The sequence below is a fragment of the Oryzias latipes genome, chromosome 21, assembly GCF_002234675.1.
Source record: "Oryzias latipes chromosome 21, ASM223467v1".
Lineage (NCBI taxonomy): Eukaryota > Metazoa > Chordata > Actinopteri > Beloniformes > Adrianichthyidae > Oryzias > Oryzias latipes.
In genome coordinates, this window is record NC_019879.2 from 20376891 (window position 1) to 20448979 (window position 72089).

General features: G+C 38.6%; 3 protein-coding genes and 1 long non-coding RNA gene across 5 annotated transcripts in view; 2 read left to right on the forward strand and 2 right to left on the reverse strand.

The window, feature by feature from the left end:
- The window catches only part of galnt13 (polypeptide N-acetylgalactosaminyltransferase 13), a 44159-nt gene extending 43228 nt beyond the window's left edge, over positions 1 to 931 (forward strand). For both annotated transcript variants that reach the window (XR_002292724.2, XM_020712924.1), the window contains one exon: positions 1 to 931. This exon is cut by the window's left edge and continues 3103 nt beyond it. The gene's annotated coding sequence lies outside the window, so the exon portion shown is untranslated.
- Positions 932 to 9775: 8844 nt separating this feature from the next.
- kcnj3 (potassium voltage-gated channel subfamily J member 3) lies at positions 9776 to 37408 on the forward strand. Its single transcript, XM_004081721.4, has 3 exons — positions 9776 to 11559; positions 13009 to 13225; positions 35663 to 37408. The coding sequence occupies exons 1-3, from the start codon at positions 10882 to 10884 to the stop codon at positions 36256 to 36258; spliced, it is 1491 nt and encodes a 496-aa protein (XP_004081769.1). The 5' UTR covers positions 9776 to 10881; the 3' UTR covers positions 36259 to 37408.
- Positions 37409 to 46203: 8795 nt separating this feature from the next.
- Positions 46204 to 48168, reverse strand: LOC101172775 (basic salivary proline-rich protein 1). Its single transcript, XM_023951161.1, has 2 exons — positions 48058 to 48168; positions 46204 to 47973 (listed from the first exon to the last, which is right to left on the reverse strand). Exons 1-2 carry the CDS (start codon positions 48072 to 48074, stop codon positions 46329 to 46331), a joined length of 1662 nt encoding a protein of 553 aa, XP_023806929.1. The 5' UTR covers positions 48075 to 48168; the 3' UTR covers positions 46204 to 46328.
- A 17472-nt stretch (positions 48169 to 65640) lies between these two features.
- LOC110017455 lies at positions 65641 to 68620 on the reverse strand. The gene is made up of 2 exons (XR_002292865.2): positions 66095 to 68620; positions 65641 to 66013 (listed from the first exon to the last, which is right to left on the reverse strand). It is a non-coding gene; the product is annotated as an uncharacterized LOC110017455 (long non-coding RNA).
- Positions 68621 to 72089: the final 3469 nt, after the last annotated feature.

Below are 72089 nucleotides of genomic sequence, written 5' to 3' on the forward strand. Positions count from 1 at the left end.
ACTGTTTAGAAATTAAAAAATCCTTAAACTATAAAAACTAAAATTTGTACCATTATTTAAGTGTTGTCTTCATTTTGGCTATTTTAGGTGATTAGTTTTAAAAATGGTTTACACAAGATAAGTTGCATTTTTTTATAAGAAGTGATGTGGATAGTTTAAGATGACGAAGGAAAATGGTTATATAAATGTATTTTTCTAATTTATAATTATGTGGAAAAAGTCCATCAAATAGTTATAAATTTGAGAACCTCCCTGTAAAATCTGGACAAACCACATTTTGGACAATCTCGATAATAGTAGAGGGGTCACTTTGTGCCTTCAGAGTGCTTTATTTGTTTTTGATCACTGATTCATGGAATTTATGGTAAATGTGAGTTTTTGTTTACATTTCTGGCTAAATTCTCCATCCCAGTTAAATCTCATTAAAGTTGCATAAGTCACATGATACATTTTTGATTCAGCAGGCGCTCATGACATACTTTTTTGACTGGAACGTTCGTTGGGCCAGACGGTTGTTCAGAACACCACAGAGGACTTTGTAGTGCCGCTGCTGTTGCACTAAATGATACAGATGCAGACACTGTAAAACAAATAATACTGTTCTTTTTGAATGAAAATGTAAAAAAAAAGACTGTTTATTAATAATGAACATCACTCTGAGCAATTATCTGACCTCAGATATGGAAACACGACGCAGTGAAAAAACAAAATAACGCAAATGCTACTAGAATACTGAATCCTTGCCAAGTGCCTGCTTGGCATTCAAATTAAAATTTGATTACCTGTTTGATATTATGCATATTCATTGATTGTTTTTGCTCTATTTTAAAGTGCATGTTATTGAAGTGGGAATGTAATGTTTGTGCTGGTTGATATTTGTATATTTGCCTTTTTGTAGGAAAAAAAGAAAATAAAACGTCAAAACATGAAATCAGAATGAAATCTTCAGCCCACGCTAACACACATGCGCGCGCACACACACACTCACACCCACACACACACACTTATTACCAGGCTTCATTTAGTCTGCATTTTTTACAATGAGAGACGGTGAAAGCCATGCAATGGGCTGGCAAAGAATCACCTTAAAATGACTGTTATATTCTGCTTTTGTCCAGTATGAGTAAGGAGTCTGCCATTGTCAACAGATGAAGGTACGCCTGCCACGGGTTATTATTCTGTGTACACTTTAACTAAGAAAGCCTGACCTTTCAGAGGACTTTGCTTTATTAAAGTCTGAGGCAAAAACGACTCTTTGTGAACAGAACTGATGAAAAAAAGAGCAAATGAAAAAAAAAGTCCAGCTGACCATTGAACAGGACGACTAATATAGAGCTCATCACTATTTTAAAGACGTTAATATTCTTTTTGACTAGAATCACAGCGCTCTGCTGCTTTTGGTATACAAAACGGGTCTGCAGGTTTTTCCAACACAAAAGAACAAAAAAAGGGTTTTCTGATTCACTGGAGGATGATACTTCTCACCGGCCTGAAGCAACTCTAATGCAGTCCATCCTTTTTTTTTTTTTACTTTACATAACAGCACCATCATGACATACATTAGCATAATGCCTGCCTAGAGGCTACTTCACCCCCCCCCCCCCAAAGCGTGCAGATAAACAGAAAATCCTAAATAAAAGGCTTATGCATTCCTTTTCCTGACAGATTTCTTTTATCTAGTTTGAAAGTATCAATATGTTAATTGAAAAATTGTAGAGGTTATTGCAAATAGATGTTGGAAAGCATATTGTTTTTGATATCTTGTAAATGAAACCAAATGAATTTCTACTTCTTGTGGACAAGAAGATATTTTTACTAAGGAAAATAAGGAAAGCAGTGACAATGCATTCTTTTCAAAGGCTAGTAACACTCAAACTGAATACAATTTACAGATGTTGCATAGAATAGTGCAGCTGCATTGAACTGTGGTCCAGGATTTACATAGACGAGAACTTTTGTCACAAGTTTAGCTATTTTTTTCTTATGAATCAGTCACAGCAGTTGATGAATTCTCATCTGTTGATTTTGAGATTTTTTAATTTTTATTTTTAAAGTTAAAAAGAGCTTTACATTTTCCTTTTTTTATCCAGTATTAAATCTCAGCATGGCAGGATTAAAGGAAATCCTTGGACTAAACCCTGTTCCAATACCCAAACAATTTTTTTTCCTTTTTTTTTTCTTGCTCTTTCTGTTCTTGTACTGAGTGTCAGGGAAATCATTTCCAGAATGCTTCTTGTAACTGATTTGAGTAGATAAGTTAAAGGTAATGTCGAAAAAGTTAACTAAGTTTTGTTTCTTTAATAATAGAGGTAACAGAAGAACTGACACTTCTTTAGCAAATTCCACCAGCTCCAGTTAGCCATGTGCATTCTTGGATCATTTCGTTTAATTCAGAACCTTCCTTTGCAGAAAAAAATTCAAACTAATTACCGGTAAGCAGACTTTACCAATGTGTTCCTGTTATAGAGTCTGACTTTAGTAAGTCATAAAGTCCCATCTCGATCATCTTTGATCTATTGTAAAAGCTGCAACGTTAAAAGACCCAGTGGTGTTTTTTATTATGATAATGCAATTTTAGCCCAAATCAAAATGTTATGTTGTTTTCTCGGACATTGTTTATGCAGAGCAGCAGTTGTTCATTAGAAATTCAACTCAAAGTTTTAGGCGAGACTGTTTGCAGAGTAAACCTACCCCCTTGCCATCATCCATATATTTACACTCTCTCCTGCTAGCTTACAGCCATTCACACTCCCAACCTAACTTAACGGGTATCACAAAAATGGCGAGCAACATTGATCTTATCATGTCGTACAGTTTTGAGCTCAAACGAGGAAAACAAAGATGTTCTTGTAGAGATGATCTAGTCATCTACAAGTGGATGCATCAGAATGATGAAAGATGGTGTTGTTTTCACTGAAAATAGTTTCATCCCTCAGCCTTTTGTGTTTTTCTATTTCCCTTGCAGGCCTGATGGTAAAGCACTTTGTTCATCCCACAACAAAGAAAAACTTTTTCATATATTTACTTTCTTCATAAAAAAATTCTAATTTTAATGTCTTTATTGTCTTTGTAACATTTATTTAGTTAGCCTCTGAGCGGTCCTTCCAGCCGAGTTTTTACGGTTGTTTTAGAGCTGACGGCACACCAGTGTCTCACTGCGCCCTTGACTGGCGGCCTCTGAGGACTGTCTGAGGTTTTAGGCAGTTTCACACCTAAAGGAAACCAAACACAGGCTAGTTAACTGGGCCTGTGAGGATAAGATTGGTCTGGCCAGGCGAGAGAGGTCCATTAAAGAGTGAGATGCCTTTGAATACTACCTCTAATGGGCGCCCTATCTGTCTCTATCTGTGGCTCACACTTGCCGAAAGACGAAGCATGTTCACCACAGAGGCTTTATAGTTCTGAGTTATTTAAAACGTGGGCTTATTGAGGATCAGGAAATGTAAAACTACGGCTTTGCTCAGAGGTACAAAACCCCCCCTTTCTGCTTATTTTAACTTTAACTTTAGTCTTTCCTGAAATTCCCAAATCATTTATTTTTCACACTTAGAAACTTTGGAATATCTGTACAAACAAAAGTTTTAAAATTGTTCTAATTATTTACTGATCATTTTCGTCCAGAAATAATCAAATCAGTGTAAACGGCACAAAAGAGAGCATGGCTCAGGTCACGCAAGTGATAGTGCAGTGTCACTGGAAAACATGAGTCTGTTTGAGCCTTTTTGAAGCTCCTTTGAAAGAACAGATGAAAAGAAATGTAACCTGAAAATAGAAAATGATGATTGCTACTTTAGTGCCAAGCAAACAACTTCTTTTTAGAACCAGACTGACTATGACCAGCTAAGAGGTCAGAGCTCAACAAGATCATTTCAGTTCATAGAGCTATGTTGCCATGACAACAATGCAGTATTGGGATTTATACTTCTGGGCTGTGTAATTTGGAGTTTGACAGGTATGTTTTAACCTTCAAGTATGTTATTGGAAGTTTTTGTCCTGAGCTGCTTAAAGTCCCACTCCAATCTTCTTTTGATCTATTTTAACCTCTCAAGACCTGAGCTAATATTCGAGCTAACCCTTTGAAAACGTTGTCACAGGGCTCCAGTTAAGCAGAATTACCTACTCTGATAATATAACCCAAAGTGTTATATCCACACATGTGGATACCAGGTCCTAAGAGTTTAAAAGTGTCCACATTGGTCTATGATTATGATTATGCCCCCAAAATAAAAAATAAAGAAAGTGTTGTTTTCTAGGACATAGTTTCTGCAGAGCGGCAGTAGTGGAAATTTGCCTCTGAGTTGTTGGCGAGGCTGTTGCCGTGGACAAACAAAGGGTTGATTTCCCATCAACCCTTTGTTAACACTCTCTCCCGCTAATTTACAGCCCCTTACAATCCCAACCTAACATTACCGATGCCACAAAAATGGGCAAGCTTTTTCCTGATTCATAATGTTTTGAAAAAAGAAACACTCAGAAAATCAATTTTAAGCTTAATTGTCTTTGTATCTCTATCATAAGGAAAAAGCCACAATAACATGCCAAAAACACCAAAAGAGGATTTATATTGGAGTGGGTCTTTAAATGTTTTCTCAACCTCAATCTGATTAAACTAAACCAGGCAAATATTTTGATCATTACAGAACAGTACATGTGACCTGAATGGTGCAATGTCTTTGTTAATGTAGTTTTTACTAATTCATACACAACCAAAAACGATATATTTTATTGTTATTGGTAAAAGGAGAAAATGCTCTATTTACCGGTAATTAAAGTTTATTATTTTTTCAAATTGCTTTTTGGTCATAAGTAACTTCACCATATTGGAACTTCATTTCTTATCTTTCCTACATGTGATCATCTCTCCATCCAGCTTCCATTAGACCATCACGGCAAGAACCTCTCAACACTTTGGTGCCTCACCGTCAAATATAATCCCTGTGCATTTGCAGTCCCATTTCTCCCCGTGTCACTGGCGGGCTTGATTGTGTGCCCATCTGACTGGCTCCCCCTGCTCAGTATATATAGGGTTCCATTAGAGGAGTGAATTCAATAATGGGCGGAGGGAGGGTGGGGTGGGGTGGGGGGGAGGGGGAGAGGGAGAGGGGATAATCAACCCCTCTGGATGTGCCTTTTCTCTTCACTTGAGACCAAACGAGAAATCCTGAGCTTAATTGTTGAAGGGACCTGAACTTCCAAAGCGTCTGCATTGAAAAGCTGCTTTAATTAGACATGGTTTGAGGCCAGTATCTCAGAGGGGGTCAGCTTCGCTGCCACAGGAGGCACACAAACACCCACGCACACTGACAATAATATACACTGCCTGTCTGTACATGCACAAAGCAAGTCAAGGATTCAGCTGAGACTTTTCTGATGTATGCTTACATTTTCTCAAGTAATTTTTATTGATTTTCAGGGAGGAAGTGGCTCGAACAAGCAGCTCCGATGTGATAATCTCCTTTTAGCAACGAAAGCAGTGATTAGGAGGAGGGGCCCTGCTGCTTTCAGCAGTAATTGTGTAGTAATCAATCAACAATCTCCAGAAGCCGTTCTCCAAAGCACTCCTGTTCATTTGCTATTTTTGACCCCAGCAACTAATAGGGTCTTAATTTTGACAAAGGAACAAAAAATAAGAGGAAACCTGAATAATATTGGCAATTATTGCTTCAGACTAAAAATAGACTGTCCAGTCCTCTAAACGTACATTCTCTCCACATCAATGACAACATGGTCATTCTTTCAACCACTCTTGAGCATGTATTATGCAAATTTCTTTCACCTTGAAATATTGACACTTGTATTTGTCTCAGCAAAGCTCCATATTTTGACCCAGTTATTTTTATATTTTGTTCATCCACAGCATGTTTTTTTCTCACATACCATGGAGAAAAGCCTGTTAAGACTCCCAGCAGTGAGCGAGCATGCTTGAGATCCTGCTAAACTCTATTCTGTGCAGATGGGTAAAAATAACAGTGCATGTCTTCACTGTGAACAGGATTGTTTGTGCAAATACAAAAATCAATGTTGTAACAGCAGAATGAGATTACAGAGAATTTTTTGCGGGGAAGACGTAAATTGTGGGGGGGCATGGACGAACAAATCAATCACAGCCAATATCAAAGCTGCAGCGGCTATCCCTGCTCCATCTCTGATTGTAAAGATTATAAAGAAAGATAAGAAATTAGGCAAAATCGTCTCATCTTCAAGGGCTATTCTAGCTGATTTGAAGAGGGGCAAATGCATTTAGTGTCCTACTTTGGTCTGATTGGATTAATAAATCAATCCCATCTCCTCCCACTCCAAAGGTTTTGCCCAGGCTATTTTTAAGAAATGGGTTACAGAAGACCATCAAAGTACTTCGGACCAATCACCAACTGAAGTTCGACATGAGCTGTTTTTGGAAGTTATCTCACCATAAGATAGTAACAAAAAAAAAAAAAAATTTTTTTTCCAGGGGCTAAGAACATTGGTACTACAGGAACAAAAGTGCAGCTTTACAAAATCAGCTCATCAGTAGACAAGACCTAATCTGAATAAATTCTAATTTAGCAGACCATGTTTCACATCAGCTGCCTCCTGATGTGTGACAAGAACAAGCTGGGACCTTAACCTCTTCCTCGTTCCTGGCTGTCACTGACAAAGCCTGCGTGATCAGCAGGAATAGAGTAGTGTTGCTGTGGGCTTAGGCACATTTAAATGAAGCAACGAAATATGTGTTATTTTCCTTACTTAGTTATCTCTTTTAGAAAACAAATTCAAATCACATTTCTTTATGCTTTATTTGTTCTTACAAATGCTGATGTGTATGTTCTGATGTGTAAAAAAATACCCTTTTTAGGAAGTTAACTGCTTAAACTATAAATTTTCTTGCAGTGGCATCACTAATATTCTAAAAGTAATTAAAAAACACATTTGATTATTATTTTTGTTTTTTTTCTTAGAGCAAAGCTCAGTTGAGTTATCGGAATTATTTCAGAACACAACTACACCATGCTCAAAATAATCTCTAAATAATTTAGATGGTGTTGCCTAAAATATATTGCAGTACCTGCATGAAAAAGGGACTTAAACCATTGGATGTTTTGTTATGTTGATAACAGTGAAATGTTTCTCTTTTAACAGCTGTGTTTAAACTATCCACAGTTCACTCCTTCCTTCAGGATTTGGACTTTTCTGTGCAGGAGAGGATCTTTAAATGCATTTTAGGTAGCGTTTGAAAAAATGATCTGAATACAAATAATTTACATGGGGTGTAGGTAAAGAAGTCTGGTAAACACCATAACGAAAACAATTCCTACAAAATAGACTAAAATAAACTGCAGTAATAGTATTTTTGCACCTAAGGGTATTTAAATCACAGTAAGGTCTAATCATCTTTTGATGTATTGTAAAAGTGTTCCCAGTGGTCTTTTAATTATAATTAAGCCTTTTTAACCAAAATCAAAGAAGCTGCATTGTCTTCTAGGATATACTGTAGTTCATTAGAAGTTCATTAGAAATGTCCTGCTGAGTTGTGGGACCCTTGATGTGGAGTAAGCCCACCCCATTTTCCATTATCCATCTGTTTACATGCTCTTCTGCTAGCTTCTAGCCCCTCACACCTCCAACCTAATATTAGGGCTGCAACAAAAATGGCAGGGACAGTTTTGAGCCATGATGCCAGCTCGGACAAGGAAAACAAAGACCTACGTGGATCTATTTGTCTTTTATTTATTTTGATTTTTTTCTTGTCCTGTCCAACAGCTGGGCAAACAGATGAGAGCTGAAGGCCTTGTGGGACTTATTTTACATATTTTACTTTAACAACAGGGGTTATGTATCTTCTGACAAACCAGAGGTATGTCTGAATAAACCCCTTTTGTAAGTAGCTCCTCCCCCCAAGGTGCGTCGCAGGCTGAACTCCCCGCCCCCCATCACCCTAATAACAGATTATTTGAGGAAGGGGGTAAGTTGGGGACAGCTGGTAGACTGCCCCCAGGTGGTCAAACAGCCCCCCCCAGCATAGGGCCCAGGTCCCCTCAGCCCAGGGGTCCCATCCCCCGAAGTGCTAACTCCCCAGGCCCCACCACACAACAGAGAAAGGGGAGCCAGAAAGTGTGTCTCCCCCCCCCCCCCCCCCCCCCCCCCCAACAAGTCCAATCCGCCGCACCAAGGCGCCGCCCCTGGGAAAGCTCTGGTCAGGCCTCGACGGGACCGAGGCAGCCAACCCGCGGGGCGACCGCCGATTGCCTCAACGAAGACCTGGATCCATTTGTCCAAAAGCAGATGCATCAGAATGGAGCGGAGCAGGGAGCTTGTGGCCTGCTGTTGTAGGTCCTGTGTCACATCATGACAAAATCCCTCCAAACAATGGATTTTATATCCAATTATACAGTATCTCATAAAAGTAATTTTTAAAAAAGCTCTGAACCTCTTTTCAACTTTGAATCTGCAAACTAAAGGCGGATGAGTGAGGAAATGTAGAGCATTCGTAGTGACAGCACCAGCTAAATTTACCATGGAACAGACTCCTCCCATCAGAAAATACTTTGATTCGAAACCAGACAGGAACATTTAAAATTTAGGAGCCTGCATTACTTTTGCAGAGGGTCTGCGCATCCTCCATTTAATTACTGTTCCTAAAAGTATATGCATGAGAGACACTTTAACAAAAGTTCTGTTATAACTTTTGTTAAAGTGACCGCATGTGTGAAATACAGCAATTAAAAAGTTTTAGCTCATAGTGATGGCAGGCTGCTGGACAGCCCAAATTAATAGTCTTATTTTCTCTTTGCAAACATGTGAATAGTCTCTTCCCCTAATGAGGAGCAGAATACATAGATTGGATGACCTGTGTCTCCCTGTGCTCATTATAAAAGCACAGACCTGCAGAGGCAGGATAGCTAATGTTCACCTGGAAAATATGATGGCCTAGTGACTGATGGGGAAATGGTTTCCTGTCTGTTCCCCTCAAGAGGGCTGCATCACAAAGCCTAGCAGGGAACGCTTGGAGCCATCTCAACTTTGCACTGGGCTGCCATGCAGTCATTCATTTGGAAATGGTTATGTCAGGTCTTGGTGCTGTTTTTGGAAGCTTCCTCTTGCACAGTGCAGGATTCACTCTAGAAATAGACTTTGGTGCTGTAAGCCACAAGGAGCTACAGGAGGAGAAGGTGGTAGATTTAGCCTTAAATCAGACTAATTCAACAGCACATCGATCCCCGTGAGCTCAGTTGATCAAGAAAGGATGAAAATAAGAGACAAAATGCTGTACCAGACCTTTACTTCACTTTAAGAAATCAAAATGATGCAGAAAGAAAAAAAACACCAATATTTAGGACAGTATTATCCTGTTTAAACATTATTTTGCTTAATGCATGTGTTCATTTGTTCATATTCCACATTTTTTCCATTTTGGCCAAAGTGCTAATCGTGCCATCTGCAAAATCTAAAGGAGGAAAAAGGAACAAAGAGAATGTTTTGGTCCTCCTGCCCCCCTGTGTTTGAGTGCCTGTGTGAGCCAGGGCAGCAACAGTGTGGGTGTATTCCTCTGTGGCTACAGTTTTCCTGAAATGATAAATTGACTTCAGGTTTTTGTCGGGATTTAACAGTTTTTCTGTGAGTCTGTGTGCAGAAGCACAGAGAAGAAGAAAAAGAAAGGGCGATAAGTGGTGTTAGCAGAGGTGACACAGAGGAATAACCTGCCAGCAACTTCAAATGTTCATGCAGGAAAACTCCTGGGTCTGAAGCATGTGGGATTTTTGCATTTCTACAAAACATTTTTTTTATTTCCTGTTTAATTGTAACTGTGTTGGCTAAAATATTAATGATTGTGTTAAATGTCTTCTCTTTTTAAGCTACCATTCAGCCTTGCTGTCAGAGTGCAGCAATGCAGCAACCCTGATTATTCTTAGTCCACAATATTCTCTTCACTGTCAACATTAGAAAGTCATCATTTTTGCTGCACTTTCACGTGTTTGGCCAGCAGTTAAAAGAAGCCTGTCAGATCAGGCAAGCCCTCTTCCCGCCTCCTCCTCCTCTTCCAAGATCCATCTTTGTAGTACCACCAGGCAACAGTGGGCGCTGAAAAAGTGCACCGGAGCCGAGCTGGTGAAACAAGGAAAAGAGAAGTCTAAGGAGCTTGAAGCATCTGTGGGATCTCTGAGCCATCAGAGATCAGTCGATTATTCTCCGAGTGAAGAAGCTGCCAGATAAGAGCAACCAGCGTCGATGCGCCCAAATAATGACGGCAGTGGCCTTATGATTTCTGCCTCCGGCTCGTCATTACTGTCATATACTGGGCTGCAATTTTATATCTCCTATGTTTGCAGCTCGCGCTGCCAGGAAAGACTGGAAACCGAATCATCTCCAACACAGAGCGCACGGAGAGATTTTTTTGCCGCTTGAAACAGTTCCCGGGGAATAATTACGCAAAGGAAGATTTATTTTACGCACCACCGATGGACTTTGAAACTTTTCAATGAAACTTATTCTGTGAGTACAGTTGAGTGTGTCACAAAATAACCCCAGTAATGAGTAATCCACGACGCAGGCACTAAGGAACCGGTGAAACCCGATTGTGCGTTTGGGCACCCCGAGCGTCGCCTAGTTTCTTTTTTCCCCTCTTTCTTTCACATGGCTTCTATCTTTGGGCGTGCAGATAACCCTTGCATTATTCATATTTCATGGCTGTAGAGTGCAGCAACAGTAGTGCGCGGCGAAAAAGAACGGTGCAAGTCTAAGTGGGGCGAAGACATCGCACTTTTATAGCCTTCTTTCTCTAACAGGAACAACCATTACGCACGGACTGCAGCAAGTACACACTGGACTTTTTTCTTTTCTTTTCTTTTTTTCCCCCTCCAACACTGAATCCTTTGTTATTTCTTTCGCTGCTGTCATCGTAGTATGTCTGCACTTCGAAAGAAATTTGGGGACGATTATCAGGTAGTGACCACCTCGTCCAGCGGGTCTGGATTCAATCAGCCTCCTCCGGAGAAAAAGAAGAAGAGACAAAGATTCGTGGACAAGAACGGGCGATGCAACGTCCAGCATGGGAACCTGGGTGGTGAAACAAGCAGATACCTGTCCGACTTGTTCACAACACTGGTAGATTTGAAATGGCGCTGGAATCTCTTTATTTTCATCCTCACCTACACGGTGGCTTGGCTCTTCATGGCCTCTATGTGGTGGTTCATCGCATACATCAGAGGAGACCTCAACAGAGCCCATAATGACAAGTACACTCCATGTGTGGCCAACGTCTATAACTTTCCATCAGCTTTCCTCTTCTTCATAGAGACCGAGGCCACGATAGGATATGGTTACAGATACATTACAGACAAATGCCCCGAGGGGATCATTCTCTTTCTTTTCCAGTCCATCCTCGGCTCTATCGTCGATGCATTTCTGATCGGCTGCATGTTCATCAAGATGTCTCAGCCCAAGAAGAGGGCAGAGACTCTGATGTTCAGCGAGCACGCCGCGATTTCCATGAGAGATGGAAAACTCACTCTCATGTTCAGGGTCGGCAACTTGCGTAACAGCCATATGGTGTCTGCGCAGATCCGCTGCAAACTGCTGAAAGTAAGTGTTGGCTGCTCAAGGTGAAAAGTCTTGTCTGCTCAGGTCTGTCTCCAGTTTAATAAACTGATAAAGGCCGGCACAAATGAATGCAAACCTTCTACTAAATGGCTACAATGACGTGATGCATTTGTTAAATGTCTCTGCTGAGTTCATTCTGTTTCTCCCCCTCCCCAACACAAACGGGTAAAAAAGCAATATTGACTGCACTTAAGGGCACAAGTTGAGACAAAATTAGGAATTTTAGACAATGAAAAGCATTTTTAAGCATATTATTATAGGGATTTAACTATTCATTTTTACAACGATTTGATTCATATCATAATTATACTTGTTGATTGATTCATTTTTAATTTTGGTTCATTCTGATTTGATCGAATCCGATCCAGAAAATCTTTAGCCAAAACTTCAACCAGTGTGACTCAGAGATAAGTACCTGGGTACTGAACAGTGCAGGTGAAATTTTCCAGATTCCTTTTATTTCTTGCTAGATAATTAAGTGTAAACTAAATATGTGTACAAACAAACAAGTAAACATGAATGAGTGTCAAATCCATTAACATTGAATTTCTTGAAGTGCAGCCCACTGTCACTTTTCCACATCAAAAGAATCCAAACAAAACATTAGAACATTCTGACATGGCCACATCTTTGCAAAATTCAAAATGTTTCGACACATTGGACTTTAATGACAGCTTGATCTTTTTTCTGATGCCATTACATGTGTGTTGTCCACTGTGAAGACTCAGTTATAATAAAGTAAACATACAGTAATATATTTTCTAATATTGATTAAAGTTGATTTTTTTGATTTTGTAACAACTTTTTTATGTTATCGATCAATTCGGTTAAGAACTTGTCTCAGACAGATCGATTTGGTTCAATCATAGGGATTTAAATTAGTTAATCAATTAATCCTTACACTACAGCATTTTTTGTTTTTGTTTAAGACTATACTATATCATCAGACCAGCTTTAGTTTAAGATTTCCTTCTCAGGTCTATTTTTCTACTTTATTAAAAATTAGCAATAAAGATAAGATATTGACATTTATTTTTCTTTGTTATAAACTAAATGATTGCTTTGACTTTTTATTTGCAATTACACTTTTGTATTTGCCTGAAGCAGATTAAAGGAAAAAAATGTTGGAAAAAAAATCCCTAAACTCTTATTCTAATTAGCCGTCTTTATGCTTCTGATTTCTTGTTGCAGATGATTAACCCACCTGCCTCATAAAAATGAACCCATGTTCCTTTCTATTTGATATCCTTTTTTGTTAAATTATTGGAGCTAAGAGTAAAACTATTGTAGTCTAAATTTCCTGACTGGCTGCTAATTCCTTTTGAATACATTTCAAATGGGAAACATTGACACATTGACTAGCAGTCAGCCATCTATGAGCCCGTGAACCACTTTCTTTGTTCCTGTGAAACAGTTCTTTCTTTCTTTCAGTCTCGTCAGACGCCTGAAGGTGAGTTTCTGCCGCTGGATCAGCTGGAGCTGGACGTGGGCTTCAGCACTGGGGCAGATCAGCTCTTTCTCGTCTCACCTCTCACAATCTGCCACGTGATTGACACCAAAAGCCCCTTCTACGACCTTTCGCAGAGGTCCATGCAAACAGAGCAGTTTGAAATTGTGGTGATACTGGAGGGCATCGTAGAGACCACAGGTGAGTAACAACAACATTCTCCATGACCAGCTGTGTCTAAACATAGTCGAAGAAAGACAGAGAGAAAATCTGTTTTACATGTTTGGGCTCCAGGCTACATGTAGGTACAGTAGAGAAGTGCTTTAATGATCCAGTTGTTATGTGTTTTTGCAACACTCTTGTAGGTAATATTGAGCTGTTTCATGGGTCCTAATCGCTCACTAGCAAGCGGGCTTAATATTGAACACCTGATTGCATTTTATTGATTTTTATTTTTGCGGTGACCACAAAGTGCTGCTGACAATCAAAGTTGTTAGCATTTTTTAATAACAGATGATCAGGTTTAAGTCCTAAACAGAATACTTTAACATGTTTTGTTGTGCACCGTATTTGTGGAAGTTAGGACGGTTTGTCAGGCAACCACGAGGACCAATTTCTGTAACTCACTCAGGTCAGGCCCGGGCGACTTGCATTTTTCTTTTTTTTTCATTTGAAGTCAATTATATTCCCCGCTCATTGTGCCTGAATGGTGCTTTCCTTTTGGCTGTGGTTCTCAGAGGGCATACTGATTTACTCTTCATGGTCCCTTTAGAATTGTGGAATTTCATTTCCAGGATGAGGAATGCCACAAGTGAAATCATTCACTGTGGTCATTTTAAATTCAACCGTTTATTTGACACACTTGATAAAGTGGTATGAGGAGAGCTCCTCTGTGTTATACACGGTGCAGAGGAGCAGCTGTAATAGACTGGTTGGGAGAAGAACACATATGGAGATGTGACACGGAGGCTTAAAGGCTATCTCTGCAGATGGTTATTAGTGAGAACTTTCTGTTTCTGATTGATAATTATAATACAAATCTATTGCACATTTATTGAAGTGCTGGAGATGAGTGGGATCTAACTTAAGGGAGGACCCATCAGCTCAGGACATGCAGCATTTATACCGTATCAGTCTAATGAGACCAGACACATCAAGAAAGTAGCTGTGCATTATTTAATGATTTTGATATTCTACCCTATAATGTGCAGCCAGTCTGAGTCAAGTTGACAATGCAGTTAATTCAGAGTGAAATATTTTGTAAAGAAGATCAAAATCTACCTGCTGCATACGTGTTGGGTCAATTTTCAGATTATCCCATTTTATTTAACACTTTGTACACCTTTGCACAGTTTCAGGGTGTTAAATATTAAGTTTGGCATATTAAAAAGATTTGGCACCTGTTTCTTGTTTTTCCTAGTTTCAGGGCATAAGATATTTCCCCTTTCATTCTTTTCTTTTGTTTTTTTTTATTTTCTGTACATTTGAACTACTCAGAAATGCCTGCATGCAGAAGCAGTTGTGGTTATGTGAACTCGGTGGAAATGCTGATGCAGAAACAATCTATAGTTAAAAATTGATGTACAGTGAAAGCCTAAATCCTTGGTCGCTTTCATTTCTGGCCAATGTAACTCTGTTTCCATGGCAACCTCTCCTTGAGTATTCAGGCTTGCAGCACTGCACTAAACTTAGGTTTTTTATTTCAATGGTATAGGAATTGAAACACAATTTCCAGAATAAATCGGGCAAACGTGATGCCGAACACCAAACGAGATTGGTATGTTGGCTGCATCGGCTGGCGTTCGAGAGGATCCCCTTTGAGATATGAGAAGCTCATGGAGGGCGGTACTGTACCAAAAAGTGCTAGCCAGAACAGGTGATACAGAAGAGAAAGAATAAGGTGAAATATTTATGAGGCTGCTTGGTGTTTACGAGGGAAAAAGCTTCCCAGCTAATAGTGTTATGTGTGGGAACAAAAAAAAAATCCACAGTCTGGATCCCAAGTTAAAATACTCTTCACTGTAGAGCACAGACTCACCATCAGCAGCATGCTGTTCTCACTGCTGGAACACACACAACAGGTTACACTTTTTGACAATGGTAACCTTTGTCTAACTGAGATAGCACACTGAGATTTAGGGCACTTCAATTAACCCTTGTGCTATCTTAGATGACCCCACCCTTATTTGATGTGTTATTCCTACCCTGACAAAGGTGGATAAAGGTGGAAAGATTTCATGTAATCCATGGACACCAGTGAGGATCACAAATTATTGAAGAAAAATTGTTCAGAGCATTGTCTAGTGGGTCTAAATGACCCAACTCCCAACGTTAAAGTGCCTAGGATAGCACAAGGGTTACATCGGTTAGTTCAAAAGGGACCCAAGTCCAAGAGGTTTGTTTTTCCAGGAAATGATTTTAATTGCATAGCTTAAAGGGAGGCTACACCAAATGGTTAACACTTTACCGAGATTTAGCACCAGTTCATAGCTTACAAATGCTATAAAATGAAGTACCTCCTTTTTATAATTTCAGAGGATTAGCAAACTTAAGTCTCTGGACTTGGGCCCTTCTTGAATTAAACAGGGGCGGCTGCCATATTGGATAACTAGTGCTGCCATCTATGGGATAAAGCAAAACCAATGCAAGAGAGACCCAAGTCCAGGAATTTTGCACTTAATGCATTTTAAATGTCAAGCATAGTCAATACATTACAACGGGCTTGGGAATTTTTTGCACATAATCAGATAGCTTTTCTACGGTGGCCCAGAAGGGTCACAACACAACACATTAACTCACCCCACAACACGTTAACTCACAATACAACACATTAACTTACCCCACAACACATTAACTCACAACACAACACATTAACCTACCCCACAACACATTAACTCACAACACAACACATTAACTTACCCCACAACACATTAACTCACAACAAAACACAATAACTCACAACACATTAACTCACAACACAACACAATAACTCACAACACAACACATTAACTCACAACACAACACAATAACTCACAACACAACACAATAACTCACAACACAACACATTAACTCACAACACAACACATTAACTCACAACACAACACATTAACTCACAACGGAAGTAAAGCTGCAATAGAAGTGCTTTTATTCTGAAATTTCAACTGGCTGAGCGGCTAACTACGCTTACAGAAAGTAACGTCACAGTGAGCTGTGGAGGGAGCATGTTAGTTAATGTGTTGTGTTGTGAGTTAATGTGTTGTGGGGTAAGTTAATGGGTTGTGTTGTGAGTTAATGTGTTGTGGGGTAAGTTAATGTGATGTGTTGTGACCCTTCTGGGCCACCGTACTTTTCCCCTTGAAGACCGTAGAACATATATTATCTCTATTTTGAAAAAATTGGTTGACTTGGGCCCCTTTTGAACCAACCGATTCAATTGATTCAGAGATGTCCCAATTGGCTGGGGCTGATCCAACCTGCGTTTGTGTTTTCACCTCTTAGAAATGAAATCTGACATCAAACAGCACCATATTTTCACCTAGATTCATGTTGTTGGCCATTTTGCAGCTGTCATTCTTACACATCGCTTAAAAGCAATACTAATGAATAAAGAATCTTACAAAATTACACTCTTGAGATGACCTCACATCACTAATAGAGTTGACAGCTGACACAGCTGCAGCAGCAAAACACTGCATCCTTCCACAGAGAGGAATCTAACCATGTCACCTCTTAGAAAGCATTTGCATGTTGTATTATGCCTGTTTGCTCTTCGTCATCTCACTTTTCTGCGCGTTTTGCTGTGAAAGAATACATTAGTAAGATGTTAGTGTGCAGAACATCTTAAACACAGCTAGTGGAAATGATGGTGGTTACAGCCCAGCTTAATTTGGATGTTTGTGTTTTGCCCTAACACCACTCGGCGATAAATGCAGTTGTTTTACATTTGTTTGGGAAAAATTTGTACTAATTAGATTTAGTGTTTTCTGTAAGCTCATACAGATTGAAGAGGCGCTGACATGTTCTTTTACTAATAAGCTGCTGGAAGTGATGAACTAAGCATTTAGGAGGTTTTTACTTTCCCAGGAAGTGTTGCGTTTATTTTAATTGTGACATGCAACTTAAAATAAATCTTCTTTTCTTGAGATTAAGCATAATTAAAGCCACTGTTTTGGTGTAGATTACTGTTTACTTCACACTGCTGACTTTTTTCTGCACAAGCAGGAAATCCAAAAGTCTAAAGCCAAAATGTCTTTACATTTGAGTTTTAATTGACCCCTTCTGTTCTGAATAAGGGTTAAAAAACAAATCAGCAAAAAACAAAAAAAGAATATTACCTTTTTTTTTTTTTTTACCACCTGATGCCTGAATCATTTCCAGCTATGAAAAAAAATCACTTGTGTTTTTGCTTCCAAGTAGATGCTAAATTATGTTAATTTTGGAGCAGAAGTGGCTTGGTGCATATTTGCATCAATAGGCATCAAGGGGTACATTTACCAGTACTTTGAGCTCTAAAACATAATTGATTTAATAGCAGTAAGTAAAAAAGTGGCATAATTAGTCACAAAACAAAGTTTCTGAAATTTGTCTTTGCATTTTATCCCCCAAGCAAGTGTTCATAAGTTGCTAATAGTAACTTAATAAGTTAATAAACTTTTACCAATAGATTTATGTTACATGTCAAATTAATATGAAAGACTACTTTGATTATTTTTCTGTTTAAATAAACTGCAACACAGAAAAAAGTGCTACTCGGAAGTAATTGGCGGTTTCATTAGAACACTAAGAGTTCTCCATTAGAAAACTTAAAATGCTGTGAAGATTATTAATAACATTTATAGCTGAACAGATAAACAGGATTTTCAAGTTTCTGCAGTACATATCACCCTTCAAATCTGTGGTTTTAGCTACAGTTTCCTCAGGGCCCTCACCTAATAAATAGCTTACAATCTTTTGTTTGATTGATTTGCTTGATAGAAAAATTGATACTGCTGCTCCAACTTTCATCAAAGCCATGTAAGGAAGTAATATTAGAAAATTATTGACTGTATTTGAAGTGATGGATGGAGAGCATTGTTGTCCTTTGTGTTGTGTTTTGTAAAAGAAAAACGCATTTTTTGAGGATTGATTTTGGGGTTTTGTACAATAGTTCTGCAGTCACAAAAACTTTATGCTTAAAATATATATTGAAAATTATCTTTCTTTCTAAAATGATAACTTTTAATAAAATAAAAAAGTTTAATATTTCCTAAGTATATTTTCTAGTCTAAAAATATCAACAGTTGAGGAAAAAACCTATCAGAAGCCAGTCTTTCCTTAATGTTTTGAGACTCTAATCAAATTTTTTCCCCCTGACAATATATTTCTAAACTGAACTTTTCAAGCTAAAATAAGGAAATAAATAACCTAAGTTCTTAGCAATATTGCAGTGTCAAAGCTAATATATTTCATAAAAAGTCACATCACATACACACATGTACATGTATAGTTCATCCTGTGAAGAAATCCTTGAGAACTTCAGCTGTTCAGGCTTTAAAGTAGTTAAAGGAAATTTATACTTCTGTTTAATTGATCTAATGATACCAACAAAAAGTCTGTTAGACATGACAATCATTTCCCTAAGTACAAAAAATAATAAGCGGAAGAAATATGAAGAATCTAGACACAAAAAATGACAGAACAATGAATGAAACCACACGCTGACAATACGTAGAACTGTATGTGGTGTGTGGGAGATGAGTAATTGTGAGTGTGTGGCTCTACTAAGTGTGTACTGCATAATGGCCAAAATGATTATACACGAATAATAGTTTTCAAAATACATGTTGATACCTCCACCAGGCACACATACACAAACAGATTTTACTTTCATTTGGGTGGTAGGCAGGTAAAAAGACACAGCAGATCTGCACTGCAGACTGATGATGTGCATTTGTGGGCCACCCCCAGACCCAAATGAAAAGGAATCGACCCACATGCAGATTTTTCCTCTAAAAACAGCCCTCAGACCCTGAGGGTGAGCCTGGATTTCTAAACTTCCTTTCAAATGAGCTCCTACATTCATACATTTCTAGTAACATTTGTCACTGTTATTCTTTTAAATAGTTGTTTGAATACATATCAGTGCTTGCATGTACATTTAATGTATGGATCATCTAAAAAATCATCTGTTTGCAAAACTGGCCTTGTTTGTTATTTATTTTACTTTAATTTACCAGATCAGTTATTTTGAGTACACCTTTTTATCAAAATGGCATGTAGTCTTTGAAATGTGTCGTACTGAGCAGTAATACCTGCTAAACAGAAAATGTCATGCCAAAAATACTAGGTTTAATGAAAACCTTTGGTCCAATATCACAGTCCTTCAAATTCTTACTACGGTAAATAAATTCCTGTTGGTTGCTTGCAAACTCCAGTTTTTTAAAATTAATGTTCCATTGGTTATTATTAATAGGTGGCGGACCAGAAGTCATTACATTTTGCTGTCATAATTGCTGGTAGCTCAAACAAACACATCACCTGATAAAATCAAAGATTGTAAATGCGAACTGGACTGACTGAGTGTGACGTCATCTGTAGAAACTTAATTCCGGCTCCAACAAAATGAAGTCAATTCAGTCAAATTTTTATCACATTATGGACGCTAACATATTGGAACCAGACGATGTCAGTAAGCAGTGATTAGTGCGAGTCGGTTTGAGTCTCTGTTTCTACGGCAACCCCTCTCACTAATCAGGAGTGAGTTTTTTGGAAGTTCACACCTCTACCACTTGGAACAGGCTCTGGAGAATCGTCAATCAAACATTTTAAATGTTGGATGTGAGACCACCTACTTTTATTGAGGCCCCTTATTGGTCATGTTATAACTGGAATAACTTGCAATAAAGAAAACATAATGAAAAAAAATAACAGGATTAGCAAGAACATGTTAAATAAAGCAGCAGATCACAAATGGTTATTCTGACAAATATGATGACTGAGTGATAGCTGTTTAATCTCAAGTCTATGGGATTTTGGCTTCTTGGAACTGATGGGTCCTTCCTGTTTGAAACGTGAGGGAGGTAGAGGGGCACTCAGTCCAGTTCTCTTATATAGTCAATTGAAAAAAAACCCTCAGTTTAAAAATCACAAGTACAACAAAATGTTATCAGGCTTGTTGGTCTGTTGGTATGTGATATTGCCTTACCAAAGCAAAACTTTCAGTCGGATCAGTCAAAAATATGCTTTTTTTTGTTATTTTTTTTAAATGTTTCTTAATACCCCTACAGATTTTACATGAGTTTTTTTTAAATTGTCAATCAATATTTATTGATAGAAAAAAAATCAAAACCCTTTTTTGTTCTTTAGTCAAGCTTTTTTCTCTTTAAATTTAAGATGAAATAGAAAGTGAATTAACCAGTAGATGAAAGAAACAGCAAGAAGTGCAAACATGATAATACAACTCTTATTGAGCTCTGGTTTCTTTAGTGACTCATAAAAAAAAAATGTTCTAGAAACACATTGTAGATGTTCGCGAATAATTAATAGTTGGAACCCAAAGAGCCCAATACATCAAGCTTGTTATCAATAAGCTTTGACAAAATGTTAATTTTTCTCATGTTGTTGTGAGAAACAGTTTGTGATCCAATGAGCTTTGACTGAATCCTGCATGTTCTATATCAGGTATGTGCAAGCAACCCCCCCAAACATATTTGTTCGCCCACCGGAATGAAACATCTGCTGGCGTACAGCAATAAAATCAAGGGATCCTTGTAAAAACGTCCCAACGCAGTTCAGTTTGCATGTGTGACAAATAACAAAAACTCTGTCTTTAATGGCACGACGTGTGATTGTGTTATGGCAGATCATTTCGACCGTGTATCTGCCAGAAGCAGATGGTGGCCTGCCTTTGACTCACGAGTTGATATGGAGCAACTACGTGTTGTCCTAAAATACATTAGAGGTTTTGATAAGTGCCCCATTAACACCAACAATGCTGTTTAACACTATGAAGGCTTAAATACCAAGCTGCAGGCAATCTGTTCATTACTGAAGCTGATTTTTTTGAGAGCCCAAAATAAACTGTAGCTGCTAGTAACAGACGTTTAGCTTTCAGAGTCTATGAAATCAATCAGCAGCTAAATCCATTTAGTAATTTATGCAACTCTTCTACTTCATGTGAAGGCTGTGTAGCACTGTAAATGTTCAGGGAAACACAGTGTAAGACATTTGTGGTAACAATCTATATAAGCAAGCTAATCATTTATGAAATGAAAACTTGTTATTGTGAGTCTTGAGTTGAGCTAACCAGGACAAAAAGAAACAGACCTAAACTCTGCAACTCCAAGGAGTTTTTTTTTAACTCAGTAGCTATTAAAATCTAGAGAGCATGAAGTCTACCATCAGCAGAAATACTTTCTCTTTTCAAAAAGATTTAACTTGCAAATGTGTGAAGTAGTTAATTCAATAAAATTTAAGAAATGCAGCAAAAAAGAAAAAAGATTTATTAGAAATGATTTATGCAAATGAAGTGGAATATTTTAGGGATTTATGAGAATGATGTTTTCGAGGTGATAAAATCTGCAGTTGCCGAATATATTTACTGCAAGTGCTGGCAGTTGCTCGCTGCAGGAATTTTCCGCCTGATTTGTGTCAATTTCTGCTGATACAGCACAGTCATACCTGTAGTAAAGTTGGTAGTAAAATATTTTCTGAAAAACAGCTAATAAAGTTTACATTTATTGACAATTAATTGCATTTCCTCCTTTGTTTTAGATATCTTTTTTTTATTTACTTGGGCACTGATTTTCATAAATTTATTCGATAGGATATAAACTAGAATGCTCCAATCTACTTTTCTGTATGATTGTAGGTGGTAGGGGTGGAAACTTGTAATTTTGATTAGCTAGTAATGATTAATCATGTGCTTTTGTGAACATCTGCAGCCTATAAGTAGTGGTTATGCCTGTGTTAGCCTGTGCTTTGTATTTGCTTTGATTTTTCTTTAAATATTTACATTTTATGCGACTGAATTTCTATAATAGAATATCATTAATTTGAATTTTACTCAGTTTGCACAACTAAAATAAAAGAAAATGGTCTGTGTAGTTAAACAAATGTTTTGTTGTGCAATAATGTCAAAGTTTTAATTAAGGTATTGTGCAACAAATATACATAAACAGTACTATTGGAAAATGAAATTAAGAGTAATAATTGCTGTGATGTAGACTCTTTCTAGGAGTAAAGCCAGCCTGCATAATTAATTGGAAACATTTATTGCCACTGATTAGAAGAGCAGCCAATGTCATGGCTCGATCTGTGCTTTATCATCAGCTCCAGTAATTGAAATGAAAACTGAGAGCTCTGTGTTGCACCACAGGCTTGATCATTTCATTCTTATGAGTCAGAGGCTGTTGCCCTGGAGGTCCGGGGTTTACCTCTGAGCTTTAAAAACCACTAGCACAAGTGAAACCTGAAGACGGAGGAAGCTGTGAAAGAGCAAATAAACTGACCATAATTCATTTGGAGGCATTCCAGCCAGAGTGGGTCTTCTCTCCTCAGTGTCGCGCTTCTTTCGCAGCCCTGTTGGTCGGGGGGTTAAAATGGGTTCAGTGGGGAAGTTAAAAGCTGTGGCGGAGGTGAGAACAGGAGTTTCCAATTAAATCTAATGTGCTCAGGGTGAAATCTCTGGAGAGGAGTATGCGTCCTTGCTGAGCTACACCTGCGCTGCTGAGCCACGAACGGCACATTTTGGATACTTAAGCGATATATAATGAGTAGGTCATTCCACTTTAGTTTCATTGCTTTCCCTGATTACAAGTTTAAACAGCCTGAAAAGCACAATTTAATAAAGTTAACACATTTAAATATTTATTGTTTATCCCTAATAATATGATATAATTAAGGCACCCATATTAACTTTTACTTAGTGTCTTTTACTGTTTCTACTAGATATATGTTTCTTCATTAAACATAAATGATCTTATTTCACAATGCATTTGTATTTAGGAAACACTTGTTGTTTTTTTAACTTTTATTTGACGTTTTTGTGTAAATTTCATTAAATCCTCAGTTAAATAAATACATTTCAGACAGAGAGATGCAGGAACACATTACAATGATTTCCAACATCATTTTGCACATTTGCTTCCCATGAAAACATGGTCTTATTTTCTTTTTTATAAGAAAAAAGTCTGTTTTATATTTGTTTAATTATATAAAAAGTGTCATGAAACTCGTACAGCATTGACCTCATTAATTCAGCTCCACAATAAGTTCTAACTTAATGAAGCGTATTGTTCGGCTTAAAGTTGGAGAGTTGATTATTGCTCCAACTTCACTGTGGCTTAGTGTTGGATCAAGTATTTAGGGTTATATTTGCATTTTCTCATTGCAAAAACAAGGAAAGTCCCTGCTCTAAAAGTTACCATGGAGACCAGTCGGCACCTTTCACTATTTGTGCGTGACTTTTTGTGCTTCATAAAAATTTGCTGTTAAACTGAATTGGTTTAACTGCTTTGTACTACTTACAGCTACAGACTAGGCTCCATAAAAGACAGCCTGTATTTGTGCAGATTCTTTAACACTTAAATCACTCATTTAGATAAACAAACACAGGTATTTACCCTCAGCAGGATGATTGTTCTTGGGATGAACTCCACCTAATGAGAATTGCAGTGAGCCGGCTATGACATCCTGGATTCCTTCAATTGTTCTGGCTTCTGCATGGGGGGGCACGGTAATTGTGTCTGTCGGGATTTTTAATGTCTCTTAGATGGCTGTACATCACTGGGAGAGGAGGTGCAGTCGCAGACCTAGAATGAACTGGAATTGTGACATCATAGTGTTAAAACTATCTCCATTGCTGAAACGGCGTAACCTCCGAGGTGATTTGTGACTGAAGGCTGCAGCCTGTACATGAGTCTAGGTCCTAACAGAGCATAGACAATATAACACAAGTGTTACAGGGCCATATCTGCGCTAGTAATATGCTCTGCTTGCTTAAGAGGTTGCGCCTGTGAGGAAGGTTTTGTTGCACTTGTAGTGTTGGTCACAGACAGCATTGATTGGTGATGCTGCGATGGTCCCTGAAGTGAAGGTAAATCAATCCAGAGGCCTAAACACGGAGTCATGGGAAACTGTTGTTTTTTTTAATACTGCCTCCCCTGGGACGTCTCAGTCTCTTTCTCTGTTTTTGTCTTTCCGATTTGCTCGAATTTACTGGAATCATCTGTTGTCTTTCTCGAAAGAGAAACTCGAGAAACCAATAAGGATGCTTCTTTAACATTGACTCACTCTTTCATAATACCAAACAAGTGTGCGATTACTTAAGGCACCAAAAAAGAATCCTCTTTTGTCTGCCCACTTAGAAATGTGGCTTCTCATCACGACTTACTGAAGAAGATATAATAATGTGACAAGTAGGAGATTATAGTTTTTTATTTAAACCCAGTTTTTCTTTTTAGATTTTTTACATCAGCTTTTCTGCTCAGCTGAAAATTTTTCCATTTGCGCACTTTGAATATTTGTGTTTTGCCAATAAGAGCTGTGTAGCCTAAAGAACAATAAGTGATGGACATTTTGTTCTACTGCCTCTGTTTATAGTAGCATTTCGACACTACCTCCACTTGGTAATGTATGCACTCCTGGTTGTGGTAATGGCCCACAGCCATATGCTGCTCTTGCTTGCCCGGCACCCCACCTTGCGTGGAGATGGTTGGCAGCCCTGCTCCTATTCCCTTTTCCTCCTTCCCTTTCCAACAGCCTCCACACTCGAGCAATTGCCTCAGCATCCAGGATCTCCCCTCCCCCACAGCCGCACACTTCCCATGCCTTTTTTCTCCATCATCCTCCTGCTGTATGGGTGGAATGACATCTCAGAGCTGCAAACAACAGGAAGCCACCTTCACGATCAGATCACATGGTCACACGGCGTTAAACGAAGGGAGGGGACTTATTTGCGTCTTTAAAAAACTCAAACTGTGAAAAACAGGTCACGGAGTGCTTCAGGATTTTCCTCCTGCTCAGTGTGGTCACCATAGAAACAAATGACTTCGACTTGTGTCCTCTACGACTATATCTTCACTAAAGTATTTTCTTTTATAGTGGCCTGTCAGCATTATTACATTTATTCTTTTTTTGTTTTTATTGAGAACTGCTAGTCAACTTTAACAAGCCCAGAGGGAGAGCCGTGTGATCCAGACCTGTGACATAAACTTTCAGTTACCAATAGGCACAGACGAGCGAACAACATCCTTCTATTTTGCGGTTTCTATGCTCCCTATCCTTGAATGCAGCACAATCCCCTGCAGTATTGCTAACAAAGATCCTAAAATACGACAAATGTTTCTCCAGGCTTTAAAAAAAACTGGGACCAGGACAATCGCCTGAAATTAATTGTTACAGCTTGTAATCCAGTTTTGCTGCTCTGGCATTTGATGCCAGACAATGGGAAGCAGCACTCAGATGAAACGGTGGATCTAGCGTGATGGGGCTCTTTGTGTGTAACATTCACATTCTCATGCTTATTTTTGCTGGCATTTTTTCTCATACACAACACTTGAGCTGTTCCCACAACTGTGATAGACTGTCAGGGGACTCTGCTGACAGCACAGAGCTTGTGAGCGAGTCTGTATCTTTGTGTGTGCGCCTGGGTGTGTGCACGTGTGCAATGTGAGTGACTGAGCAAAAGAGAAAGCCAGACAGAGGACGAGTGAGGGATAAGAAGGTTATTTGGGATTTTGTCGCTAAATATGAGGCTAAGAACTCTTCGACTCCCACCTTCCATTACTCACTTTGCAAGTTTAGCCGGAGAAGTCCTAAGAATAAACGCTTATTCCCACAAAAACCTCACTTCTGGGTATCAATTGCTTGGCACCTCAGGGATGTTGAAAGACCCACTCCAATGAAAAATGTGTTTTCTGTGTTTTTTGCAAGTTTTTGTAGAATTTTTCCCATGAAGGAGAAAATAATGAAAATTAAGCTTAAAATTATTTTTGTGAATATTTTCTTTATTTAAGTAATTTTCAATCAGCAGCAGATGAAAAAATGCCGTTAGAAAAAGCTTGTTGTTGTAATGTAACAAGTACAATCGGCAGGCCTGCTCCACTCCGTTCTGATTCATCCACTCGCAGACGACTGGATTCACGTACGTATTTGTTAAGCTGGCATCTGCATCAAACTGGACGTCTAGATAACTCCAATACTGCTCCCCGTTTTTGTGGCACCACTAATGTTTTGAAGGGCTGTAAGCCAATAGGAGAGAGTGTAAAGAAAGGGATGATGGGAAATGGAGTAGGCTTACTTCTGCCCACACGGGGAATTTCTAATGAACACCTGCTTTTTCGAAGAGACTCATTTTTCATTTTCTATTCCGTTTTATCCCTTTCGGGGTCACGGGGCTGCCGGAGCCTATCCCGGCCACTTGTGGGCGAAGGCAGGGGACAACCTGGACAGGTCGCCAGTCTGTCGCAGGATAGAATGTCCACAATCACACACCCATTCACTCTCACACCTATGGACAATTTAGAGTTGCCAATTAACCTATGAAGCATGTTTTTGGCCAGTGGGAGGAAGCCAGAGACCCCAGAGAGAACTCATGCATACACGGGGAGAACATGCAAATTCCACACAGAAAGGTCCTCCATTGATGTTCTGTTTCAGGTCCCTCAGCTGGGACTTGAACCGAGGGCCTTCTTGCTTTGAGGCAAGAGCGCTAACCACTGCGCCACCGTGCAGCCTTTTTCGAAGAGACTGTCCTAGAAAATAACACAGAAACTATGATTATGCTATTTTGTTGCCTGAAAACAGCATAATCATAGTTAAAACTATTGTAAAATGCTTTTACAATAGTTTAAAAGATGACTGGAGTGGGACTTTAATCATAAAACAGCTCAGGTTAATTCATTTAATAAAATAATGATTTTGATTTTCCATTAAATTGCAAAAAAAAGGTTTCTGCTCTCAGGTCTGCCGTTGTACTCTTTATGGTCAAGTGCATATCCAACTGAGAAAGTGACTAAGCCAGACACCAAACGGATATGATTCGTCAACCTCTCCAAGGTGGATAAGCTTCTTTAGACGGTTTATGTCGAACTCCACTTGTTTTCTGTCCCATCTACTATCAAGAAACATTGACAGGCTGCTCTAAAGTTTACAGTGCTTTTCTATTCCAGCCTCCAAAGAACCCATTTTATCTTTGCTGCCACTCACCTGACTTTCTCAGAGGGAAGCAGCTAGCTCTTTCTTATCAAGAGAGGAGCATTTATTTAGTCTAAGCGAGCGATGGCTTCTAAATCCATCTAATTCCACTGTCATTTAAACCTCAACACTACTTCTTGTCACCTTGGACCTCCTTAGTGTTTTTTTGCTGGTCTGCTGTGTAATCACTCGGTAAAGCCCATAACATTTCTAATGTGTTAACGTGCAGCTAGAGAACTGTTTCCCTCAGTGCAGCATCCTCTCCAACGGTTCAAAAAAATCTAAAGAATGTGTTGAGTTTGGGTTGAGGTAAAGAAAAAAATAAAGGCTCAAAATGTCACACATCTGCAAATATCTGTCCTCTGCGTCCCCGGACAAATCGGCAACAAAACCTTCTTTCAGGGAAAGGTGTGTTCAGCTGAGGCTCTGAGTTGTAGTTCAGCAAAGGATTATTTGACTGCCATTCATGCTGAATGTATCACAAACCCTTGTGAGCTCTGCACCCATAGAGAAACTGAAGGAGTTTTGAGAGGATTTTACAGTTTTTCTGGATTAATATGAAGTATACTTGGGTTTGTCAGAACGGTTCATAAGTAACACACACAGCATTATGGTACACCAAAAAATACACAAGTATCGGAATGCAAAGTTTTATTCTATTTTTCTGTAACAATTTTATTCAATACTTGCATTTTTTTGTCTATTGCCATAAAAAGTCACAGATTATAGCAGATTGACTTGTAACCTGCAGAGCTAAAAGGCTGTTTCCATGTTTTATCAGCAACGAGATAAACAGTTTAGTTCTTATAATAAATGTTTCTGGCATTTGGCCGCGGATAAAATTCAATATTGATGTATTTCTTGAAGTCATTAAAGAAAATGATTTTTCTGTTGTTCTGTTATCATATCTGCTGCGGATCGCATTGTAACCAGCAAAATGTTTTCATATAATCACAGGGTATGTTAACATTTCCTTCCTGGTGTTTAGGGTTTCTTGAATTGCCACAGACATAGACGCAGTTACTAACAGCATCAGAGAAGTAACCAAAGTTAATTTGGTGAGTTTTGAGGAAGTGGAGGGGACCAAATTTTGCTTAAAGGTGCAGTAAAAATCAAATCAAATCAAATAATAAAAGCAATTATAATAATTATAAACATTTCAGTTACAATAAAAACAATTTGGAGCCACGTTGAGTGTGTATCTGAGTGTTTTTTGTTTTTCATGCTACCTTTGAAAATAATATGTTTGCATAACTGTTACGGGCCATAGAGAATAAAAGAGAAAAAGGGCACTTTGCTCAAAGTTTGGAAAAACAGCAACTATGGCTAATTTTGTATTCCAATAAACTTTTGTTAACCCCTGAATTTATTTCCAGCTATAAAAAAATCACCTATTTTTGCTTTCATACCAGATTTAGGTAATTCTGGAGCCAAATTGGTTTGATGCATATAGGCATCAATAGTTGTCAAGTTGTTAATTATATGTTTTCTTGTGCTGCTTTACTATTATAATAAAAACAATGGATTACTTCAGTTTACCAGATAACAGAGGTGGGAAATTAGCATTTACTGATATGAGGATAAATGCAATTGATCCACAGCTTTTTTCCTAATGAGTTAATGATGAGAAGCTGCCGTAAGTCATTTTATTTGACATTTTGAATCAATTTTTTATCTAGCAAAATATTTTCTTTTGTAGTCAATTCTTTGCTGTGGATGGGGCAATTGTGAGAAACATTTTTTTTACCATGAAAACAATAATTCCAAATCAATTGTTTTTCATTGGCCATGAGAGTTGGCAGTCGTTTTCCTTTTTTAAGCGTTTGTTTTGGATTTTGTTTAGACGGAAGAGTTTCAAAGTTGACGTTTGTGTGTCTATCAACAGAACTTACAGAGTTTATATGCTAAAGCTGACACTGATCATTGTTTTGTCTTTTTAAGTATGTATAAAAAAGGGGCCTGGAGAGGAGAGCAGAAATCTGAAACTAATTCTGATCATTATTTGGGTTTAAAAAGTGAAACCCAACAGTTATGGTCAGGAAAGAAGTCCTTGATCAAACTTTAGATGATTCAGTGCTTATTAGAAAGCTGTTTGTGTTTCTGAGTATAGAATGAGTAACGGAGATCCCATAGCATGTGGTCACTAAACACATATGTGGGAATCTCTTTTATTAGCACTTCTGAACACGTGTTATTAGAGCTCTCAAACTGTGAAGAGGCACACTGCAAGCAGAGCAGTTTAACATCTATGTCATCTCCACTCTACTTTGAACTGCACTGGATGCAACTTAGAAGTTTGATTTCTTAAAGGCAAAATCCCTTCAAACATGAACATCAGTCATATGATGTTAAATTGCATAGGAAAAAGGCTAACTAACTATTGAACTAACTCCCTTGGACAATGTAGAAAATAATGGTGAGATGGCAAATTTCACAGCTCAATTTGCACTTATCAGACTAAAAGATATGTGTGCTTGTGCTAAAACGAAAGATTGACAGTAATACTGCAGTATCATAAGAAAACATGATGGTAAGCATTTCCTAACTTAGAGAGATTATTCGGCTATGACTGAAACCAAACAAAGGATGAGAGATGTTGCCTTAAACTTATTGACTGGGTTGGAACATCATCTGTCGCTAAGAGTAAATCATTCTCCACAGCATTCTTAGAAGCATGTTAATTGGGATAGTTCTGTTGCTGCACCAGGCATTTTTGTGAATCTAAGGTCTTAGCCACATGCATCTGTACGGGTGCTGAGGGTTTGGGGTTTTCCAGGCCCATAGAGGGGAGTTGACAGGACATTATAAAGGGGAGCGCAGGTGGGTCTTGCAGTTCCCTTAACCCTTGTGCTATCTTAGATGACCCCACCCTTACTTTGACGTGTTATTCCTACCATGACAAAGGTGGATAAAGGTTGAAAAATTTCATGTAATCCATGGACACCAGTGAAGATCACAAATCATTGAAGAAAAATTGTTCAGAAAATGGAATGTAGAATTGTTGTGCATTTGGTAAGTGAAGGATTTGATAATGTAAGTTACACACATTTATGACATACAGGTGATGCTGTCGTATGGTGCCCTTATGCCACACACCAGTCATTAGGTGCTTGTACTGGCTGCCTATTGACCGCACGCAAATGCTGCATGCACGGGGTATGCGCGTTTAAGAAATGTCAAAGTGGTGCAAATATCATGAATCTTGCTCCATTCCGACATATGAAAGACTTAGAGTCATATAATTTTGGCTGGGCTCTGATCACACTTATTAATTTCTCCTTCATAATCACCTATCAAACGGTTGGCACTTTCATGAATTAAAACAGATGCTACCCATACAACGCTACAAATTCCAAGTCTCTGATTGGTCAATGGCCTTGCATATTGCCCGAAAACTGTCTTAAAAACTTGAGTGCGAGAGTTTTGAAGGTGGAATGCTGAAACGTGCAAATGGACATAGACTTTTCATTGGAAGTGGTCGCTTCCGAGCCCAGTGTGAACGTAGCGTAACAGTCAGACTGCATGCAAAGTGCTAGAGAAATGCAACGGGCGCACACGGAGCAAACTTCTCATTCGAACAGGACTAAGAGGCCCCCAGCACACTGTACAGGGTTTGGGGGGGTTAAAAAAAGGAAAAATCAGTGCTACAAATCGATTTCACCTACTTTCCCCTTACTTATGCATATGTGCATGTATATCTTCACTCTACAGGCTCACCGAATAGTCTGCTTTTGTGCGGGCCACCTGTGTTTCCCATACAAGTTTGCCCATTTTTACCCAAAGACCGCCTGTATCCACCTGTAGGGGCATGTATGACTAAGGCATTAGGCATAACTTGTTCAAGGATATATTTGTGTAAGTAAATGTAGTCAATGACAGGCTGGAGCACTAATTGAAGTTATTCTTGAAGAAACGAGCACAAACAAGTTGAATGTTGAGCACACAGTCGTGGTGCAGCTTTGCAGCCCCTCTACTCGTCAGAGTGAAGTTTTTGCGTCAGATTCATAGTGTTACAGTGTGTGGCTCTACCCACTAAACTACAGATGAAATACTGCTGGTTTATTACAGTTATTTCTGAGTCGTGTTTTTTTCTCTCTGTTTTTGCTTTGCATTTATTTCATTTAGCAACACAAATATGAACATCACGACAATCACAGAAGTGTAAAAATGTACAATACAATGTGAGTGTGATAAATGAGGAAAGAAGGAGACTTGCTCTGGGCTTTATTAAAGATGACATTTGTAATAAGAGCTCAGGGTCTCACAGATGAGACGTCACCAAAATATACGACTAGTTCACTTCCAATGACCAAGAAGAAAGAATGATAATTTTTTTCTTTGCTGCAGTTTTGTGCTGTGAAAGGTCACATGTCTGTGACAGTAAAACAGTTCGGGCTCGAAAGCCTTATGGATGATCTGACCCTTCACTCTCTAGAATATCCTTTAGCCTCTGTCATAATCTTGGGAGGACATCTTCACTTTGTATCCTGTCACTGTTACTTTTGACTACACTCAGTGGGGAAAGGGTTTATGGCTGTTGCACACAAGCAATAATACAGTTTTGTTTCCATAGAAACACTGAGAGCTGGGCAAGCATGTATTTTAGACTTACATAAGACTTTGCCAGTAATACTTCTTACAATCTGATGTGGGATTTCTCATTTGACTGGATTCCTATTTTAGCACCCATACTCAACAACAGCAGGAAATAAAAATTATTTATTTTCTTCCTACTGGTTCTATTTTGGTCTTTTTGAATGTGCCCTGCTGTTATAATCTGAATGTGTATTTTTGAAACGATGGCATTAATTTAATAATGCTTTGATTCCCATTAGATAGTGAAATGTTTTAGAGGCTCACTGAGCTTTGAGGTGTGCTGTTCAGGATCATTGCCGTGTCTCTCGCACAGTGTGTCATGTTAATGTGGGCGTTGCAGAACAGCAGGTCTTCAGCAACAATTGAACATATGTGATGCAACTGTGTCTATAATTACGCAAAGACTCGGGCATCAATCTTTGAATAATGTATGTAAAGAATAGGTAAATTAAACAGTGATTAAGGCTGGTGTCATGAGTTGGTTTTCGAGGGATGGCGCAGCCGATCCACATGTTGAGATTTCATCGCTGTGGGCTGCTCAGCTTCAGAGAAAGGGTTTAGTGGATGAATGAGGATTGAGCCCAAGGCTTGAAGTGTTCATCAGCTTGCAGACACTAGTAGATTACTGTAGTCAATCTTCATTTTAGAGGGGGGAAAAAAAATCAACCGGTCTAGCTTTTTTAAGTATTTTTCAAGCACCAGTAAAATTCTAATCAACGTATTTACAATGATTACTGCAAAATGAAAGAGCTTAGTTTAGAAGATGACCTCTGGTGGTAGTTAAATGGCTGACTTAAAGCAATTGACATCACAATTTCTGTAATATGGCAGTTGATGGTGATGTTGTTTTGGTTGGAGGCAGTTTGACAGGGTCACTATGCAAGATTTCCATTCAGCTTAGCCTCAATTGCTTTGGCCCTTAAGTTCACATTTTCTTTGCCCACTTCATTCACTGCAACTCACTTCCATGTGCTTCAAGGCTCTGGGACTTTGAAGCAATAGAGCAGAAGTAATTCTATGAATACCCTAAACGCACTTGATGTTCAGTGTCTTGCACATCTGTGGCTGTGTACAGAGTGGTAATCAGTGAATCATTTCATGACCTTGGGAATCACAGATGCATCTAGTTCAGACCATGATATCATGGCTATCAGCAGCAGTGCCTCACCAGGAGAGTGTGCTTCTCTGATTTCAGACCCAAACCTCTTTGCCTGAGCAGATTTAAGCTGTTAATTAATACACATGACAACCAGCAGCAATAAGAGATCTCCTAATAGCTTCAACAAGTTTTAACATGAACATCCCCAAAGGTCTTCTGTGATATAATCAGAAATCTACTCATTTGGGTCATTGTTTTAGATATGCTGCTAATTAAAGAGAATTTGTCGTAACTTTCTACAGGAAACTTAAATATTAGCTGAACCTGAATGTTAATGTTATGAAACAAATGAGGACATGCAGTGAAAAGGAGTTAATTGAAGTAGCAGCTACTAAATTATGAGTAATCACTTGTAATGTTTTAACATCATTAACTGAATAATATTATGTAATTCAGACTTTTCTAATGTTATTAGTTTGTGTTTTTGCAAAAGGAGTTATGAAGCAGGGTTTTATATACTGTCCAATCTCAAATTCTTGAATCTAGACTTGTCCTAATGTGCCATTCGATTTGGCATTTTGTTGAGATTGCTAAAGTAATTAAGACATAGTAATTTTTCTTCTGCATGTGTAATTTGTTCACAGAAAAGGGATTAGGAAATGTATATGATCACATGCAAAAAGAGATCTTCTCTCTCCTCAAATTGTATGCTTTTTTTTGTTTTGTTTTTTGCAGTCAGGTGTTCAATAAACGCTGCAGGTTTTGTCAAAATGTACAAAATTATATATTTTTTAAATTGTCAAATGAAAAACGATCAGGTTTTAGCTTAAAAAAACATCGGAACTTAAGCTAGTCTTGTTAAAAGTGGTCTTTAAGATCATGGCTGTTTGTAAAGTTGCTGGGTTCAGCAAATGCAGTGCTTTTGTAAATTCAGGAAACACATGCTTTATGTTATTAATCCCAGAGTTCAGGATTATTTTTACCTTAGAGAAATTACATTTGTTGTTTGAATGGCCAGTTCTAAACAGCTGGAGATCAAATCAAAGCTCAGTATAGGTGGAGATCAAATCACCATTGTCTCGGTTTCAGATTGTTTGTCTGGTTTGTAACAGCACCTCCTGGTGGAGGTGGGTATTCAGAAAGATGGTTTCATTCAGTTCTTTCTGCCTTCCGGACCACTTAGATCACTTCATAAACAGAAAATAGTAATGAATGGAATACCTAATAATCCTATTGAGTCATTCTAATTTATTGCAGTATGTTATATTTGCATACATTTGGTATTTTTCTTTAATGTACAGTCCTTTCCCAAGCAAAACAATGTGAGTGACAATTCAGAAGTAAAATGTTGGAAGCCTGGAGATGTTAGCAAAAAGGATCTAAGAGAACTGAGGCACCAAAAGAGAAAAATACTACTTAAGGGAAGAATCATACAGGTATCACATACCAAAATGTTACATGGTGAATATACATTCTACCATCCCTCAGACATTCAAGCCCAAAGACACAATTTCAGTTTATTTGGAATTACTGATATCTAAGTTGAATTTTTCATTCAGTCTTGCATTCCCACAAATCACATATTTTAGCCTGGTTTTATTCAGAGTAAGGAATGTTTGCTTCATCCCAAAAACATGTTTAGATGTGTCTCAAGAAAACTGTGCAAGCAAGTGATGTGCAACATCATTAAAAACAAAAGCTGAACTTTCTAAGTCTATCCTGCAGTTGTTAAATCTCTGCAATGATGTAATATTGACTTTTCTAAAGATGTACTCGTCTTTTTTTTCAGTCAGACTTTGAAAAGCGCTTTAGAGTTTTACCTGCAGTAAACATCATCCAGCATATTTTAAGCTTTAGAGAATAATGTTGCACACAACACCATCTTCTTAAAACTTTGTGAAAAATAAGGCTAATGATGTTTTGTAAGGAAGGGCATAACATGCAACTGTGCTTTTGAAGCTGTAGGCTACTAGTGAACTAAATAAAAATGTATGATGCAAAAGATATGCAATGAAATAAACAGCCATATATTGCTGGCTGAAATTGCCATGACATTTTATTTTTCTTGCATATCTTGAATAAAAAGTTTGCTCTTTTAAGGGTTTAATTTAGGCTGATGCTTATCTTGGGTCTTACCCTTCATTAATGCATTCTGATTTTCCAAACTGAAATCCTCTGACAGCTGTCAGCTGCAGCTAAGACAATGATTGGTAGTACACTTCTCAAAACACCACTTAAAAATGAATAACTTATCTTTTTGGTCACTGTAGCCAAGGAAATTGACTGTCAGGCATCACCAAATGTGAATTTTGGCTCTACAAATAAGTCATTTTTAACAGTATAATTCTTTGTAGTCTAAGTTACTCTTAATTTTAAACTTTTTAAAGTTAATGGAACCACTGCTGCTCAAGCATAGATCACAATCAACTTTCCTAAAGCCCTGTTTGTTTTTTTAAAAATATTATAAAAATACTATCAATATATTATAAGAAAAGATTTATACTTTCTTTAAAACATCATATAATAGCCAACATGGTTATTCAATGTGTATTTATCAAAGAATTCACAAAGTATTTGTTCTCAAAAAATGCTCAAGAATCGCTTGTAAACATGAAGTTTCAAAAAGTAAAAGCCTTTTTTTTTTTGCTGGCTGACTCTGTTGCACAGTGTAAACCTGTTAACTTAGACTGTTGTGTTAGTATTGTTTGATTTGTGGTCTGAAGGGGTTGAGTATCTGGGTAACAATAGTTTTCGTGTTTCCATGACAGGAATGACATGCCAAGCGAGGACATCGTACACTGAGGACGAGGTTCTGTGGGGACACCGCTTCTTCCCAGTCATCTCCTTAGAGGAAGGCTTTTTCAAGGTGGACTACTCTCAATTCCATGCTACATTTGAGGTTCCCACCACTCCTTACAGTGTGAAGGAACAGGAGGAGGCTCTACTGCTCTCCTCACCCCTCATGGCTCCATCCCTGTGCAACAGTGGGGACAAAAACAGCTCTCTGGACTGCCTGCAGACCCTGGAGGACAATGACAGCACAACTAAACTGCCTACCAAACTCCAGAAGATCACAGGGCGGGATGGCTTACCTAAGAAGCTGCTAAGGATGAGCTCCACCACCTCAGAGATGACTTACAACTTTGGAGAACTGCCCATGAAGTTGCAGCGGATCAGTTCTGTTCCAGGTGTCTCTGATGATAAGCAGGCTGGTAAGGCCTCCAAGATCAGCACAGAGCCCATGAGTAAGTCAGTGGCAGACTTACCTCCAAAGCTGCAGCGACTAGCTGGGGGAGGAGGGGGCAGGATGGATGGACACCTGCCGCCTAAACTCAGAAAGATGAATTCAGATCGCTTTACATAGAGCAGACCACAAATTGTGACTCCTGATAGCTCCTTTTACCCTTTCCAAACCAGAGTACTTCTTGTAAAATTTACCAATGGACTGCAATCTTGTATCTAAAGAAATAAAGACTACGTGCACAAATAACCTTATATAAAATAGGGTGTTGGAAATGAGCACATATGTGCTACAATGAAAGACCTCAGATATTTTTGTTCCTTTTTTAAAAAAAAATAGTATGATGTACAATTAGCACAATCTGGCATGAAACTGCGCATGTAAATGTAAATCTTAATTTCTGGCATGACATTTGTTATAATTTATTTTGCAGAGAAGAATTTCTTCTGTGAGTTTGAAGACGGAAGGAAAATTGCACAAGCCATATGATTTACTGTATTGAAAAGCCTAAATGACATTGCTCTATTTTGTAGTGACAAATACATACATTTGTTTTGAGTTTATTGCTTTGGGTGTTTAATGTAAATCGTGGCAAAGTTATGTTGACTGCATGCTCCTTTTACTGACTTAGCTATACAAAGGTAATAGACAAATATGTTTAGCCTTAACTATATTACCTTAATTCCATTTTCATGTTGGTTTCCAGCTGTATTTTTGGTATTTAATATACAAAACTATTTTACCATGTGCAAGTTCATGAATTTATTAAATGATCAAATATGGACCATGTTGCTAGATGATGCACTACATGTTTACAAATGCATTATTAGCATCAGAGGAACTGGGCACAATGCAACATTCACTTTCTCATTAATGTAAAATTGTGTAATCCAAATTGATAAGCACAAATTAATCGTTGTGTATTTTCCTGTGATGCTGGGAGGTATTTATGGGCATTTTGTTGCCTGGTATAGCACAAAAGTTAAAGTACGTCTGTACTTACAACAGCCTCTATTAGACTTTTAACTTAGGTGTTACTGGCTAGATATAGTAGGTCTGTAAGACATTCTATATATTTATTCTAAGGGCCCAATATACAATATACGCCTCCTCTGTAATGAAAGCAATAATAATATAAATATAATCTGAAGCCACTGGATTTACAACGACAACCCCCCGATTCATTCTGTTTCCGGTTTTCTCTAAATGAATCAAACACATTGTATGGTACCCAATCTCTTCAGGAATAAAGATCTAACATAACTGCTTATTATTTTTGCTACTTTTACAGGAATCATCATTTACCTCATCAAAGGTTGGTAAAAACAATAGATACATATTGTTGTGGAGAAACATTTTACCAAGTTTTTTTTCTTTCTTTTTTTTTACAAAGTTTGGTAGTGATGAACAATGCATTTTTTATTTACTGGGAAACTTATAAATCAGTTTTGTTTAATAAAAATAACATTAAGTTAAGAAGGAAAAAAGAGTAAACCTACTAATAAACAGCCATTTATTTTGGGAGTGCAATTTGTTAGAACGAGATGTTTTACTAACACACAAGAAATAATCCTTTTTGAGGTCATGGGGTTGCTGGAGTTGACCTTACTATGGCTGGGCAAAGGACTGGTAAACCCTGAAGAGCTCGCCAGTCTGTTGCAGGGCCACACAAACTCACACACAAAGGAACATCTAGGGTCAATTTGGAGATATCAATGAACCTGTGAAGGATGTTCTTGGACTGTAGGAGGAAGCTGCGCTGCTCGGAGAAAACCCACGCATGCACCTGGAGAACATGCAAACTCTCAGTCTGGTTTTGAACCAGAGCCGACTTGCCATAAGTTGACAGTGCTAACAACAGTACGGTCTAGACTAAGTAATTAGTATTTAGTTTGTATAAGAAATAACAATGCATTGGTTAGTACTCCTTTGGCAGTTACTTGTTTTTTTTCCTAGGTAGCCTAAAGTGTGGGGAGAATTCAAATTTAGTATTTTTAAATGATAATCAACATTGAGCATCATGATTATCAAGCCCCTCCAAAATGTGTTAAAGATGTTGATCTTGCATATCAAAACCACTGTCAAAGGCCTTTATTTATGAGTTTGGACAAAATGATAGTCAGTGACTGCATATATCTATCTTAAACTGTTTTCTTTGTGAAAGACTTTAGAAATATTAGCAATGCTCTTCTGTTAAATTCTGTTCCAAATATGTACTTTTGATGGCCAAGGTACATCAAAAATGTGTCAAATATGTAAGGCTTTAAAGAGGTCTGTTTGAATATTTCTTATGTTAAAAACACAAATACTGGGCTGTGGATAGTTAAATTCTTGTCAACGCTTTAGAAGAAAAGAAAATTATATAATCGGATGTCTAAATCGTACTTATAAGTACATCAACTTAAATATTGAAACAATGTCATCTGTGATTTAGCACATTATTAAAATAAAATATATATATATATTTCACAGCATAAAAAACATCAAAGTCTTAATGTAATTCTTGTCCCATCAACGTTTTGGAACCAAAATGTGAGCGGTTGCATTTTCAGAAAACAGCTTTATTAGTTCCTTCTGTATCACTGGTCTCTTTTTTCCATGGACTCTTAGTGATGTTTTGCTGCTGCAGGTTGTGAGAAATGAGGTCTGGCATAGACCTACTGAAATAACCACAGACTCACTTTGATGGTATAATTTGCATTCTCTAAATTGCCGTGAATGCCCATGCATCTGCTACACGGTCGGAAAAAGCATGAACACTTGTGCATCCCAACTATCAGAGATGCTGGCTGTGGCACCTTTCACTGATAACTGCCAGGATTGTCCGTCTCATCTCTATCTGACAGAAATCCACATCTGTTTTTCCTCAAACACTGACTCATACAAACACAGAACCCCTGATCGCTGTGTTTTTGTCCAGTTGAGATGAGCTTGTTCTCACAAGACCTTGTCTGAATAGATTTCTGAAGGTGGCTTCACATAATGTATATAATGCAAACTGTTTTAGGGATTCCAGAGTAACATGCATCAGTCCTATTTGTCGCAAACGATTTTTGTAACTTTTTAAAATTCCTCTTTTAATCAATCAATTCACTCAAAAAATTAAATTATTGTGCTATTCAAATGTTCCTTTTGTTAATTATAGGTTGCAGTGATCAAGCGAGGAAATTCAAAAATTTAGGTTTCAGCTGAATTGCAGGAATCTCCAAACCTTTTATTTGATATGTTTTTACAATGTGAAACATTTTTTTTCTTCTTTTTAATACATGAAAGTAGTAGTTAAGCAGCCTGTTGTAAATTAATATTTTAGAGAAAAAAAAGGTTGGATTGTTCATGTAGTTAGTAAAAAAAAAAAAGAATGACTATTCGTATAGATAATGAGTAATGGTAAAAAACTATAGCGTCAGTTTTTTAAAACAAAAAATTACTTTTCTCTTGATTATTTGTTTTTTTTAATTTTTTTTCTTCACCCTTTTTCCTGGGACTGTGAGCAATTTCTATATTAGATCTTTAACCCTTGTGCTATCCTTGGCACTTTACCGTTGGGAGTTGGGTCATCTAGACAGTACTCTGAACCTTTTTCTTCAATGATTTGTTATCTTCACTGGTATCCATGATTACATGAAATCTTTCCACCTTTATCCACCTTTGTCATGGTAGGGAGAACACGTCAATGTAAGGGGGGGGGGGGGTCATCTAAGATAGCACAAGGGTTATAAACATATCAAAATGTATTAAATATCTTCAAAAACACAAGATGAAATGTAAAACCTGACCAATCTCAATCAGTTGAAATCATTTCTTTGCATTGGACCCAAAAAACACAGATCATCAGTCAGGGTTGCATTTAACACCATTTGTTTAATTTGTTTATGATAGTGAGATTACTAAGATTAATTGCACTTTTTTTTAGAGGAGGCACTGGATATATTTTAATAGGAGTCCACAACTTCATTAAAAAACAGACATAAGGATAATTCTAATCGTTCTCTAGAAACTAAACTCCAATTTCCTTTCGTCTCTCCTGCAGTGGCCTAAAGACAAGCAAGAACAGATGAAAATGTTGAATGGATAGACAATGAACAATTCACCTGTAATTGTACTCAAAAAAGTCACCTTTGCAAATGTAACTTAAAAAAATAAAATAAAAAAATAAACAGGAAGAGCTGAGTCCAGAATTTGGATTTAGTCCAGGAAACAATTTATGGGTGTGTTATGGATTTATGTATCAATATGCTGTAGAATAAAAAATAAATTAATATAATGTTCTGAAGTTTGACAAATGTGTAGCAGACTTTCATAGAAAGTCCCGTATCATTAAAAAAGAGCCATATATTTAAAAAAGCTAACTAAAAAATAAATAAATACATAAATAAATAATTTAATTCAAAATGAAAGAAAAAAAACAAGTGATACGTAAAAAAACTAATTTGGCATAAAAAATGTCATGAAATGTAAAGGTTGAAACAATGTATCAATGGCTTAATATTGATATAAAAACAAAAGGTTAAGAGAAGTTGTAGCCTTTTTCCTTTTTTCCACATTGTATCCCATAAATCCCTGTGGATTGTTACTTTTTAATAATAAAGTGAATGGGCGCAAAAAATAAGGAGCTAGAGATGAATAATATAGTTGTCTGATCCCAATAGTTGTCTGATCCCAGTACTGCAAGTTAAAACACTGATGGTGATTAAAGTTGAGTCAGGAAAGGATGATATTAGGGAGAAGATTAAAATGCGGGGAGAATATAAAAGGCAATTCCAGAGGGGGCTGGATGATATTTCTGTCACTTGTCAGATCCTGTTATGACTCGTTTTAAATTTTCACTTCACCTCTTTATGCTAGAGCCTTTTCTCAGCCACACAAATGCATCTGATAACGCAATGTTGAAACAGATGGAACAATCTGATGGCACTGCTGTTGGACCAGTGCTGATGGTTACCCAAACCCGGATTTTTTTCTTTTTCTTTTCTAAAATAAATTTTTTAAATGTTTAAAATAAATTTGCGATGTTAAACATGTCTTATTGTTATTGGAAGCACAGACACGTCCCTCAGTATCCTTTTCATGAGAAACACAAACGAGCAACAACAGATGCCTAGTCTCTGGTGTATTGTATTTGTAAGATAACCGGCTGGTGTGGGCGTTTGCAAAACAACTCAGTTTGCACCTGAGTCAAAATTCATCTCTGCCTTAGTCGCCAACAGTGCAAGGAAAAAAAAAAAAAAAATACATAAAGAGCTGAGTAGGACTCATCACAGCGAGCCCACTCTTTCAAAAGAGTACTGAGCCTAGTCTGCCCCATGCTTGCTTTATCTGCTCCCTTCCATTTCACATTTACTCAGGATCAGTGAGCAACTGTCACCCTCTTTTGCCAAATGTATTTCTTTGCAAGCAAAGGAAGTGCAGGATCCATTTTTATTAACCATGGGAGGCCACTGCATGGCATTCATCTGAAAAAGGATTCTCTGCAGAGCATGATGCAAGGCTGGTTACTGCTTTGGCACCGCAAGATGATTTTCAGATTAACGTGGTCTGTTGGTTATGGAAATTATTTTGCACCGTTGCTGCCCCACGATTTCAAATACAAGACAAATGAAGCCACTGAAATTATTCTCTTAATTCTGAACTCTCCCTCATTAATTAATGATATAACAATTTAACACATCAGTGTGTGTCTACCCGTAGTGTGCATGTACTTGGGGGAAATTATTGTGAACTGAAAAGTAGCAAACACTGGCAATTCTGGTGCTTTCAACCCAACATTCAAGGCTAAAATAAAATGTTCTCTCTCTATCCATATTTGCTAAAAATAACACTGCCTAGACGAGGGAAGCAGATTTTTTGCTGCATCTATCAGTAAAGACAATTGTTTGGAACTGCCTCAGTTGTGAGACATGGCTGTATATGTGGGCCTCTGCAAGTAACATAAATAGTACATTTAAAAACATGCATTTCACTGACAAATTTGACTACTGTGTGAAAAAAACTTGGCCTCTTATCCTCAATTCAGATCAGCGTTTGCTTATTTAAAGTAGTTCCAAATACATGGTCAAACATTTTAATTAAATCAATTAAAGATGTATTCTGATTACTTCCTGGGAAGGATTTACATTAAAAACTTGTTACCTAGCAACTGCTACCAGAACACCCAGCATTTATGTGTTGCTGGAAGTGAATATATATTAATTAAAATGTAGGTTTTTGAAAAAAGAACATGCAATTTCAACCTCTTTGTGCCATATGTTGCCCATTCGAAACGTATAAAATACAGGACTCCACTTAATTTAGCATTACCTCGAATAGAAAAAAAACCCTGAATATTTGATATAATTGGAAATTAATTCAGGCATGAAGGGGTTAAATTTGTCTGTACAAATTAAATGTAAACTATTAAAAACAAAACATATTTTATAAAGGATGCAAACAATGGTCTTTGGGTTCGTTTCAATTCTATTTTTGTGACTGAAGGTAGGCTAATTTTCCACAGTATAAAATTGGACACTTTTCCACCGAATATGCATTTTTTCTTAGGGCTTCTGCAGGTTCCAAGGCTATCTTTTCGAACCATTACAGGCTTTGATGAGTTTGCTACAGCAGATGGCTGCACATATAGGAATTTATTTTCCATCATATATACAGAAGATTTGCATATTTAAAGTCACTCAAAACCAATGTTTTGCAAGTTTAAATTGAGTGAAATCTTTTCATTGTAGTTTAAGTCCTAAAGACTAAATTTAATATGGTGGCATTTTGTCATTAAAATTCTTGAAACAACTTTGAGTTAGTATCAAGCAGTTTTATACTCCTAATGCAAAAACATTGTAAAGATAGCTCTACTTTTTACACTTGACTGCAATATTCGTTACAGATCAAGAATGAATCAATGAAAATATCAAGTCCTCAGCCTCAAGTCTTCAATTGAGGTCAAGCCTCAAGTCATGACTGCCTTGAAAACCAAGTGAAACTCAGGTTTGAGCTTCAAGTCAAATAACCCATTTCTGTAAGCAATAATTACCTTTTACCTTGTGAGCTTTACAGCCACAATCTCACACTTATATTCCCACATGAATGGTATAGCTGCTGTACGGTGGCACAACAATGGGATCAATGTGTGGTTTAATTCAGCACAGGGACACTGAGCAGGAACTAAACCAGTGATCTGATTAGAAGTACCTGTGCCACTTAAATAAAAATCCTAGGCACAGCTTTAACTCAGGAGTTTGTCATACCTACAGAAAAGCCGCCATTGGTCAAAATTGTGTAGCCTCCCAAGGTGCACAGAATTGAACAGGTCACAATGGAAAATTCCTAATCTCTGCATACTAACAAGATCAAGGAGCAGGGGGCCCTGCTCGGGTGGGGGGGGCCCAGCGGCGCCGGATGGGCTGCCCATCTGCACCTGGGGCTGGGATCGGCCCTTCCCTGGCTCTGGGACGGGACGGGACAACCCTCTCGGGGCCCCCGGTCGCTCTGGGTGTCACCCGCTTCGGCTGCGGGGTCTGGGGTGGGGTGGGGTGGGGGGCTTGTCGGCCCTGTCCTGTGGGGGGGCGTTCTGGGGGGGAGGGGGGGGCCCATTATTAGTACGGGTCGGGGGGGCTAGCGGGTCGGGGTCTCCGCTGAGGCAATCAGTGGTTGCCTCGGCCGGTTGGCCTCCTCGGTCCCGTCGAGGCCTGACCAGAGCTCTTCTAGGGCCGGCGTCTGGGGGTGGGGGCCTGGGCTTGCTCCGGGGGGGGGCGACGCTTTCTGGCTCCTCTCTCTCTGTGTGGGGTGGGTGGTGCCGGGCCTGGGGTGTCGGCGCCTCCGGGGGTGGGCCCCTGGGCTGGGTGGCCCTGGCCCCTTTGCTGGGGGTGGGCTGGGGGACGGCTGTTTGACCACCGGGGGACAGTCTACCAGCTGTCCCCAACTTACCCCCTTCCTTATATAACCTCATATTAGGGTGAGGGGGTGGGGGGTTTAGCCTGCGATGCGCCTTGGGGGGGGGCTACTTGGGAGTGGCCCCCCTCCTATGGTTGCCGTATGGAGTGGGCCCCCCCTCTTTCGGTTTTATTTGCACCTTAGACACGTAGGGTCCTTGGTAGGGGGGGTGCTTGGACATCACTGCCAGCAAGCAGCAGATGTCCTCCTGGCACCCTACCCGCCAATTTTAACCGCACCTTAGACATTTAGGGCCCCTTGGTGTGGAGGGTGAGGGGACATCACTGTGAGTAATCAGGAGATGTCCCCTTAGTGCCCTACTCGCCAATTTTAACTGCACCCCCCTTAGTACACACACCCCTCCCCCTTCAATATATACATTCAAACATAAACACACACACATGCACACACAGACCCTCTCAAACACCCATACACGCACACACATTTTACAAGGAAGGTGGGACCTGGGTCCATCTGTCCCCTACCCCGTCCCTGGTGGGGGGTGCGGGCCCCTTGGCGATGGCGGCCGTGTCCCTTGGGTGCCGGCTCCCTGGGCCCGGCGGTGCTCTCTCCGCACGGTGGGGGGGTTCATATTACACCTGAGCCGGGGGTGTTCGTGTCCCTGGGGGGTGGGTCCTGGTCCTTGCCCCTGGGCGCTGGGCCCCGCCAAACTTCCAACATGGCCGAGCCTGGTCGGGCCATATTTATAACATCCCTTATGGGCCGCCCTTTTTTCCCCGGGGTTCCCCCCTCCTGGGCGGGGGCGGCGGGCCCCTGCCTTGCTCCTACCTGGACCAACCGTGGGCCGGGTGGGTGGCTGCCTGGAGTGCGGAGCGGGTCTCCCTTGGGGGGTCCCGGCTCGTACCTGGGGTCGGGGCGGGGGGATGCCCGGAACTCCTGGGTGGTGGTGGGGTGCTCGTCTGGGGCTGTGGGCGTCCCTCTCCGGTGGGGCCCTGCGTTGGGCTCTTCCGGCGCGGCGGGGGGCTGCTTTCCTGGCTGGGCTGGGGCGGCGCTCTCTTTCCCTCTGCGCCTCCCTGCTCTCTGGCTCTGGGGGCCTCGCGGCGGTCCTGCTGGCCCTGGCCTGGGTGGCGGTCTTGGTCGCCCGGGGGGCGGTTGTTCCCTGCCTGTTCCCGTGTGGCGCTGGGGGAATTCCGGCTGCCGCTGCTGCTGCGGCGGGGGTATGGGTGTGGGGGTGGCTGGGCGCTCCTCCTCCTTCTTTTCACATTCCACCATCCATTTTAGAAGAACATAAACACTCACCTGAGCACAGGTGTTAGCTCACCTTTGCACTAATAGTTTGCATGATTGAATGAATGAAAGATTTCACACTAGTTGGTTTAAAGGCATAAGTATGCGTTCGTGAACACTATCTGTTTTGTGTGCATGTTGACATGTGGACATTTCTGCGGCTAGCAGGTGTGTTGATAATATTTGAGTGTGTGTGAACAGGCCCCGCCCTTTTTGTACTACATTTGAACCGTACCGTAACGATAAACAACCAGTAAACCTGCCTGCTCTATGCTGCTTCATGGTCTTACCCCCCTTCCCCTCCTATTATCACCCTCCTACCCCCCCCTCTCTCTAACGTCCCTCTCTCTTGTTCCCCTCTTTCCTTTTCAGTCCGGTCCAACACCAAAGATTTTCAAACATGATTGAAATTAATAAAGTTTGGCCTCAATTACAAAAGGGGTTTATTCAGACATACCTTTGGTTTGTCTGAAGATGAATAACCCCTCTTGTTAGAATAAAATATGTCCAACACAAGAGGCCCTCAGCTCTCATCTGTTTGCCTAGCTGTTGGACAGGACAAGTTAAAAAAAAAAAAAGAAAAAAAAAAAAAAAAAAAAAAGATCAAGGAGCAGTGAGCGCAGCAATGGACTTGTGCCAACAGGGTGCATGTTCAGAAGGTCAAATTCCATGTTAGGGTGGGCATCTGGCATGTTGCCAGATTAGTTTTGCTTCATAGTTTAGTCCAATTTTCAGTTTTCCAAAAAACATCTGGCAGCTCCAGTGTTATTGCGGGCAGAGACCGAAGTTTTAAAGTTTGACGTAGTTAGAAGTTACATTGTGAAAAATGGAAGGTGAAATTTGTCAAGCAAAAACAAGTTTTACAACTTAATAAAATCAAAGTTAATCAATAATCACCATGAGTAAATTGTAGCAATTGTTTTTATTTGAGACAGGTGGAATGTTAAGTTCTTTACTTCAGTAATTGACCTTTTGGGAGAAAAACATGAACTTTACAGTTTAACAGTGGATCAAATATGGATAAGATCCTAGTCTCTGACCTTTGTTATCTTCTTAGTTGGGTTTGATGGGTAGTTTGGCTTCTGAGGAAACCGAGAAGAAAAGCCGGGTTGCCTGGCTTTGTAACGTCGCCTGGACAAAGAGCCATGCTGCTGCTGCTCCTGTGAGACCTTTGGTGGCAAGCTGGGCTCCTGGGGCACTTTGGGCTGTTGGGACGGCAGCCCGGGCTCTTGGGGAAGTTTGGGTTGCTGGGGCACCTTAGGCTGTTGAAGTGGCAGGCTGGGCTCCTGAAGCACCTTGGGGTGCTGGGGTGGCAGATCTGGTTCTTGGGGCACCTTCGGTGGCATGCTGGGCTCCTGGGTCACCTTGGGCTGTTGTGGAGGGTAGCCTGGTTTCTGCAGTCCCTTGGACATGGGCTGTTGGGGAGGGTAGCCTGGTTTTTGCTGCCCCTTTGAGATGGGCTTCTGGGGAGGGTAGTCTGGCTTCTCTGGACCCTTGTGCATGGGCTGTTGTGGAGGGTAGTCTTGTTTTGAGGATACCTTGTGCTGTTGAGGAAGAGAGTCAGGTTGCAGGGACACCCTGGTCTGCCGCAGGAGGAAGTTGGGTTGCCGTACAACCATTGGGACACCAGGATGTTGTAATGGGTACATATATTTCTGAGGCATCTTGGGGTGTCCATATGGGTAGCCAGGTTGCTGGGGAACCCCTGGGACTTTTTGTTGCTGTGGAGGGTAAGTGTAATGCTGGAGCATCTTATTTTGCCAGGGGTAACCCTGTGGGTGTTGAGGGTAACCATCCTGGTGGGGGACATTGGGGATGTGGTGCTGAGTATAACCATGCTGGTGGGGAACATGGTGTTGCTGGTGGACACTGTGCTGCTGGGGGGTGCCGTGCTGCTGGGAAGGATAACCGTGCTGCTGGGGGGCGCCGTGCTGCTGGGAAGGATAACCGTGCTGCTGGGGGGCGCCGTGCTGCTGGGAAGGATAACCGTGCTGCTGGGGGGCGCCGTGCTGCTGGGAAGGATAACCGTGCTGCTGGGGGGCGCCGTGCTGCTGGGAAGGATAACCGTGCTGCTGGGGGGCGCCGTGCTGCTGGGGAGGATGACCGTGCTGCTGGGGGGCGCCGTGCTGGTTGGGAGGATGACCGTGCTGCTGGGGGGCGCCGTGCTGGTTGGGAGGATGACCGTGCTGCTGGGGGGCGCCGTGCTGGTTGGGAGGATGACCGTGCTGCTGGGGGGCGCCGTGCTGGTTGGGAGGATGACCGTGCTGCTGGGGGGCGCCGTGCTGGTTGGGAGGATAAACGTGCTGCTGGGGAGGATAACCATGATGCTGGGGAGCACCATGCTGCTGGGGAGGATAACCATGGTGCTGGGGGCCACTGGGAACGTTGTGGTGTTGTAGGAAGTCATTTTTCTGCGGCTCCATTGGTATGCTGGGATTCAGTGGAGGGTAGCCATAATTCTGAGGCTCTTGAGGTTGGTTGGGCTTCCATGATGGGTAGCCCTGCTGAAAGGCCTTAGGAGCTTTAACTCCATGAGTTTGCTCAGGTGTTGAAGGCATGTAGGGCACTAATTGATTATCATAAGCCAAAGTTTCCTCATTTCTTGGACTGCCAGAAGACTTTAGACTGTATGCTTGGTTTTCTCCAACCACAAGCAAGGATAAGAGCACCAATCTAGAAAAATGAAAGAACAAAATATTATGAAGGGAAAAAAAAAATACTATTAGAGTCACACTGGTGTTAAAGTTTAGAACTTACCTAAAGATAAACCCCATAACTTTAGGGCAATTACAACAACTAACTCAGTCAAATCAGCCAGCTGTTTTTCCAGATCAGACAGTTGAAAAGTCAGAAAGTAAACTATGATGGCCCTGTGAAACCTTTTTAAAGGTTTTTGCTTTACCTAGTTAAACTAAGTGGACACAAGTGTGAAGTGCAGACAGGTGAAACCAATGATCCTCTGCAGCAACCTGGAGAATTTGAAATGTTGTTCAAGCAGCACTATGTCATTCAGATCAACACTATTTTTACTTGTTTTAATTGCTTTATTTATTACAGTTATATGGTAAAACTAATCACTTGCTAATTCTCCATAGTAATTTACAAATTTTGAATAAAAAAGTGACATAAAAGTCTTGTTTCTCCCTTGCCATAATTTCTTTAAACACAGAAATTTAAGTAGTTTTGTCATTGTTAAGTCACGATTTGGTCAGTAGGCACCACAACACAATGAGATAAAGAACAAAACATTTGCAACACACAGACAAAAGAGTAAAAAAGTTGTTATTATTATAAAGACAAAGTCGATTTTAGGCCTTCTTGTGTTGTTGCTGATGTTTTTTGTTTCCTGTAAGACCTTTTAATGAAGGTCTTCCGTTTTTGCTAGGCCACAGCAAAATAGTAAGATTTGTTCTTATTCTGTCATGCATGGAAAAATAAAGGTTACATTTAAAAAACAGCAAAAAAACTAAAAAGAACAATGACTTTTGTCCAAACAAGAACAGCAGTAGGCCTTCTTCTGGCCCAAGTTTTTTTTGTTGGGTTGCACAAACCTCCATGTACCAGACGTAAAACACCAAACAACGTTTTTTTAAAAAAAAGGGACAAATCAAAATTCGCAAAACAAATTAAGTCAATTTCAAAAGTAAGTTTCAAGTAGTCAGCAAATATTTTAATTGTTGCAGGAGTGACAAAATGGCCTGTTTAAGTGAACCTGGATATGTGGGTTTTCATTTTTACCGTCAAAGTAAACCGTGTACGGAATGACATAACAGTCACTCTACAGTTGGAATGACAGGTAAATTGATAACAGCCTAGACTGAACATCCTTTGAATTCATTTTCTCCTTTCAGCTACCCTTTTCAGGGTCACCATAGTAAATCACTCCACTATTTGCACGTGACATGTATTACACCAGATGTAAAATCTTCCTTTTTGCTTGCCCATCCATGCTTCTGGCATTTTTATATTCTTTCATAAGCAAATAGTTGAAAGGAGGATGTTCATTAAAGAAGAAGTTTTGTATTTGCTAGAAACAATGTTCACATTTGTTAAAAATTACAAGTGTCTTCGTGAAAAAACGATTAGCATCTGTAAAAATACTTTGAAAAATGTCATTCAAACTGTCTTGCTTAAATTCATGTAAACAATCATAAAAAACACACATGTTAATAAGAGTTAATCTGAAACTCCACGCTAAACTGTCCTGCAATGTTTTTTTAATTGCTAAGATGCATGTAAACAATCATTGAATCAGAATGTATCAAAAAGATTAAAATCTGTTATGATAATTTGACACTTGTGAAAACATTTATTGTTATAAAAACATTATTGGTCCCCCAAAAGGCACCTACGGCAAAGACAAACTTATGTCAAAACCTCAAACACAAATATTCCCAAACGGATCAACCAATCAGAGTCTTTGTTCTGTCAGCAGCCAATCCGTGTGCCACCTCTCATTAGCTAATCAGGATGCAAAATATCACACTATTAATAAAAAAAATGGATCTTTCCTTGGTTTATTGTTAGATGTTTAGCCCTAAACACGAAATGATTTTCGACTGTTACTCCATTGTATTTTCATAAGAAAAAGGGCAGAATGACTGCGGTGAACTGAAAGGGTCTATCAAGCCAGACATCCTTCAACATCTCTTGTGGTCAGTTGGGAAGCTGAACAGCTGAATGTTCAGGTCATATGCTTATTTAAAAACCCAGATGTTCTGCTTTTAAAATCAAGCTTTCATTAATCAACAAATGTATTTTTGGAAATTTGCAAACATTTTCAGTTCATTTCAAAGTATTCACAAACGAAATAAATATGTGCTTAAATTTGTGTCCACAATTAGCCGATTTGTACTTTGCATTGGATTCAACAGTAAATCGATTTTTTTCAAGATGCATTTTCTTTGATCTGATTTAGTTTAGAAATGTAACCACACCATGGGCATGCTCTCTGTTGCAAAACATTTTTTTTTAATTGAAGATTATATTTTTACTTAATGTTTTTACTGTTGCTCAGTGAGAAAAGTCTAGCAATGTGATGAGATAGACAGTTAAAAAAGAAAAACTGCGAAGATCTAACCACCATTACTGGAATCTCTTTAGTTAAAATCTAGCTGCCTTTATTTTATGTATCTTTAGTTTTGATGTAATAATATTTTATTTGGTTTTGTGTCAGTACTTCATATTTCTCTTTTTTGTAATAAGTATGATAAATATTTTTTTTTAAATCTTAACAAAATTTAAAGTACATTTTCAACTGACATTTTCAATGCTATACAGAACACATAAATGATTTGACCTAAACATATATATGACTTTACTGTGAACCAAAGCTTTGATTCAATTATGTAATTATGTAACCTACAAAAAAAGGTAAATTGCATCACAAATAAAATCCTGGTTCGCTCCAAGGACATTTGGTGAATGTACAAAAGGTTTCACATTAATTTTTGTCTTTCAACAATAATTCTTTTATACATTCATCTTCTTCCGTTTTGTCCCTTACGGGGTCACGAAGATGCTAGAGTGTATGCCGGCAAGGGGCACCCTGGATAGGTCGCCAGTCTGTCGCAGGGCACAATAATTCAGAATTATATAAAAAAAAAGAGGCACATTTTGCAAATGCAGCTAATTTCAAATTAATATTCAAAAAAAAATAATGATATTAAAAATTAGAATTTGAGTGTGGTGAGGGTTGCTTCCTTTGACACAACTCTGTTTTTGTTATTTTTTCCTTTTCTTAACGCTTCTTTTTTCTGTTTCGGGTCTGTCTTGGGTCAGAAAGAGCATCTGCTGTAAACTTAAGTCCAATCCCATGTGCAAATTGCAGTGTGATTTTCTGAGGTGTGAATCTGAAAAAATGAAAAACTTCTGATTGAAACGGTTCTGATTTAGGCTTTTGCAATTATTTATTTATAAGTATTTGCTTGAGATTTATGTTCTTTGGACCTGCATGGTTTCCCTGTTAAATTTTATTAGACGGCTTTAATAAATACTTTCTTATTATTCTAAACGATTTTCAGTTAAACATTCAATATTATATTATTTAGCTTTACTTTAATTTTGGGTTTAGTCGGATTTTTTTTGACATTTGGCCTATGTGCTTCTGTTGATTTGAACTATTTCTTTTATATTTCTTTGTACTGTGGACTTTATCAATTTTTATTGCTAATTTCTTTGTCAATTCAATAGACACTAAAACCGCAATAGAAAAAGTTGGAGCACCAGTGATTGCTTGAGAGGTGTATTTTTAAAGCAAAAAGTGCTCAAAGAGTAAAAGATCTATATATAGATGAACAAACCATTTTACAGTGCAGTTATTTATGGCTTGAAAAATACTTCCAGCTAATTATGTGTCACTTAACCATGGGTAAAGTGTACAGAAATACTAAAATAAATTTAGCTTGAATGTGATTAGGAATATTTTAGCCCTGTAGTTAGAAAGGTTTTGATTAAGGGAAGGAAAAAAAAAACAACAACTAACAAAATATCCTGGTACTAGACTAAATTCTTTTTTTGTTTATAGTTACAATATATATATATTTATATATATGCTGTATATATTCAACATTGTCTTCTCTTTGTCTTTTTTTTTTGCTTTATTTGCAAATGTGTTAAAAGACCCACTTTGATGAAAATCACGGCCGTGGTGCAGCTTTAGGGCGGTCGACCCATGATCGTAAGATTGCAGGCTCGATTCCCGCCTTGCACGTCCATGTGTCGAAGTGTCCTTGTCGAAGTGTCCTTGGGCAAGACACTGAACCCCACCTTGCCTCTAGTGGGAGGTTGACGCCAGTCTTCGGCAGCGGAGCCGCCATCAGTGTGTGAATGTGTGTGTGCATGGGTGAATGAGACTGTGACTGTAAAGCACTTTGGGCCTTCGAAAGAGGGTAGAAAGCGCTATATAAGTATACACCATTTACATTTTTGGTGATTTCAACACATTCTTGGAGCTTTTTTCCCATTACGGGGGACGCATATACAGAAATTTTAGCTTTAAACTGTGTTTCTGAGTATTTCTTTATTCAAATCATTTTGAATCAGGTGAGAATGAAAAAAATGACATTCGAAAAACCCTGTTGCAGTGATGTAGGTACTACAGTGGGTGGTTCATTATCTCCTTGCTCCGCTCCATTCCGATGCATACACTTGTAAACAAATACATGTAGATCTTTATACATCTTCACATTCTTTGTCTAAGCTGGAGCGTTGCTCAAGACTTTTTGGCAGGATAGCTCCTATATTGCTCCAATATTGCTGTTTCAACAGTAGTGTTATGTTAGATTATAAGAGGCTGTAACCCAGCAGGAGATCGTGTTCAGAAACTTTTTCTCTGCAGAAACTAAATCCTAGAACAGTGTTTTTCAACCTTTTTTGAGCCACGGCGCACTTTACCCTTGACAAAAATCCCGCGGCACACCAGCATCCTAAAAAAAAAGAAAAAGAAAAAAAAGAAGGAGAAACTCATAGTCTGTATTGATCTACAGCCCCTCCGCAATCTCACATGCAGTTTTGTGATAATTGTGGCAGAAAAAGCTGGAAGTTGCAGCTGTTTTTTCTAAAAGATGAAATAAAAGTTAAGTTAGAAGATTTAAAAACTGTTTGATGTGTGTTCGTTGTTGTTTCAAGACGTTTAAGAGGAAAAACACATTGTGCGCTGAGACGTTGTCATTTTAACCCAATGCATCATGGGAGATGTAGTGCAAATAGCCGCCAAAGGCAGAAAGACTAGCGTCTCTGAGCTTCATGGTTTTGTTCACTTGTTCCACGGTCTGATACCGGATTCTGTGGAAAACTACACCGCTAAAGACGAGCTTTAGCTGGTATTTTTGTTGGAACTGAGCGACTTCATGAGCAGAATCAGAACAAGGAAGTGAAGACTTTAACCACTTTTGATTGGTCAGAAATGTGATTAAACCTCCAAGAATGATTGGTGGAGACAGTTAAAGGGGCGGGACTTTTCTTAAAACAGCTGTAGCTGCAGCTAAATTGCGGTACCGTCATTTTTATCAAAGTGTATTTAATAGAATCAAATAAACACAAAGGAAAAAGTATTTTACGATCTTTCATATTCCTAACTACTCAGTGTTTTATCAGGACCAGTTTGGATGAACAAAGAGCTGATATCCTGGAGATGGTATGTTTTTGGATCAGTTAATGAGGGCAATTTCCCACGGCACACCTGACCATCTCCCACGGCACACTACCGTGGCACACTGGTTGAAAAACACTGTCCTAGGAAACAACGCGTTTTTTGATTCTGCCTGAAAATTGTATAACCATAATTAAAAGACCACCGGGAAGCTTTTGCAATAGAACCAAAAACAATCAGAGTGGGACTTTAAGCAGTTTTTCGTGTAAATCAGACGTACAGCAGAAGAATCTCAGAATCATGTTATACATTTGGGATATTTTATGCTAGCATTTCTTTTTTGGACCACATAAAAATAAAGACAGTCTATCTACTTTGCTTTTTTTCACACCTGACTGAATGAAGCATTAGTATATTGTAAAGTGTTATAGTCACAGTGAAAAATGTGTTTTCCAGATTCTTGTGCCAAGACTGTATGAATCTGTTGGGTGCACCCTTGCATGTAATTCATAGTCTACTTCAGTGTTGAAGTACAAGTGTCCACTTTCCACTAGCACAGGTGCAGTCTTCCTTGGAGTTCAGACTCAGGAAACTGATTGCACTAAATGACTTGCTGAATTAGTTTTTTTTCCCTTTTGTCCTCCTCTGGTGGTGGTCTTTAAAGCACAAAAGATCTTAATGCTCTTATCCTGCTTTTTTTTCTTCTTCTTCTTCTTTAAAGATTGTTTGTTGACAGAACGTAGTACAATGAAAGTTAAAAAAAAGCAGGTCTCTCTATTGACCTGATTTGAAATGTGAGGAGTCTGAAACCAAAGCAGACGTTTTGGTTCATTCATTGAAATGGAACGCTGCTGAGTCAGAAATTACACACGCAGGAAGAAAATCAACAAGTCAGAAGGAAACATCAACTTAAATGTCTCAAAATACACAGTTGAACCAAAATACTTTGAGCAGATCTTAGAACACACCATTATATATCAGCTTTAACGCTAATCATTTATCCTTAAATAGTTTGGAAAACATTGTATGGCGTGGTTTCTTTTTTGTTTTGCATACAATTTTTCAAGCGAACATCTGTAGAGACTGAAGCAAACGTTCAACACCCACTTTCCCATTGCAGTAAATGTAAAGAGGATGTAGAAACAAGCATCACTATAACAGAAAAGATATTATTGAAGATTCTGTTGGAGTTGTCCAGTAATGTACCTTTTTTACTGTTTGATCGAGAAAGCAACACTAGATCTTTTTTTGCTTTTGGGGGAAAAAAATCTGTTTTGGTTGTTTAATCAAATATTAAGTTTATTTTGTCTACTGTTTAAATAAAAATATATAATAAAATATGTTAGGCTCTCATGCTACATGGCTCTTATGTTCTGATTTGAAAAACGTTGTTTTTTCAGTGATCGAGACGGGTTGGGTTAACCTTTTAAATCACATGTGTTTTAAAGGGGGATTTAAAAATAATGCTTATTTCGTTTTAAATCAACAGAAACATGTGTCTGGTAATGTACTAAAATAATGTACCAAAAAAAACAGAAAGAGTTAAAATAAAAGTTTAAGAAGTACATTGTTTACTGTATGCACTACAGACAAGACATCAGCTCTTATTGAAATTGACAAGAAGGTCTAAGAGCAGCTGTCCCCTCAAGGACTAAGGAACGTCCGTAAAAGTTGAATGTCACAGACACAAACATCTCATTAACTAAATTTAGACCCAAGATCAACAATTTCTATGATAAGAAATAAACAAAGAACTTAAACAAGAAGTATGCTTTAACATAGTACTGCTCTTGTTTTGCCTCTTAAAAACAAATTTTAAACTCTGTCATTTGAAAAGGTCCTTTAATGTTTTGGGCATTTAGAAAGATGTAGCTGGCAATGTTATGATATCATTGGAGGAAATTCTCCAGTCCGGCTCTGCTCAAAATATGCTTACCATCTGTTTCATGCTATCCTGGTGTCCAATTTGTGGTTCATGTTTATCGGAAATTGGAGCATCTTCCTTGTGCAGTAAACTGTAAGGCTGAACTGAAATTTATCAGAAAAAAAAACAAAAAACTTTACAAATGAATGAATAGATGAATATATTAATACACAGTTGCATCGTCCTATCCATCGTGTTACCCAGAGGTTTTCTGTGTTTTGTGTGTCAAATGCAATTTTTCTCTATGAGATTTTACCGTCTGTGACATATGAAAGAGGAACGGGTAATCTGCCTTTAAGCTTGTAACATTTTACTCCCACACTTTCAGTGGTGTAGCTAAAGCAAAGCGTGCCCTTTTAGTTCTATAGTCCAGCATAGTATTAATGTCCTTCTTAAGGTTGTAAATTAGCTAAATACAACTTCTCTGGAAAAACCCCCATGTTTACGTAACCCTTGTGCTATCCTAGGCACCTTAACGTTGGGAGTTCGGTCATCTAGACCCACTAGGCAGTGCGCTGAACCTTTTTTCTTCAATGATTTGTGATCCTCACTGGTGTCCATGGATTACATGAAATCTTTCCACCTTTATCCACCTTTGTCATGGTAGGGAGAACTCGTCAATGTAAGGGTGGGGGTCATCTAAGATAGCAGAAGGGTTTAAATGAGACCATAAATAAAAAGCATTTTGGAGTTTTTAATGCTTTCTGTGTGCTTTCTTTTTATCCTTTAATGATAACAGCTCTTATAAAAAAACTATTTAAAATGGATATTTTGAATTCTGATCCCTGACAGAGAAACAGTTATTCTGGACATCCAGCTGGTTGTGTCCACATCAAACAAGAAGGGCTTTGATGAAGCATTTTCTTCATCTTTTGCCCTGCAGAAAAGGCCTTCAGTACCATCTTTAATGACCTGGCAATAAATTATTTTTCCTGTCTCAGATGTCATGTTTTCTATTTGATCCTGGTCCAAAGAGAACCACACAAGACTGAAATCCGGCACGCCAGGAAGCTGAGGTGCTACGACAGATTTGAACACGTCTGGGATCCTGCTACCTCCTGGTCTAATTGTGTCACAATGTGGGCTTAAAGGCATCAAACATACAGTAGACTTTTGAATTCAATCACTTCTAAGTTCATTTGCTCTCAAGTAAAAAAAAAATGCCATTTGAATGGAAAGAGAACATTGAGAAGTGCATTTTAAGGAGTGTGTTTGGGGAATATTTTAGGAAAAACATTTGCTAAAGCTAAATGCCTGCAGCTAATGTATTGCTCACATGAAGCTCTTGTATAACTGTTGCCGAAGGATCTTTTCTCAGTGGGCTAATATCAGTGTGTGATTTCCTCACAGCAGTTACTGATGCAAAAGAGGGATTAAACATGTGAGATGAGAGCAAAAAAAAAAACAAAAAAAAAACAAAACAATACAGTTCTGCACTTTCTGAAATTTTTTAATACTTAAGAATTTTCTTAACATAGTATTAAAGGTTAGTAATACCAGGGTGAATGAAAAAGCTTTTTTTATTTTTAATCTGGCTAGAAAAAGACAAAAAATTCACATAAATAAGAGGATTTGGTTGTTTATCTGAAAGATACAACAGCTCGTGTGTTTTCTGGAAAGTCAGCCAGATGGGACACAACATCTTCATCACTGCAGTGGAAAACAGCGAACAAAAACAAGGGAAGGGGAAGAGTAAAAAAAAATATAACAAAATTAGAGGATCTGGGTTTGAATGACTCAAAGATTTCAAGTGTATCAACCCATCCATCATGTTGCAAAGTTAGCTTATAAGGGGAGAAATTATACATATATATATATATATATATATATATATATATATATATATATATATATATATATATATATATATATATAAATAATGATTGAAATGTATTAATAAATAACCTCGTACAATTCTCCTGGCTGAAATGTCATGTAAATTGCTAAGTCTTACAGTCTAAACATCTACATGCATGCGGACAAATTTGTTTTGTAATGATTTAGAGGGATCTGAGTTGCAATTTCACAAGGCTGCAAGAGTCATGATTTCCTGTCATGGACAATACATACTGTCTGTCAGCAACATGATGAGGAGGCCTTATATGGGCCATAAATTTTGCAGCTGGACTCACAAAGCAACAATACTTCTGATGCCAGGATTGATCACCTACAAACCCATTACTCCTCTCAGTTGCTGCTGCTCTCTGCTAAGCTCAGACACCCCCTTGTTTTCATTTTTTTTCTGGTCTATTACGTTTAGTTATCAGCTAAATTGTGTGGTACTTCTGCTGTAGAATATAAACGATTAACACAACAGCACAGTTACATTTGTGTAACGCTGAAGTTTGCATTCAGGGAGCTTCATGGTGACAATGAGCTCCTCCAGAGACATTATCCTCTCTTATTAGAACTGTCATTCAGGCATGTGGTACAGTTAATGAAATTGGCGAGGTCATATACATTCTTTGACATGTAAGTGCCGTCTAATTCCTTTTTCTGAGCAATGAATGCAAATGAGTTTAACTTCTTTTTCTGTAACATCTTTATACTTTTACATCAGTGTTTTTCTCTCAGAGAAAGACCTGCATCGAAATGCCCATTTATTTCTTGTATTGATTTACACAGTTTCCGTCTGTACACCAAAGGAAAAGGTGCAAGACAGGCACAGTTTGGAATGCCACATAAATCATTTTTTACAAAGCTTACATGGAAATAGGATAGCAGATTATTAAAGGTGCCCATGAGATGGGGAAGTACTGTACAGTACATTCAAGAGGCGTTGCTAGGAAACGCTACTGCTGGGTGAGTCAATGAGCAATCCACAAGCTCTAAGAGGAGCTACAATAGAACAGACAGCCTAGCAGCCACACAGTAATCTCAGTCCACATGGTCAACGCAATTATGCTAATTCACAAGATTCTCACAGCTACTCCACTAAAAAATGTTATATTTTTATTTCCCACGCCACCTACTCAAATGGGTGGATTGGGGATTGGGAACAGTTTTCACCAGCACACGTGAGACGCGGCGAGATCTGACAAGATTACAGGTGAGGCGTACACCTGTCAGCATTTGTAAAAGGACATCATTTCATTTCACGTGAGGACGTGAGCTGTCACAACAGTAAAGGTCAAAAAATTAGTTAGATTCAGACTTTGTTTCTGGTGGCTGCATTGTATATATTTGTATTAAACATGATGACTTTGTAATTGCAATGTGCTCTCAGTGGAAAAATGTTTCAATCACAGGCGCACCGAAGATCTAATGCACAAGGAAAGCCTCACACAACCTTCAACTGGAGTGTATAATGAGTCATGCGTAATGACACTCTGCTCTCAGGTCGGATGAGCTCTGTCAGGTGCAGGAGATTTTTCATTTTGACACAGTGTGCATATAACCTCAGGAGTAATGATAGTGCTACTGTTTTTTTTCCCGTTTTTTTTTTGCATTAAAAATCAGTCTCAATTTTTAAAAATAATTTCACTGTTTTTCTTTTTCATCTAGTTATAAAAATGAGCACAAATTATACTTGTAAATGATTTACCTTTCATTTTATTCGCTGTAGATTCTTCTTTTTCATTTTGAATCTCTCTGAAAACTGTCAATGTATTTTTCAAGTTTTGTCATTTTTTTTGGTACTTTGTCCACAACAAACAGTTTTTGCAATTCTCTTTACCTGAGAGAGAAACTGGGGTTGCTGTTCTTTGTGTTTTCCACAGCTTGTTCCTTTGTGAATAACAACAAAAAAGTAAGCAAAGCACATTATAAAAAAAGAGATTATTTATGATATATCATAATGCTGATGGGAAAAATAAAACAACTTTGTACATTTCTGTTATAGAAATCCACGGGTACTTCAAACCCTAAAGCCAGAGGTGACAGATAGAGTGCTATATCTTTCCAGCAGTAAATTCATTGAATGATTGAAAATCATTGAATGAGAATGTTTTTCTTAAATTTAAAACTCTGAGACATTAGATCTGCCATCATTATAGATGATAAATGCATAGAATTGTCTTTAAACGAAAACTTTTATCCAAGTTTTGTCAAGATATAAATGTTACTGAAGTTTTAAAGTTGATGATTACATTAAAAAGTCTTATCATTTTATGTATAATATACTCCCATTATTAGTGTGGAATTGCGTAAATGAAACAGGCATTAATAAGTATAACTCTAAAAAGACGTTTCGTCATTTACCTTCAAAACAGAACCCTAAAGAATATAACTAAAACATTGTTTGCAAAAAGATCAGAAGCCCTGTATCCTTATTATGAACAAAGCATGTCACTGAGATTTAGTAAAACCTGAGAAAATCGAACAAACTATCCCACAATTTCCCTTTACTACAAAAACAGTAGTGCCATCTAGTGTTCAGATAAAAGCAATCAACTTCACTTTGGAGTTGAAACTTATTGCTTGAACTAAATTATAATCATTTTTTAAATATCTTTTCTTCAAGCCATGTGCTGCATTTTTAATGACTAACAATGGTCTTTTTCTTGTCAGTATAAGCTTCCTCTGAACCTCAGTCAATTTAATTAAAGATACTCGGTTTGTGACATCAGCACGATGTTAATAAAGCCCACAGTCTTAAATCTCTCTCAGTGCACTAAAAGATTTAAAGCCAGTGGGATGGCTCAAAATAATATTCTACAGACAACATGATAAGTTAGATGATTGACAACTTTGTTCTTAGTGTATAAACTTTATAACATGAGTTTAAAAAAAAAGAATATGGTTTTGTCTGGCAGCCTTTATAATTATTCACTTTATTAGCATACTTAGATGGCTTAGATGAATTGAATCAGAAATTCTACTCTGTTTCCTCCTTTTTTAAAACTCAAAGAATGATTTCAGATCAAATAAAGGTCACCTGAGAAGGTCAACTGGAAACTAATGTCTAGCTTCATTTGTATTTCTGTACCTACATGTTTACAAAAGCAGAATTGGTCTCTTTTTAGTGTCTTGATTCGTTGTTTTATTAAATGTTGAAATTACTTAAAATAGACCAAATCAATCAATATTTTAATGGATTCTTCCTCTGCTGTCTACTTAGGTGAAACTCAGCATGTATTTTTAGTTACCTTTTTCAAATATTAAGGGATTTAACCCTTGTGCTATCCTATGACCTCACCCTTACATTGACGTGTTCTCCCTACCATGACAAAGGTGGATAAAGGTAAAGAGGATTTCATGTAATCCATGGAAACCAGTGAAGATCACAAATTATGGAAGAAAAAAGGTTCAGCGCACTGTCTTGTGGGGTCTAGATGACCCAACTCCCAATGTTAAAGTTCCTAGGCTAGCACAAGGGTTAAAGTATACTGAATGCTGACAGATGTACTTAAGGTCATGCAGAAGGCGCTGCAGAGAACTTTAACTGTGTGCTGACTGACACTATTGTGGTCTAAAGCTTTTGTGCTGAAATGATGATGCGTTTTTCACAGTTTATGACACAAACGTGAACAGTCTTTTTATGATGCAGTAATAATGCACCTTAATTAAGTCACAAACTTTTAATCAAACATTTAGATTTGAAGTGAATCAGATGAAGTTTGTTTATGAAAAAATAATAAAATACATATATATATATATATATATATATATATATTTTTTTTTACTTGTCCTGTCCAACAGCTGAGCAAACAGACTAGAGCTGAAGGCCTCTTGTTTTGGACATACTTTACTGTTAGAACAGGGGCTATGAATCTTCTGAAATACCAGAGGTATATTTGAATAAACCCCTTTTTTAAGAGGACGGAGAAGAAAAGGAGGGAAGAAGAGAGAGGGATGTTAGAGAGGAGGGGGTAGGAGGGTGATTATAGAAGGGGGGGGGGGGGGTTGTGGTGGCTCGGGCATCAAGTCCAGACGCCTCCTGGACGTGGTGTTCCGGGCATATCCCACTGGGCGGAGACCCCGGGGGAGACCCAGGACACGCTGGAGAGACTACGTCTCTCGGTTGGTCTGGGAACGTCTCAGGGTCCCCCCAGAGGAGGAAGTGGCCGAGGCCAGGGAAGTCTGGGGATCTTTGCTAAGACTGCTGCCCCCACGACCCAGTCCCAGATAAGTGAAGGAAGATGGATGGATGGACAAATCTAAAAGGGGCGGGGCCTGTCCAAGCAGACACTCAAATGTTACAAACATAACATAACATATCTCAAAAAATGTTCACATACATAGATGTCAACATCTTCACAATACAACTACTATTCACACATGCATTCAGACCAACACGTAAAATATGTCATTCAGCACGCAAACTATTTGCGTAAAGGTGAGCTAACACCTGTGCTCGAGTGAGTGTTCTTGTTCCTCCGGGGATGGATGATGGAATGTAAAATGAAGGAGGGAGAGTACCCAGTCATCCCCACACCAAGACCCCCGCCGCAGCAGCAGCGGCAGCCAGGACCCCCTCAACCCCCGACACGGTGGCAGATAGAGGAAAACCATCCAACGGGCAGCCTAATCTGCCACCCAGGACTAGGGCCAGCAGAACCACCACAGGGGCCCCCCACGCCAGAGAGCAGGAAGACATGGGGGGACAGAAAGTGCAAGCTCCAGCCCAACCAGAAGAGCAGTCCCCCCCTCGCTGCGTCGGGAGGGCACCCCCAGCCCCAGATGAGCAGCCCACCACCACCCAGGAGTTATGAGCACCCCCCCCCCCCCCCACGCCAACCCCAGGCGCGAGCCGGGGTCCCAAGGGAGACCCACCCCACGCTCCAGGTAGCCACCCACCCAGTCCACGGTTGGTCCAGGAGAGAGCAAGGCAGGGGCAGGCCACCCCTGCCCAGGAGGAGGACACCCATGAGAGGGGGTCCACAAGGAATATTGTAAACATGGCCCGACCAGGCTAACCCAGTTGGACTTTTGGAGAATGTCGGCGCTTCGGGGCAGGGACCAGAGCCTACAACGCAGGCCACGGACACCCAGGCTCAGATGTGATGTGATCCACGGCTATTGGTCTTGCCAGAGAACTGTCAGAGAAGTTTATTTTTCTTTTTACCTGAGGTTGTACAAATTTAGCTACTTTTTTATGCTCCGCACATAAAATTCTGTGTCATGGTACAGCAGTCTGAACAATTGAACACAGTTTTTCCTTTCAATTATTTAAAAAAAAATCCTTTTAATAAATAAGTCAGTGTATTGGTTGACCCCTCCCCAAATGCTATTTTTTCTTCTTGGCAATTCAACACTTCAATAACTTACAATTCTCTATAATTGATTTGTTAAATGAATTAAATGTTTCTTCTAAGGTATTCTGAAGGTGCAAAGCTTTGTTTATTCAATTTGACATTTTTTTTAGACATCATTTGAATGTTTTTATTATTGCATTAATAAATATGTCTAATTTGCATAAATACATTTTAACATGCAATGTTAGTCTAATTAACATAACTGTTTAAAATATTTAGTAATAATCGGAAATGTTTCAATATCTTATTTGTAGTTTTGTCATGATTCGGAGGAGCGGTAGACCCAGATGCTGGAACCCAGAATGAGGACCCAGGTAGATGAGAGGTAAGAAAGGGTTTTTATTAGGGATGGCCCGTTTGACACGGGGCTTCGGCGCGCGGTTCACCTTCATGAAACAGAGTGTTTCGGCACAATGTTTCAAAGCGTGTGTCAACCAGCGCAGATCACGTGATTGATGACGTATGACGCGCCAAATGCATCACTCACCTGAACCAGGTTTCAAATCGCAGGTGTGTTTGATCAGAAGGGCGCGCTGTTGTCTATAAATACAGATGAATCCCAAACAACGTTTCCCGACCAGTTCTGTTGTTTCCCGTGTATCGTAAGAATCAACGTCATGGCACCCGGTAAAAAACGTTCTGTGGCTTGGGATCATTTCAACTTGATTTCTCCAAATAAGGTAATACACTATTAACGTTATTTTATTAGTAGCCATTGCTGATTATGTCAGTTTTATAGGTATGTCTGTCAGTTGAAAGGAATCATTTTTATTCTTTCCATTTTTTTTTAGGTGCAATGTTTGATTTGCAAACATGAATTTGCATTTAATGATAGTACATCCTCCATGATGCGACATCTCCGCTCCGTTCATCATGTTGAAACTCCGCAGTCGGCAAATCAAGCCTTCAATCCACCTTGTATTGGTAATAACAATATATCCAACTAATGGCATACTAAGAACTGAAACAGATAGCTCAGTGGAAAATTCAGTGACATGTGAATGCTGAGGTTCCGGGTTCGAGGCTCAGCTTCAATTAATATTTTTTTTTTCTTATGTATATTTTGCAGTGTCAAGAAAGCAAGAACTTGATTCTGCATTGGTGGATATGATTGTAATGGATGCACAACCATTTTCAATTGTTGAAGACAAAGGCTTCAAGGTAAGGTGGCTAATATTATATAGCATTTACATTATTTATGTTTTTGTGTACATAATAAGCTGTATTTTATTTGTCACTATTAGGCTTTTGTCAACCTTTTGGACCCATCCTACATAATTCCTAATAGGAAGGCCTTGAGGACAATGGTGGAGGAGAAGTACAAAGCCAAAAAGGAGAAGGCTTTAGATGTGGTTAGCAGGGCCTCTGCTGTCAGCCTTACAGCAGACATGTGGACATCCATTAACATGGACTCTTACTTGGCTGTAACATGCCATTTTATCACCGAGGAGGTAGGTATCCCCTGCTTTGTGCAATGCTTTGGTTTATGTATCTCAGTTTGACTTGGTTCATTCTAGGTGGAGCTGGCCTCTGTGGTCTTGGGGGTTCTGAAGTTTCCCCAAACCCACACTGCAGCTCACTTGGCTGAGGCCAAAAATCTTCTCATGGAAGAATGGAGAATTAAAGGGAAGGTGCGAGCCAGATCAATAAAGTACAAAATCATTCATCAATATGGCCTCCCAATACCTAATATACATGATTTGTGAACATGTAATCTTTCTTCCAGGTGACAGGCCTGGTTACAGACTGTGCTCCCAACATGGTTGCATGTGCTAATATATTACTGCTTCGGCACATAATGTGTTTTGCACATATGCTTAATTTGGTGGTGAAAAAGTCCCTTGCCCAAACCCCTGAACTAGAGGATATCCGAAGTAAGGGGCGTAGGATTGTCGGTCTTTTAAAATCCAGCACCACAGCGAAGGAGAAGCTGTCAGAGATGCAGCGACAGCTGGCCAGGCCAGAGCACAAATTAATAAGAGGTGAAACATTTTCTTTTTTTTAAATCTAAGATTTTACATGTTTTTGCAGTTGTTTATTGTGTTACTTTCTTCTCTCCTTTAAAATGTGCTTGCTGTCTTATCTTAGGTGGAAACAAGATGGAACAGCACATTTAATATGTTGGAAAGGCTGTTTAAGGAGAGAGAGCCACTGGGGGCAGCTCTGGCCACCCTCCATACAGACCTTCCTCCACTCACCTCAGAGGACTACCAGGCCATACACCACTGCTTGAGCGTTCTTTCACCGTTTCAAGAGGCCACAGTTGAGCTTTCGACAGAAAAACGAGTGTCAGCATCCAAAGTCATTCCCATGGTCAAAATGCTGAAACATTACATCTCAAGCAGGTGTGGTCAGATCACACACCCACTTGGTGAAAAACTGGCCACTAACTTGAAGAACAATCTCCATGAGAGGTTTTCAGCTCTGGAGAAGGTCACTGCTCTGTCAATGGCAACCTTGTTGGACCCAAGGTTTAAAGAGCTGGGGTTCTGCAGCCAAGGCTCTGCCCACACGGCCATAGAGCGACTCACTAAAGAGTGTGCTGCAACAATGCAGGCGCTACTTCCAGAGGCACAGCCACAGTCGCCACCTAGAGAAGGTCCTTCAAGTCAGCAGGAAGATGGTGGTCTCTGGGCCCTGCTGGACAGGCATGTGGGGGTTCAACAGCAGGTGACCAGCCCAACTGCCAGTGCAACAGTGGAGGTTCAGAGGTACAGTAAAGATTAGAATCCTCATCATAACTTCTGCTCATTTTAGACTGGTGCATGACAATAGGCTATTAATGTCCTTCTAGGTACTTAAAGGAACCTCACATCCCAAGGACTCAGGACCCACTGAGATACTGGGTTACCCACAAGGTTTTATACCCACATCTCTACAAGCTGGCAATGAAGTTTTTATGCACACCAGCTTCATCTGTGCCTTGTGAGAGGATCTTCTCCAAGGCTGGCGAAATCGTCAGCCAAAGACGAAACAGGCTGAAGCCCAGCACAGTGGAGAAAATTCTGTTTTTAAATAAAAATCTATAACATGTATCCCACCCAGTCATGTTAGACCCTGGTTCACAATCACTCATTCTCACTTTATACATGGCATTCACAATGTAACACAAGCACTTCTCACAAATCTTCAAACATTGTCTTTGTTTTATTTCCACACTGAAGTGTTACAAGGGCAAGGAACTTAGTGGAGTAGATGATATATGTCCTGTCTGCCACCAGATGCCGCTGTTCTGTGTGGTTTCGAAGCCCCAAATGCTTCATTCATTTTTCTGGCACATTTACACGAAGCCCCATGAGAGCTTCATGGGGCTTCGATTCCCATCCCTAGTTTTTATTCTTTCCTTCCAGGAAGATGGTGCTAGCGTGAATGTGATCCAGAGAGGAGCGAAGATTGAGGCGTGGCTGGAGGTAGTAACGCGGCTAGCGGAGAGTGATGTTTCCAGAACAGCAGGGGGGCTCGAACTGACTTCTACACAGGTGACACTGGTGAGCAGGAATCCTGAGACAGGAATAATAAGGTTAGTTGCAAGATCAGCATAGGATGCATAAACATAAGCAAGACTGAGACCAGGTTAGTCACCATAAGGGGTAATGATCTGGCGATGAGTTGTGGAGCTGGGTCTCCTTAAGAAGGGCAGAGTTGATGAGGATGAATTGGTCACAGCTGGTGGAGTCAGGAGCAGAGCAGAGGGGCGGGGCTGACAGAGGTGCCATGACAAGTTTTGCTCTAACTTTAAATTTTTATTATCTGTTCAAATGTTTTTGAAGCTTGTGCTGTCATGCTTTTCTTAATGTTTTTATATTGTCCAAGGTAACATACCTAAGTTAGAAATTAATCAAATATTTTTAAGGTTGTCACATTCTCCAAAGTTTAATTGAGCATTGAAACCAGATGGCTTCCATGAAATGCCAAAAATCCAAAAGGCTTTTTTCTTTTTAAGTTTCAAACCGTTATCTTTTTTTTGTTTTATTTCTTTAAGAAATGATCTGTGCATAAGCAACAACAAAACAAACACTTCACTTTCTTGTTGCTGAACTGAAAGATATAAAACTTCCGTATAGTCTAAAGTCTATGCAGGGTCTTATACAGGTATGGTGGGTAAATAAACTAAAAAAAGTAGAAGTGCTCACTAGTGCAGATTTAGATAAATTTGGGGAAAATGTTAAATAGGAATAGGCCTTTTTGGTTTGACCTCATGTAGAAACCAATCTGATTCTATATTTGTTGACTTACTCTTTACTTAATCTCTACTGCCATCATGTGGTCACAAGATAAACCCAACTTTTGCCTGCCACCAGCTACTGTATATGGGACCTTTTACATAGAAAATCATTTTAAAGATCTACCAATTATGAGAGTTATTTTTGTGTAACATGCAGAACAATGTATCTTTATTTAAGTCTTAGCTTCCCAATATTCACACGATAAATTAGCAATTTCTTAGTATTTGTAGTATATGCAAAAACATTTTAAGTACAAATTTCAAAGATCTGACATTAGAATATTGTTTGATAGTGTTAGGAGGAGAAAACCTAACAAAGACAGAATGTTGAAATCAATCTTAAAATGCATTGACTTAGTTGCTTTGTCCATCATGATGTTATTGATTATTTGATGGGAGTACAATTATGAGGGGTGGCTTGGGTTTTTATCACATCATTAGGGGTTTTTGTTGTTGGTGTGTGCAATAAATAGTGTTCAAAATACAACATTGATTTCACTTGGGATCACCTAAGACTCTGGTATGTTTTTATTTTAAATTATGTTTGTTCACTTTGCACTAAAGTTGACAGCACAGAGAAATGTGTCTCATTTTAAAACTCTTCTTTCAACCTAAATGCTGTAAAAAAAAAAAAAAAAGGTCGCAGATGTTTGAGTTTTCTTATTTTAAGTTGTTTTTGTCGTTGCTGGAGGAAAAAAAAACCCCGGAAAAACACGCTTGTGCATTTCACAGTCTAAAGGCAGCATCTGGGACCCTGACCCACTTTTTTTGTTGTCATTGCAAAACAAGGAGTAAACAGGAAAACATGTCCAAAAAGAAGCACTCATAGTGAACACAATGATAACAAAACAGCAATAAAAATGAGTCATATTTTTAGTTTTGCTATTTAAAAATACAAATTTACTTTAATCATCATCAACACAAGCTTTGCTTGCTTCACAGAGATCCTTTTCTGTTGTTGCTGGTTCTCTTTTCCAACCTTTTCTCCTGTGCAATGTGGACTTGAACAGCTGTGATGTTTTCTTTCTCTGCTCTGTAAAACTTTATAACAAATATATTCATGTAATAGTAATTATTTTATCTTTTGCCAAAACCCTTGGGGTTAAAAAAATGAAATGTTTTCAATTAAAAGTTTCACAATTGAGGATTAGTATATAAGCTCTAAATTTGCTGGATCTCATTTTGTTAATATTTGTCAGTTTTTCTTTTAAATGTTAGAACGTTTTTATTCATAATGTCAGGTTAATGATGTAGCATTTGCATAGTCTGTCTACAGTTCACAGTTTAAAATGTCTGTCTTTATTTCCAGGACAGATAACATGGAATGCATAAACAAAGTTAAACATGAATTTCAATAAGGAAAGATCTTAGGAACACAAGAATGATTCATTTTTGACACATAAAAATATAGAGAGAATTGGTCCATAAATCTTTGGGGGTTATGCTCTGCACCTGTGATGTCTTAGATTCAGGGGATAAGCTCAGATCATAGGTGAATAAACTCCAAAGCTAGACGTTGATGGTTGTTAAAAGGGCAGATCATTCCAAAGCATTATATCTGGTAAATAACGGCGTGGAGGATTGACTGGCAAAACCATCTGGAATGCAGGAGAGATAAACTTCCACATATATGAGGCAAAAAAGTGATGGAGATTTGCTGAGAAGAAAAGGCAGGCAATTTAGCTTTTGGTTCAGAATTAAAAAGTGATCATGAGTGGTGTGCAGAATTAACAACAGCCTGGAATTTTAGGAAGTGTTATTGATCCTCCTTATTGAAATTATCCTTAAGCTTTACTAAAGCGATTGAAAGAAAAAAGTAACAGGACGATCAGTTTTCTCTTTTCCATAAAAAAACTGTTAATTATAAGTAAAACTTTCAGTTTTTCAACCAAAGGTCTCAAAAAATACTTTAAAAAAAAAAAAAGAAAATCATAAATCCAACTGTTATAAGTAGATTTGTTTCTAAATACACAAGAGAAAGTCTTCTGAAACAAAGGTGGAATGTTAAATCATTTGTTTTGGGGTTTTGCACATTGTGAACTATAAGGCATATTTCAGAAAATAGAGTGTAAACAATAATTTAGTGCACAATCCGTTTCTGAAAATTAAACATGCTTTGCATTTTTGTGCTGTGTATGTTCCAGCTCTTTCCCTGATATCTCTCTGCGTCCAGAGATCTGTCTTTTGACATGAGTTCCCAAACCAACAAAGAGAGAATACAGAGAGTAGAGTTTTTTGCCACCACTGCAACCAAGACTGCTCTCTTCTTAACTTCTTCTTCTGGTGTTTTATGGCAGATGGCACACAGCGTTGAGGTTCTCTCCCTAACTGGAAAAAAAATGCCCGTTATAAAGGCTTAGCCCCTCCCACAGGCCAATTATTCACATTTATTCATTAGAAATATTATAAACAGGATTTTAACTTATTAAGTACATAAATAAGTTAGAAACATAAATCCTTTAGACATAAATCCTAAGAATTCTGACAGCTGAAATCACTTCCTGTTGCAAACTGATATGTTTGATCAATTGTTTTCTGCTTTGAATATTTTTTTACCTGTACAGTATTCTACCAAATCACAAACTCTGAGTTCTTTCAACAGTATAAAAAGGTTGCTTGTGTGATTAAGGTAACTTATTTTGTGAATAATTCGTATTGCTTTTATTTACTACTGAAAGTAAATATAAGGTTGATTTATAATTATCTTCCCACATTTATTTGATAGTTGATTTTAGTTTGACTTATTAAACTATAAAAACAGCATCTAATTTCTGTTTTTTAACTGTAAAATATTTTCTTAAAAATGTGTCTATACCTCTGATGAAAAATATATAGGGGTGTAACATTTTAATTTAACAATTCGATTCATATTATAATTTCTGATTTCTGAAGTGATTCATCTAATAAAGTACATTACTGGGAGTTTTACAGATTACTTGTATTTCTTGCAAGATAATCAAGTGTAAATTAAATATGTGTGCAAACAAACAATGAAACAAGAATTAATGTGAAATCCGTTCACATTTTAGTGTCATCAAGTTCAGCCCACAGTTATTTTTCCACATCAAAAAAATCCAAAGGGAACATTAATAGAACATTCTACCACACTGTATGGTCACATCCATGTCTGCTAAGTGTTTCAACACATTAGACTGTAATAATGGCTTGATCATTTTTTTTTTGCCATCACAGGTGTGTCCCCGCTGTGATGCACTGGGTCATTTTTACATTATAGTAAAGTAAACCTACCGTGCCTTATTCCAAATGAAATTTTTTCAATATCGATTATCGATTTATCTAATTTTAATGGATTTTTTAATGGTGTAGGTCAATTTGATTCGATTAGCAACTTGCCTCAAAAACATCGATCTGGTTTAATCTTAGGAATAGAAATCAATTATTAATTAGTTGTCAAACCCCTATAAATAATGCTAAAACATCCAAATCATATAAATACAGTTACAATAGTTGCATTACTGACAAATATAAAAACACATTAGTGCTGAAATTCAACGTTTTTAATTACACAAAAGTTAGATCAAAACAAAAGAGGTTATCTTTGCATAAAAAACCTGGCTTGGTTGTGCATGAAACAACTTAGCCATGAAAAAGCAGATAAGTAAAAAAAAAAGAAGCTCTTTGCTGGTTGTACAAAAAAATCTTAAATTTTATGAAACTGTGTTGGGTTCACACCCATAGTAACTATTTTTTGGCTGTCAACAAATATTTTTAGTGTCCTGGAAAATCTGAGTCAGGAACAAGTTTATGTTTTGTCCACTAGATGTCAGCATTTACAAACTTTTGTAAACACTTTTCTCTGTGGAAACCACACGTTGGATCTTTGAATTAGATAACTCAAATATCATGAATCCAATCCAAAATCAGGAAAATTAAAAATACATATATTTAAAAACTTAAAGAAATCCTCTTAATGATGATTCTTGTTGTTTTAGAATATCATTTAAAATATCAAAAATCATTACACACATGATGAAAAAGACTGTTCAGAATAAAAATACATTGTCACTGAATGTAAATATTTAAGTGCTTTAATTCTTTTAAGATGGGACTTATTAAAGTATTCCAAAACATGTATGGATATCACGTACACCAATAGAGGGTGATATTGCATTAAAATGCTGAAAATGGCAAGCCTGGTCTTACTCAAGCTGTACCATATAACACATAGCATGTTTCTGTTCTAAAATTTTGCATGGCATGTCAGTATTGAGGGAAATGCTGTTAACTTATTTTGGTCACCAAAAAAAAAAAAGGAATTGAATCTCAAAAAAGATAATTAATTTTTTTTTATGTTTCCTTTTATTTATTTTTTCTGTGTTCAAGTCTGAGTATGCAATGCTCACTACTGAGTGTGGTGCGAAAATGGCAATGGTGTCAGGTTCCTGCATGGCTGTCAGTGTTGGTGGGCTGGACAAGCAGCAGCTCTGCACTGAGCAGCGCTCCTTTCTGCCTGCTGGAGATCTTGTACAAGCTTCTTGAGTCACCCCTAAGCTGCTGTCTCCGCGCAGGGCTCCCATCACCAGCGTTCACCTAAATCTGTCACACAGATTTGACACTGTGTCACTTAGAGTGCACTCTGAAATGACATGTATATAATGTGGAATATTGTGCACATTTACAGCCTGAACTTCCCTCAGAGCATTAAGCATGTTTCAGGGTGTCTGCGTCTGTGTGGCTTTTTTGTTGTTGTTGTTTATCCTACTGAGGACGAATAAAAATTGAATTTTAATCAATTTTTTAATAATAAAAAACATTGTTTTTTTAATTATTATTTTAATATTAAAATAAAAATGTTTTTTTTTCACCAAAAATATTGACTTTTAATTGAAATTAATCAAAATAATATGTCTAATTTTTTCAATTGGCAATTGACAATTATTTTCTCTTTTTCGCTTTTAAAACGCAAATTATTATTATTATTTTTTTAGAATTTGTTTAGACACTCATTCAGGTTTCTTACTTTTGGAGTAAGACATGTGAGATTTCAAATTGAAATAAAACACTGAATAACTTATCAGTTTTACTCAACTTACATATTTTTGTTTGATTGTTTTCATTCATTTTGGTTTTTATTTCTGGATTTACTTTTTCCAAGTCTGGAGATACTAGTTTATTTTATAGTTTTGTATTTTTTCGATGTTTTCTGTGAATTTTTCTTGATACATTTTCCTCAGTTTTCTCCTTTGTGACTGTTCTGGGTTTTGCATTCAACACAAAATAGCTTCTGTCCAGAAAAGTCCAGCATCATAAACAAAGAAAGCAAACCCAATGCCAATCACTCTGGGTTCATTTCTTTCCTTGCATGATTTTCACTCTGTGGTTTTCTTCTGC

Coding starts and splice junctions, on each gene's coding strand:
- kcnj3 (XM_004081721.4), top strand. CDS start 10,882: ATGTCTGCACTTCGAAAGAAATTTGGGGACGATTATCAGGTAGTGACC. Junction 11,560..13,008: donor TCCGCTGCAAACTGCTGAAA/GTAAGTGTTGGC, acceptor TCTTTCTTTCAG/TCTCGTCAGACGCCTGAAGG. Junction 13,226..35,662: donor GGGCATCGTAGAGACCACAG/GTGAGTAACAAC, acceptor TTTCCATGACAG/GAATGACATGCCAAGCGAGG.